The sequence below is a fragment of the Cnephaeus nilssonii genome (assembly GCF_951640355.1).
Source record: "Cnephaeus nilssonii genome assembly, chromosome: 13".
NCBI lineage: Eukaryota > Metazoa > Chordata > Mammalia > Chiroptera > Vespertilionidae > Cnephaeus > Cnephaeus nilssonii.
In genome coordinates this window covers 75,594,134-75,665,388 of record NC_137084.1, presented here as the reverse complement: position 1 = coordinate 75,665,388, position 71,255 = coordinate 75,594,134, and the positions used below count along the sequence as shown (strand labels likewise).

The following is a 71,255-nucleotide window of genomic DNA, read 5'->3' as shown; positions in this document are numbered from 1 at the left end:
AGAACAAGGTAACCCCCAGGAGTCTGTTTGTTTGGAGTGCTTCCCGTCATGATGGCCATCAACACCCCAGTGGAAATGTGGCTGTGAGCATGAGGAGCAAAGTTGCGAACATCTCTCCAACTAACAGGGGATGAATCTTTCCGAGGGAGCCACAGTTTGGAGCCCAGGGGTCCAGCCCACAAGTCCCCCCACACTCTCTGTCCAGGAGGAGAGACGATGGGTTCTTTGAGACAAGGCAAGGGTCTCTCGCGAGCAGCCAGCATGCACATGGGGCCCTGACTGGGAAGTCAGAGGCAGCACCGGTCCTCCATCATCTTCTACACCAGCGTTCTGAGTCTCCTGAGACACTTGTCTAAACTGCACATTCCTGGATCCCATCCCCACAAATACTGAGGCTGCAGATCTGGAGCAGCAGATTCCACTGTAGGTGGTCCCTAGGTGGTCCCTGGACTACATGAGAAGAATACGGGCAGCAGGCAGCTGGGGAGCATCTTGCCCAGCCCCGGCCAGCTAAGGGCTGGGAGACTCTCCTTCAGGAGGCTCCTCAGTCCCATAGGAACAGCAGGAAGTTCTGTAGACCCAGCTTAGTGTCTGAATGTCAGCAAGACACTTCCCCGGGCTCGGCACAGTTCACCGCACACGCTGAAACGCAGTTAGCATCCCAAATAAGTCCAGTCTCCGCAAGGCCGGGAGCAGCTGAGATGATGTAATGTCAGAAGGACAGATGTGAACTCCTGCACGCTCTTTAAAGATCCAAAGACCAGAGCACATGCTGATGGTGATGGGTCTTAGCAACAGAGCATATGTTTTTTTAGAAAGAAATAAAAAAAGAGGATGGGTTTTTAATTGGCTATAAACTCAGCATGAGAGATGATGCAGTGTAGACTTACAAAAATACTTGCGATACTGACATTGATCTTGGTTTTCTTTACTCAACATTCTTATTGAACTAGGTCAGACACTCTTCTAAGCACTGAAATATTTACTGTTAGTCCTTATAATAATTCTATGAGGTGGATATTACTAACCCGTTTCATAGATAAGGAAACTAAAGCACAGGGAACTGTCATAATTTGCCCAAAGTCACAGCCAGTGAGAAGCAGAGCCAGAATGTGAACCCAGTCAGGAAGCACTCACAGCAAGGAGCATGCGGGCCACCACTCCGCCTTGCCCTGGGCAGACCACGTGTGGTATTGTCACACCCAAGAGGAAGGCACATCCAGGGCAGAGCCACGGGCAGGCGAAGGAACTCAAGCCACGTCTGAGGAGGAGTGTGGGCCGCAGGTGTGCACGTTTCGCTTGGGGCAGAAACCCTGGGAGCAAAGCAGGAGGTAAGTGAGGCAGAATCCAGGAGACTTCAAGTGGCTGCCTTCACACATCACCAGGGTTATCTTTAGAGGAAAAAGTGGGCTTAATATGTAATACTCCTTAGGGCTCATGTAGACCAACAGTATGAGAAAACCGGCTTTATGCACATAGAAGGAACACCACTGTCTCACAGAAGCCCCAAGAGCAGATAGTCGAGTCTTTCAATGGAGCCACTCCTCAGGCACAGGTAAGGAGCCTGACGCATCAATGCACATTGATTCTGTTCAGGTTCTAGCTGCCTTTGCTAGCAATGGCTCTAACTCCCACGGAGGGTTGTAGCACTGAACATAGAGGAAGCACATTGCCACCTTGATCAGAGCCATCATTCAAGTTCACCTTCCAGGGCAGCAAGTATAACCTGGGATGCTGGGGAGAAGGGGCTCTAAGGACAGAGGTGAAATGTGACAAAGACAATCTCACCTGCCATTTTACTAGGACTTGCCCCACCCTGGAGATGATCCAAGCCCAACCACACTCCAAGAACAAAAGACTGTGCCATTTTTGTTTACTCACTTGTTCAGTATTCATTAAGGTCAAATACTAATTCAGTACCTACTGTGTGTCAGGGATTATGTTGGGTAATGAGATACAGTGACAAATGTAACAGATAATGTCCCTGGCCTGATGGCACTGGAAAGATCATGAACTCCATCGAGAAAGCTACATATCTTGCATTGGACTCTGGCATGTCCAAGCTCTGTGACCATGGACAAAGTACTTAACCTCTCTGAATATGTTTGTTTCATCTATAACATGAGAATTTCTACTTCACAGAATGGTTTGAAAGTTAAAAGAGGCTTAGTACATGGCATATGATAAATACACGTTGGTACTTACATTAGTCAGAGTTCTTAACAACTGAGGCTAATTCTGGCCTGAAATGTTTCTCTTGAGAAATCAGCTATCAGTCTTATTAGAGCTCCCTTGTAGGTAACTAATTGTCTTTCTCTTTATGCTTTTAAGATTCTCTCTTTGTCTTTAACCTTTGCCATTTTAATTATGATGTGTCTTGATGTGGGCCTCTTGGGTTCACTTTGTCTGGGACTCTCTGCACTTCCCGAACTTGTGTATTTTTTCCCTTCAGCATGTTAGGGAAATTTTTGCTCATTAATTCATCAAATAGGTTCTCATTTTCTTGTTCTTTCTCTTCTCCTTCTGCTACCCCTATGATGTGGATGTTGTTACACTTCATGTTGTTCCAATTGTCCCTTAAACTGTCCTGATTTTTTGTTGTGAATACTCACCTGTAGGCATATTTTTTCCATTGATTTATAGTGAGGGTGGAATGGAGGGGGAGAGAGACAGAGAGAAAGATTGATGTGAAAGATATCCATCAATTGGCTGTCTCCCACACGTGCCATGACTGGGCCAGGGATTGATGGAACCTGCAACCCAGATACTGACCAGGAATTTAACCTCTGACCTTTTGGTTGGCAGGCCGACACTCTAACCACTGAGCAAAACTGGCCAGGGCATTATTTTTTACAATTATTCTTTTGTCTTTTTGTTGCTCTGGTTGGGTGATTTTTTTTTTTTTTTACCCCATCGTTCAAATTGCTGATTCTGTCCTCTGCTTCATCCAACCTACTGTTAATTCCTTCCAGTGTATTCTTCATTTCAAATATTGTATTCTTTATTTCTGTCTGGTCCTTTTTATGGTTTTATGTCCTTTTTCATGCTGTTGAGCATTCTTATAACCATTACTTTAAATTCTATATCTAATCAATGGCTTGCCTCCATTTCATTTAGCTCTTTTTCTGGTGATTTCTTCTATTCTTTTATTTGGAGCCTATTTTTTTATCTCCCCATTTGGGCTGCCTCTTTCTGTTTGTTTGTATGAATTTTATAGATCTGCTATGACTCCAAGTCTTCATTAGGTAGTCTTATGTATAGGTGTCCTGTGGGGTCTAGGGGTGAACTCTCCTTGATCACCTGAGCTGGGTGCTCCAGAAATGTCTCTTGAGTAAGTTATGTGGGCCCTCCTGTTGTAATTGAGTTTTGATTGCTATTGGCCCATTCATGCATGGGATCAACCCTCTGGCTAGGTGACTATAGAGTGGGGGCTGCTCTGCAGGTGCTGACCATATGAAGTAGAATTCGTCTGAGTAGGGTTTGGTGCCCACTGAGATCTCCCTTTGTATATGCTAGTTGTGAAGCTTATCTGATGTCTGAAGCTGGCCACAGGTCAGTTTTGGAAGGATATTGGTGAGGGCCAATATAAGATGCTGCCTATGACTGGCCCTTGGCAACCTGCTTGTAGCTATAAGCAATCCATAGTTTGTGGCTGCCTCTGCTGGGCCTTGGTGTGTGCAGGAAGTTCTAAGTTGTGTACCAAGGCTGGATTTTACCAGCACCAGGCCCCTGGGCAGGTCAGCAAAAGTCCCAAGGCATCCCGAAATGCAACTTCACCAGCCTCCATCTGCTGGCTGCCTGTTAGGCTCAGTCACTCACAGAGCCTCTGGTTGTACTCCTCAGTGATGCTTAAATACCACAGGGTGAGATAAAGGGAGTACAGAAAGGAGGGGGATATTGCTTTCCCCCAGGCTCCTATTGCACAAAGGGGAGTGCTCAACCCAATAAAGATAGCATCTACAATATGGGAGAATGACTGAGCACAAGGATCTTGGTGGCTGTCCCTTCAGCTCTCCAGAGTCATAAATCCCAGGTTCATGTCACATGACTCTCGTCTATTCTGCCTTCCTTCCCCTGGAGCCCAGGGTGAGTAGCTGCAAATAAAATGTGCATTGGCCTTTTAAGATTGTGCCTACTTTCTAGTGGATTCCTGTCTCTCCCTTGTGGACTCCTGTCTCTCCCTTGTGGACAGAAAGCTCACTTTTCACAGCCATATGTTATGTGAGTGCCTCTTCCTGGCTCTGGTGCTCTGGTTTGGGGACCGGACCCTAGCCTGGGTTTTCAACCCCAGTTTTCTCAGGGGAAAACCCCTGCCACTGACATATCTCCAGAACTGCAGCCACCGCCTGGGGGTGTGGGGCCATACCTTTTTGCATCTCCACCCTTCCTACTAGTCTTGATATGGCTTCTTCTATCATTCTTGGTCATAAGAGTTCTCTTCAGCTTGTCTCCAGTTGGTTATTCAGTATGATTATTCTATAATTTAGTTGTAATTCAAGTTTTATCCTCATAGTAAGTGAGTGTAGCTACTCCACCACCATCTTGGATCTCTCCTCATCAAACTCTTAATCAGTTCATTTCTTTATTTGTAATATTGTAGACAATTGGTTTACTTTTTTTTCAATGTAATTACTTATTTAATGCTCAAATTGTTCTTTATCTAGCCATTCAAGCTGTACCTGTTTACATGACCCCATTGGTGTTTGTTTTTTCATATATTTTTATTGATTTCAGAAAGGAAGGGAGAGGGAGAGGGAGAGGAAAAACATCAATGATGAGAGATAATCATTGATCAGCTGCCTCCTGCATGCCCACTACTGGGGATCGAGTCCACAACCAAGGCATGTGCCCTGACCGAGAATCAAACTGTAACCTCCTAGTTCATAGGTTGATGCTCAGCCACTGAGCCAAGCCAGTTGGGAAACCCCATCGTTTTTTGAGTACTTCATCTCATTCTGGCCCAGATGTTCCAGGCTCATCTTGTACTTTCTTTACCTCAGCATCAGAAGCAACCATTTCTACAAGTAGCCCTAGTTCCAAGATCTGGAGGCAAGAGGTGCTACTGATCTCAGGCCTTCTCAGTGAACGCACACATGCATATACCACACAGATACCTTCCTCGCCCTTCTTAAGTGCCAACTTGTTATTTCAGGCCACCTCTCCACATGGACACCCTCCTCATCCTTCTTGGAATTTAATACTCTGGTGCCTCCTGAGACCATCCTTGGGTGTTTCATTTGTGCATCTATGTGGGTGGTGCTCTTGTGTGGTCTAAAGCTGGTCACTAGGTGTATTGGTTTTGGGACCTCTTGGGAGGAGCTCTGGTACAGGCCCAGGTCAGCTGCTGCCTGTGCCCAGCCCAGAGACACCTGATAGACGCTACAAGGTAATCTGCAGTTGGTAGCTCCCTGTGCTTGGCTTCGTGGTGCCTGGGAGAGGCTGTGCTATAAACTGAGGTTGGCTGCCACCAACCTAGTGACAAGGTTGAAGCTACTTTGCAAGAGGTATATGGCACTGAGTCCAGTCACTATTTGTTTGGGGTTTGTAAACCTTTCAGAGATTTAGAGAAGTCTGCAGGATGGGCCAAGGTAAGCCACTTGTGTGGAACAGCCGCTGAAAGAGGTTCAGGCCTGTGCTCAAGTTGTGTGGGTGTTTTGTATATAGTAAATGTCTAAAATCAGTAGACTTTAAGTAAAGGAGTGTATCCTCATCCAATCAGGTGAAAGGCCTTCAAGCAAAAACTGAGGTTTCCTGAAGAATAAATTCTTCCTCAAGACTGCAGTATGAACTTCTACCTGAATTCTAAGTCTGCTCATCTGCCCATCTGCCCTATGGATCATGGACTTGCAGACCACCACAACTGTGTGAGCCAATTCCTTAAAACAAAAACAAATCTTCCTACCCCCCGCCTCCTCTCTCTCTCTTCTCTCTCTCTCTCTCTCTCTCTCTCTCTCTCTCTCTCTCCCTTCTCTCTCTCAAATATAACACTAGAGGCCCAGTGCAGAAATTCATGCATGGATAGGGTCCCTAGCAGGCGGCTGGGGGAAGGGAGGCTCCCCCCCCCCCACCTGGCAGGGTCCCTGCCTGATAGGACCTAAACCAGCAGTTGGACATCCCTCTCATAATCTGGGACTGCTGGCTCCTAAACGCCCACCTGCCTGCCTGCCTGATTGCCCCTAACTGCTTCTGCCTGCCAGCCTGATCACCCCCTAACCGCTCCCCTGCCTGCCTGATTGATGCCTAACTGCTCCCCTGCCAGCCAGATCGCCCCAACTGCCCTCCTCTGCCAGCCCAATTGCCCCCAACTGCCCTCCCCTGCCAGCCTGATGGCCCCTAACTGTTCCCCCCTGCCGGCCTGGTCTCCCCACGCAGCCTACTGCTCAGTCATTTGGTCATCCCTCACTAAACCCCCTGCTGGCCTTGTCACCCCACGCAGCCTTCTGTTCAATCATTACTGTTACTGTGACAGCGTCCCGGACAATTTGCATATTCTTCTATTATTAGTATAGATTTTATCTACATCATCTATCTTATATGTTTGATGTCAATCTTCTATTGGTTCTATTTTTCTGGAGAATCTTGACACTGGAGGTAAATGGCAGAACTGGAATTTGAATATAGATCTGTCTGACTTTAAGTCTAGTGTACTTTACTTTTCACAATTAATGTTGGCTTAAGAGAAATAGTCATGCATGTGTATATAGATGCCTACATGTATCTATTGCTACAGGATGCTAGAAATATACTGATAACCTCACATTTTCATCTCCATCCCAAACTTTTTACCAAAGCCCACATGTAGATAGACAACTGTTTTCCTAGCATCATTGCATCATTGCAAAAAAACTGCAAAAGACAGAAAGGAAATACATCAAAATATTAATAGTGATGGTGTCAGGATAAAGAAATCATGGGTGATTTTTATTTTTCTCTATTTTCTAAATTCTTTTAATCTACTATTCTTTTAATCTACTATTAAACTATTCATACAACAAAGGCAAAGTCATTTGCAAGAAACACATATCCCCATTATTTTATAACAATTGAGATGACAATCAGGACAGTAAGCAATTCTGGAATCCTATATTTTTCTGAGGATCCTCTTGGCCCCCAAACTTTGGAGGGGAAAAAACCCTGCTGCACAAAGCTGATGCATCATTGTAACCTCTGCATGGTATAAATTACCCCTAGATGAAGGTGCCCCAAATAAATGATGAATAAATGTTAAATATTCACTAGAGCCTAAATCCTTGGCATCATTTAATTCACTATCGAAGAAGGAATAGCAGCAGCAGCAGCCTATCCAAGTCTGTAACAACAGTAGGTGCTCAACAGACATTAAATAAATGTCTGGCCCGGCTGGTATGGCTCAGTGGTTTGAACCAGGAGATCACCTATGAACCAGGAGATCAAGTTTTATTCCCAGTCAGGGCACAAGCTTGGGTTGCAGGCTTGAACCCCTGTAGTGGGCGTGCAGGAAGCAGCCAATCAATGACTCTCTCTCATCGTTGATGTTTCTATTTCTCTATCCCTCTCCCTTCCTCTCTGAAATCAACAAAAATATATTTTAAAAAGTAATAAAAATAAATGTCTGAACAGCAGACTGACTGCTCTGCCACCAAAGTTTTCCAAGTGTAGCTGGCTTGCCCACGTGGTGGCAGTATTACTCCACACCAGGTGGAGTTGGGAGGGCGCCGTTTCCACCTGGCACTCTATGCCCAGCTCCCCTTTCCTCTTCAGACAGAGAAGTCCTGTGATCCATACAAAGGCTCCAGAGGAGGACATGCTGGAGTCATCCTGTCTTTCTTAATGGAGTGGAGGACATGGCCTTCGGGGTCTAGGAAAGATGTTTGGACCAGACTGTGAAGCTGATGGAGGTTCTCTGTATGGAGGTTTATGCATCCACAAGGCCAAAGTAGGGCCAGAGGTCCCGAGATGGTCACTGATAGTAGGAGTTGAAAACAGGACTCTCAGGGGGTGTAATGAGATGGGAGAGTATGAGCTAAGGGGCCAACAGACCAGGTTTCGCGTCTTGGCTCAGCCTCAGGCAAGTGATATAACTTCCCTGGTTGCATTTCTTTTTTCTTTTTTTTTGTTTTGTTTTTTGTTTGTTTGTTTGTTTGTCTGTCTGTCTGTCTCAAATGGAAATAGGACCTTGTCGGGCTGTTGAGAGATTTCAGTTAGATAATGCTTATAAAGGATTGAGTGTGATACTTGGTATAGTTCGTGTTCTGTTTAATGATTATGGTGCTGCTAACTGTACATAGAGATGCCAAGGAAGCCTCTTACTCCCTCTGGACACACAGACTAAATCTGTAACTATTTCCTGAAATTATTTCTTCATCCACCATAAAGTGGGAACTGAAAGAGCAAGAGGCAAGGATTTTTGCTGCTTTTTTTAAAAAAATAAAAGGACATGTGATTAGGCAGTAAAAATCAAATGCAATTTCTGAATTCTCTTTTTTTTTAATTTCTTTATTAAGGTATTACGTATGTGTCCTTGTTCCCCCATTACCCCCCACCTCCCATTCATGCCCCCACCCCCCTGTTGTCTGTGTCCATTGATTAGGCTTATATGCATGCATATAAGTCCTTTGGTTGATCTCTCCTCCTTACCCCCACTGTCCCCTACCTTCCCTGAGGTTTAACATTCTGATTGATGTTTCTCTGTCCCTGGATATATTTTTGTTCATCAGTTTATGTTGTTCATTATATTCCACAAATGAGTGAGATCATGGAAGGGAAGAAACAGCACTGACTTCCTTCAGCTTCCTCCCTTTCTAAATCCTGAATCCAAAGTTATCCAATGAATTGCAGTCCCAGCATCCATGGTCGACCAGGCATCTATCTTCACAGTGCTCCTCACTCCAGATGGACCTTGTCTGCACCCTTTACTTCCTGCAAGCAAAGGTAGGGTCCCTTTACTCCTCGTGCAGTTGTCCTCAGAAAATACGTATGTGAGTTTTTTCTTCTTTATTTCTCTTAAGCTTATAAAGTATGATTGATGACAAAAGGCAAAGGGCTAGTATTATTTATACAAAAGGCAGGACAGAGTGAAAGAGAGGAGAGAAGGCTTATAATAATCTCCAACTCTCAGATTTACTACACTGTACAGTGGAAGGTGACCAAGTGTTCTACAATCTTTATTGAGGACATAATAAAAAAGTAGATCTTAAGTACCACACAGGGGATTTGGGTCGGTGGAAGAAGCAGTGATGAAAATATGATTCATAAAGTTTCTCTAAATGTCACACATTTTAAAAGTCTGTTTTCCTCTGTGTGTTTGAATTGACACTTAAAATGTAAATCACAATGATTACAATGTATGTACACCCCTGCACAAGTCCCTAGGTTTTGTCATTGTAGCACGTGAGGAACAATGGTCTGAATGGCCATGTTAGACATATTATGCCTGTGTAACAAACAGGTTCAAAATCGTTATGGATTATAACAAGAAAGGTCTATTGCTCACGCATGCTACATGTCCATCAAGGTAGACAGGCATCTCTGGTCCATGTCCCCTCACTTGGGGACTCAGACAGACATAGCCTCCACCATCTGGTGCTGGGACAAGTGGAAGGGCTAGCTTATATGGTAAGTCACACACTAGCTCTTAAAGACCCTTCCCACTTCACTTCTTCCCACACGGCATTGAACAAAGCAAGTCACCTGGGCACAGGGAAGGGAGGGCCTACCTTGTACCTGAAAGGAGGAACATTGGAATCTTTGCAGACAGCCAGTGACTACCTAGGACTTCTGACATTTTAAAGTGATCCACCTGTTAAGTATGTGATTTACCGTAAAACATATTTTATGACCGTAACAATGTTTGTCCTCCAGGATGCACCTCTCTGGGAAGCCTAAGGTAGAGAAACTATAAACATCCTATTCCTTTTCCATCTGGAATAACTTAGACTTGAGCCTTCCTCCAGACTGAACAAGAAATTAACTCACTTATTCAATGAATCTTTATTTAGCTCAAACTAAGCGCCAAATACTGGGAATACTAAAACAAAGTCCCTACTCCCAAGAGATTCAGAATCTAATGATCCTGTCAGATTTGTAGGGCTGGGCTGTGGCGGGAGGCCTGGGCTAGACAGAGATCCATGTCACCATCATCAAGATGGAAGTGACTCCTGAAGATGCCACAAGTGTCTGTGGCTGCTGAGTATTGCTGTTCCAGCTTGACCTACCTGCCTCCTCTTTTGCATCCTTCCTGCCCAGCCATCTCTCCCGTCTCTTGCCTGGGCTCTTGTCTTCACACTCTTCCTATAGGTTCCCTCCTTGATAGCCTGTGCCTTACCCATCTCTCTGGAGTCCAGGTACAGGAGTTTGGTGAAAACAGTGAGATGGGGAGTAAGTGATTTGGAATTAAGACTGGCGTGATTCAGTGGTTGAGCGTCGACCTATGAACCAGGAGGTCATGGTTCCATTCCAGATCAGGGCATATGCCCAGGTTGTGGGCTCGATCCCCAGTGTGAGGCGTGCAGGAGGCAGCTGACCAATGATTCTCTCTCATCATTGATGTTTCTATCTCTCTATTCCTTTCCCTTCCTCTCTGAAATCAATAAAAAAATATATTAAAAAGGGGGGAAAGAAAAAGACTGTTATCCCGAAAGTGACAAGACCCTGGGGTTGGAGACTATGCCTGTGTGTGCTGAAGGCCTCACAAGACGAAGAGGAAAATGGGGTGATAGTAATAGGAAAATGGGGTGATAGTAATAGTAATAACCACTAATAGTAATAATCCCTGTCTCCATCCATTCCCACGGGCTCAAGGTCACTGTAGAGTGCCCACATCTTTCTGAGAATTCCCCAGGCTTGGCTGGCAGTCACACCCCCGCTCTGCCAGATACCCCCACTCCCTGCTTCTTCTCAGGAGACATCGCAGTCCCTCAGGAGAGCCACTGTGGTGGTACTGCTGGGTCCCCAGGCCCCACCACCTCCGATCACAACCCACATGCTAAGGGACTCACTCCGCAGGAGCTGGACTTGGTCTGCTCCCAGGAGGAGAACGCCCTGGCCCCTTTGTGCTACTCTCCATGTGGGGTGCCCAAGCAGGACTGCACATGTACCAGTGCCTTGTGGAGATTTTAGTCAAACAGCCCCCTGAGCTCCATGGGACTCAAACATGTACCCTACAGGGCCTAGGCCACTTGCCAGAGTCAACAGACTATTCTCAGGATCAGTGCTGGACCTAGCTGGACTCTGCCCTCCTGGTAAGTCCTGTCCCCAGGGATTCCTCAGTCCCTACCAAACAGGTTCCTGCAAAGTGTTCACAAATTTGCCAAGAAGTCCCAAGTGTTTCTTAACATCCTTTTAAGCTCAAACTGAGACTTTCCCCCAAACTGCTTTCCTCCCTTTTAATCCAGCATATAATTCTGAACTTTTTTTAAATCCTCACCTCAGGATGTTTATTTGTGTGTGTGTGTGTGTGTGTGTGTGTGTGTGTGTGTGTGTGTGAGAGAGAGAGAGAGAGAGAGAGAGAGAGAGAGAGAGAGAAACATCCATGTGAGAAACATCGATCAGTTGCCTCCACGCCCCTGACTGCGATGGAACCCCCAACCTGGGTTTGCGCCCTAACCAGGTATCCAACCAACAACCTTTCAGTGCACCAGGTGATGCGCCAGGCAACTGAGCCACACCAGCCAGAGCAATACTGAACTTTTGTTTAAAAAAAAAAAATAGACTGGAATCTCTGTAATGGTGTGTGCATGTATTCAAAGTGTGAATGTGTTCTACATACGGAAGATCAGAGAAGTCCCATAACGCTCCGAAGGTCTCACACATACTAATAAGCAAAGCCGGATTCCCATCAAGCCTGTCTCTAACAGGTAAACCAGATTCCCCGTTCGGGCCCTGCCAGGGACAGTATTAGGCTGAAGGGAGAGGGACACGCAGCCTCGGTCGCTCCTCCCACCACTCACACACCCTACTTATAAGAAAAAGAGGCGAAACCTGGCGTCGACTTAGGGACCACAGCTGGTCACTCGGAGCTCTTTCATACCTCCCCCTTCCTGGGCCGCCCCCGGAGACCCTGGCCCCCAGCCGGGCTTTGAACTTAGCGGCTCACCGGCAACGAAAGCGCGAGGATAGCCAGTCTGAGCGTCCCCGGCCACGCCCACCCTTCGCCTCTCGTCCCCGGCCCCGCCCTCCCAGGCCCCTGGCCCCCGGCCACGCCCACTCTTCGCCTCTCGCCCCCGGCCCCGCCCTCCCAGGCCCCTGGCCCCCGGCCTCGCCCCGCCCCAGCCAGGTCAGTCGCCGACAGTCGCCCTCCGCGCACAGCAGCCATTTCTTGTCCAACCCTGAGCGCTTCAGGTCAGTGCAGCGGGGTGGCCCGGGTCTTCCCTGGGACCTGGTGCTGATCTGGCTGTCAGAGCCGAGCAGAGAACGCAGGTTTGGGCCCCAGCCGATGGGTGTGGGTCCGCTGCGGCCTGGGACCTCCAGGGCAGACGCCCGGACTCTTGGACGCTGCAGAGCGGTTGCCGGGCAACGGTGCCCCCGCCCCGCGCGTAGGGGCGTCTGGGGCCCGCGCGTCGCTGGGCTCCCTCCGGCTCAGTCCCCGCGGGCCGCGGCTCCTGCTGAGTGAGACTTGGGGCGCCAAACGCATCACCCAGCCCAGGCCTCGTGCCCAGTGGGTGCCTCGCCCAGCTGTGCGCGCCCCTAGACCCTGCCCTAGGAGCAGAGGGTCGGCGTCTGCCCTGGAAGCTCGGAGCCTTCCCTCCGTCCTCCTAACCTTGGGCAGTTAACGCACTTCACTGGGCCTCAGTTCCCTGGGGGTCTGAAATGTTAGAGCTGGGAAGAACCCTAGTTCTTTTATTTAAGCCGCACACCCCACTCCTGCTTAATAGGTAAGGGTGCCTCGCATTTGCAACTCATTAATGCTTTACATTAATCCCCAGGATTGCCCTCATGGTTCCTATTATCATTTGCATTGGATGAATGAGGACTGAGGCTCAGAGAGGTTGTGCATTTAGCTGAGGTCACACAGCTTGTCGTAGTAACTGGTGAACAAGCAAGTCGCAGCTTGTTTGTGGCAGATTTCAAATCCCCACTTACAGGTGCATTATACTACTGCTAAACCTAGTTGTCAATCAGAATCACCCGGAGAGTGTTTAATAGGAGACACTTCTGGGTACTGTCCCAGGTTTACTGACCAAGGAGCTCTGGCGCTAAGGCGGAGGAATCTGTGTATTTAACAAGTTTTTGGATGATTTTTATGGTCCGTGGATGAACCTTTGGGAAACACTGGGTACGCCATGCACCTTTTCACTCAGAAACAACTGTGTGGTAATAAATCTAACGTGCCCGGAGAAGAGAAGTCACTGGTGCGTGGCGCCATCAAATTCTAATCCCTTCTGCCAATCTGTAGTTCCTCTCCACTCCTCAGAAACAAGCCAGATTGTATTTCAAACAGTTTTGGACATTTTGATGCAGATTGTCCCACCTCTGGTTACACAGCCAGGTCCAAGCTTCTGGCTGAGCCAGTCTGTCATGATCACAGTTAAGCATTAGCACCTTCCTCCATCTCTGGAGGCCTGCCGACTGCCCTCCTCCTGGTCTCCTTGCCACCAGGTTCAGAATCACAGCGGTTGATACCGGCTTGGGAGGAACATTTTGCAGAGTCGTTTCTGCAGGGGAGGGCGGCCCGGAAGCTTTCTGGAGGTATCACCACAAATAGTGAGTGTCCCTTGGCCTTAAGAGCAGTCCAGTGGAATCGTCCCGCTGTTATCATTCATGACATTTATAAACAGATTTGTCTTAAAAATAATCGCTTGGCTCTTAGTCCTAGAAGGCTAATGAACCTGACAAATTCTGTTCAGTGTTTCATTATTATTAATTGCCATCATTGACTGCCTTCCTCAGGAACTCTGGTTCACAATGGCTGATGAACAAGAGAAAGACTTGGAGAAATTTCTGAAAAATGTGGATGAAATCAGTAAGTACCAGTGAAACATAAACAAATTAAATCCTACTTTAGAAAGATGGAGTGACTAAAAAGAAATGATTCCGTTTTTCCTGGGTTGCCTGACAGGTTTATGACTTAAGAAAAAATGTGATAGAAATTAAACAGAAAGGGTATTGAGAAAGAAGTAATATTAGAGCCTGGAGGATTTCCTGGCTGTTCATTGGTATCAGAGAAGCTGGTAACATTCTATGGGCATTCAGGCCGACAGCCATATTTTGCCTTTCCCATATTTTGTCTTTCCCATATTTTGTCCCCTTCATGTAGAATCAGGTCACAAGGAGCTTCTGTTTACCCATGCCAATGAGCCTAGCTGTTCCCTCGAGATCACTCAGGTGCCCCGATGATCAGCCTGGGACCCCTCTTGTCTTTAGAGTAGAATTATTTCTGTTTGTGAGCCGCAGAGGCAAAATCAATGCCTTTCCCTTACGATCGGTGAAATTACATGGATGGCTGATGGTTAGCGTATCCTGTCTTTCTCTAGGCAAGAGAACCCCCTGCCCCAGCTAAGGCAGGGGGATCTGATCCCACAGACCACATTCAGGAGATTCCAAAGCAGTCAGTTCCTATTCACACTTCAGGGAACTTGTCTGAGGATAGCAATAGGCAAACAAACAAACTTACAAATCCAGTAGGAATGTGTTGAAATAAGCCATAGAAGCTGCCGGAAGCAGGTGCCAAAGAATAAACTAGTTTTAAAAATAGTTTGGGTAACTTGATACATGATATATTCATAATGTATTCTTTGTGTTTACCATGGGCCCCTCCTCTGCCCACCCCTAAATGTTGTGCTGTGGACTTCTGGCCTTGGCCCACTGCTCATCTTTCTCTTCAAGTGATCTAGAAGCACCTGGTGTTAACTACCCCGTTTGCTGATGGCCCTCACATCTCAATTGCCACCCAGCTCTCGTTTCTGAGTCGACTGCCATATCCGCTATGTACCCCACAAACACTGCAAACTTACTGCTTCCAAAGTTGTTATATCTTCCCTCTGTCTTCCTCTGGAATAAAACCTGCGTCTCCTACCTTCACTTCCCATTCTGGTCTCAGTAGGCAGAAATTTACAAGTCACATGGTACTCCTCCCATTGCTCAGCCCTGAATCAGCCACCAAGTTTGGCTTCTTCAGCTCCCTCCCCCCCCCCCCAACCCGCCCTTTGTTCTGGTTCTCTTACTCAGACTGTTTCAACAACCTCTGATTGTTTTTCCTGCCTCCAGGCTTACACTCCCCACAGAGTAATGTATCTAAAATGCAAATCTGACCCAGACACTTCTCTGCTTGGATTCTCTCCACAGTCACAATACATTTCAAGTTCTCCTCAGGACTTAAAGGCCTCCCATGACCTCTTCTGACCTCTGGTCTCCCCTTTTCACTTGTGCAGCAACAAAATGCTTTCAGTTCTTTAAACATATCCAAAAGGTTCATACTCTGTGTGATGTCTTTGTCATTCCCGCTTCCTCCACATCTTTCTTTGCCTGGCTAACTTTCATTCATACTCAGAGTTCCTTCAGATACTGCCAATAGATCTCTCTGTGATGATGAAACTGTTGTATAACCTGCCCTGTCCACTATGGTAACCAGTAGCCACCTGCTTATGGATTCTATACATTCATTTCTTGGGTTCTTGCTATGTATTGAGTATTGCAAATAACAGGAGAGTACAGTAACAATAAACAAGAGTTAACTTTCCTTCATGGTACCGCCATCAGGTGGGGAAACAGACACTAAACAAGTAATTTCAAGTGTGATGTATGGTACAAAGAAAGACTTGCAAAGTGCAAGAGACTCTAACTCAGTTTAGAGAGGTGTAGTACCGTATTTTCCGGCGTATAAGACGACTGGGCGTATAGAAGATTTTCCTGGGTTAAAAAGTCGTCTTATATGCCAGAAAATACGGTAATCTGTTTGGGCTGCCATACAACATATATGTTTTTCCCAAGTTCTGGAAGCTAAGAAGCCCAAGATCAAGGTTCTCCTCAAATTACTCTCTACATCCAGTACAACTTATCTATTTTAAATACTAGTGGCCCGGTGCACAAATTCATGCACATTGAAAGGAATTTAATTAGAAGAAATATTTTAATATCGCTATTTGCCCTTTCTCTATAATAGAAGTGTCAGAGATGAAAGAAAATTAGTAAAATGTACATGAAAATAATATATAAATTGATTAATAAATAAACAATAACAACATGATATAAAAAGAATAAAAACATGATATAAAAAGAACATTGATAAAAATAATGACTGATAAATTGATTAAACTTATTCTAACACTGAGGCCAGTATCAGACAGGGACAAATCAATTCTTGGAATCAGAACAACCTCTCCTCCACAGATCCTGTTAATACTTCAGTTTCGATTATGTTAGTTCGCAATTTTTTTATAATAAATCTAGTACCATTACAAAGACCCCATTTACTATTAAGATATCTCAGTAGCATGATGATTGCACCTACTTTCAATTCTAATTTATGACATGGAATTCCCAAAGGAGTAATACTTTTAGGAAATTCAATGGGAAATTTTTCTTTTCCGGCATCACCCATTGAATCTAGTATTATTGTCGATTACACTGTCGTCTCTGAGTCTTAATGCAATATCCATTCCCCAGCCTTTTACACCATGTGGGAAAAGAATAGGATACATCATTGCATCTCATGTAGGAAACAGGATACTGATTTGTTTCATTTTAGTGGCATTATGATTATTGGGATCTGGTTTATAATGAATGAACAAGTACCTTTCAAAAGGAGGTCCTCTATCTTCGTTTCTGAATATGATGGCAACTTCGGTTACACAGGGATAATTATATCTACCCAGATCACTATTATGATCATATTTAATCACCATTGTTACTTCCTTGCAACAATGCCTTTCAGCTTCCTTTCAGCTTCAGAATGTCAATAAAAACAATCAAATTCATGATCGACAATGACAGATTGAAACACACAGGTGCAATTGGCGCTAGTGAGAGCTTTATATATATCTCGCATGCAGGAATCAAGTTAGCCTTTTATAGATATTGAATAAACTTGCTTAATTAGACCTGCTTTCTGATGTCGCTAAACTTTTTCCAGCCCAGTGAAGCACCCCAACTTCTCTTTCAGGTAATGTCAGCAACACAGCAGTAAATATCAACATGAAGCAGATTATTATTGTAGATCACTCAGGGAGAACAAAGGGTGAAATATTTAACTGCAGCAGTGTTTGACTATATTCTGTGCAGTGAGAAAACCTGAAGTCATTTTCAAGGTCCACCATTTCTTCTTTTCAGTTGGGTCAAGTTTCTAAGCTTTCTAAATCTCCGTTTTCTGGCTAATGAAAAGAAAATAGGATTCCATCGAGTCTCCTATCTACCTACTCCAGGACTTCTGTGAGGATCAAATGAAATGAGGCACAGGAAAATGCTTCACAGACATTTGGTTACAGTGTTGCCATCTGAGGCTAGTGGTTGCTAGGGAGAGGAAGCCAGGTGTTGCTACTTGAAATCATTACCCAGACAGTCGGACACTTAGCATATTAGCCTCTTATATAGATAGTATTTTTATTGATTTCAGAGAGGAAAGGAGAGAGAGATAGAAACATCAACGGTGAGAGAGAATCACTGATTGGCTGCCTTCTGCATTCGCTCCTCCCCACCCCCCCTTCCAGGATCAAGCCCACAACCCAGGCATGTGCCCTGACTGGAACTGAAACCTCCTGGTTCATAGGTAGAAGCCCAACCACTGAGCCACACCCACTGGGCTACATTCAGTACAATTTAGATCAAAATCCTAAAAGTGTTTTGTTTAGAATTTAACAAGCTGATTCCAGAGTTCACGTGGAAGATCAAAGAGCTAAGAATATTCAAGAAATAAATAAAAATATAATCAAGACAATGTTGCAGAAAAATTAGAAGGTGGGATAGCTCTTGTTACCAGATGGTCAAGATTTATTATAAAGCAATAGTAATTATGCATGGATGTTTGGTGCTGGAAAAGGTGAGTAATCCAGTAGAGTGGAATGAAGAGCAGATTCATATATGTAACAGGGGTGGCACAACACATCAGTGGGGAAGGTGACAACCTTTTAACAAATAGTGCTGGTGCCCTACACAAAGTCAACTCCAGATGGATTAAATACCTTAATGAGAAAAACAAAACTTAAAACTTTTAGAAGACAATGCAAGATAGTACATTTGTAACCTTAAAATACAAAAAATAATCTCTTCAATTCTCTTTTGAAAAACAGATGAAAACACAAAGCATACCCAAGGACAAAATGTCCACAAATACCTATAATCAGTTCAGAATATATAAAGAAATCATAATAAGAAAAAGACAAACAACCCAATAGAAAATTGGCCAAGAATTAGGCAGTGTTAGGGCTTGAGCCGGCGGCACAGCCTGTGAAAGAGATCACAACTAAAAGAACAGATACAGAGAGGAGGTTTATTTTGCTTTTTCTGAAGGGAAAGGGCCAGTGCATTGCTAATCAATACAGAGGCTGGTAATAAACAGGGGCCTGCTCTTTTAAAGGGTAATGGCTGCTGTTGCTAGGTGACAAGGAAGGGAGGGGGATTGGAGGCTGAGAGGGAGGCTGCTGTCCTAGGGAGGTGTCTTATCTGTTTTTTCCCCAAGCCTGTAAAACATGCTTAGAGCAAAAGTTATGAAGAGTTCAAAAGAGGCTTGTTTGAAGAGGAGGGGGGAAGAGGACTTTCTACTAATTATTCCTGAGTTGTAAAAACAGCAGAGAGGAGGGGTATGCAAGAATATAGCCTTGAGCCCTAGCTGGTTTGGCTCAGGGGATAGAGCCTAGGCTTGTGGACTGAAGGGTCCCAGGTTCGATTACAATCAAGGGCACATGCCTGCGTTGTAGGCTCTATCCCCAGTAGGGGATGTGCAGGAGGCAACCGAGCAATGATTCTCTCTCATCATTGATGTTTCTAGCTCTCTCTCCCTCTCACTTCTTCTCTAAAAATCAATAAAAATATATTTAAAAAAAAGAATGTAGCCTTGAGAGTAACTTCATCAGAGGGGCTGTTTGAACCACAGGAGCTAGCCGTCTCGGGGTTTAATTACCAGGTGCTTCTCATAAATTGTGGAAGGCCCCAGCAAAGAAAAAGAAGGCCTTTTTTTTTCTTTTCTATCCTAATAGGCAGTTCATAAAAAAGGAAATCCAAATGACTTACAAACTAATAAGAAGATTCCCAATCCCCATCATATGCAGGAAAATGCTAATGAAAATATTATAGAGATATTCTCATCCATGGGCATGGCACAATTTAAAAGTTTGATAACGGCAAGTGTGAGAAAGGAAGTAGAACCATGGGAACTTGTGTAGATTGCTTGTAGGAGTAACAATTGCTACAGCAATATCCTGAAAAACTAGAAGCCCAATGCACAAAGATTCGTGCTAGAATGGGCTTTCCTTTCCCTGGCTGCCGGCACCGCCTTTCCACTCTGGCCCAGCCCCTTTCCACTCTGGCCCCTCCTTCCCACGCTGCCTGAGGCCCTGAGAGGCTGGGGGTCGGGAAGAACATCCCACCCCTGTCACTCCGTGGCTGAGTATGCAAATTAACAGCCATCTTTGTTGGGTTAATTTGCATATCACTCCTGATTGGCTGGTGGCATAGCGGAGGTACAGTCAATTTACATGTTTGTCTATTATTAGGTAAGATATCTTGCATATGTGCACAAGGAAATATGTACACAGATGTTCAATTTAGCATTTCTGTAGTAAAAAATTAAAATTGCAAAACACCTGGATGTTTTTCAATAAGAGAATGGATTAACTATGGTTTATACAGTGATTTAAATGAATCAACTGGAACTATCTGTAGGTTGCAAAAGAATGCACATTTTATGAAACCATTTATTTAAGATGATTAAATACACATACATATGTAACAGTGAAAAATGTTGTCTCTGATTCTGTCTTATTTCTAGCCTGCATTGTTCCCATAGCCTTCAGGCAAAGAGCTCCTGTTATAGATATGCTAATCATTAGAGGAATTCTGCTTGAGCCTAGAGTTTTTGGAAGAACAGCCCCTTGCCATGAGGTACCTCTCCTGAAGAGGTGGGGAAATATGTACAAAATAATGTCTGTTTATCAAAGATTTGCAGGAACCTCAAGACTGGACTCAGATAATCAGGGGAACAGAGAGATTTAGAGATTTTGTGCTCTTCCTCAGATCCCTGTGGTGCCCAGATGTCTGGGATCAGGATCGTCAATCACCTCTTGCTCCTCCCATTCCCCCTCCCCACCCCTTGATTTAAAAGGAGCCTGAACTTTGGGCTTTGGGGAAGATGGATTTGAGGAACCTGTAAGGACCCCATATTCTCAATTAGGCATCTTCTCTGTCAATAAACCTTTCCTTACTCTAAACGTTGACATTTTGAATACTGGCCTTTTAAAGTGTCAGGCTGTGGGAACCACGCCAGAGTCCTGGATGGTCAAGGCTAATTAGAGTGTGGAGGCCTTGTTGATATTATGCAGGATGGCCAAGGCCATTCTGAACATGGGAATCTTAATCAGAAATGTCCAAGGACTATACAGCTGCAAGGCCATGGTGATCTCACATATGCTGTGCCCATCTATAGACAAACTAGTGGCCCGGTGCATGAAATTCATGCACATTAAAAGAGAATTAATTAGAGGAAATATTTTAATATTGCTATTTGCCCTTTCTCTATAATAGAAGTGTCAGAGATGAAAGAAAATTAGTAAAACCTATATGAAAATCTTCCTCCTGTCAGAGTCTGAGGCACACCATGGGAACCAGAGTCAAGTCCCCACCCACCCATGTGCACCTCGAAATTGCGAGAGACCCAGACCCGGCCGGTCCCATCCCCATAGGGCTAGATCCAGACCTGGACGGCCCCACCCCGCTGGGTGGGGGGCGTGGCCTGAGGACCCCATCAAGCCCTGCCAGGTGGGGTGTGCGGCCTGAGGTCCCCCGGCCTGGGCTGGGGCAGGGGGCATGCCTTGAGGTCCCCATCAAGCCCCACCAGATGGGGGGTGCAGCCTGAGGTCCCCTGTCAAGCCCCACATGGCAGAGGGCGTGGCCTTAGGTCCCCCAGCCTGGCGCCAGGGCAGGGGGCATGGCCTCAGGTCCCCCGGCCCGGCACCAGGTTGGGGGGCACAGTATGAGGTCCCCCATCAAGCCCCACCAGGCGGGGGGGCGCAGCCTCAGGTCCCCTGCCCTGGCCCAGCACCACACAGCCTCAGGTCACTGCTGATTGCTCATTAAGGCTCCTTACGGGGACTCAGTCTCTGCTGTGGGCACAGCCATCTTGTGTTACAGAATCCCTGCCGCCACTGTAGGCACAGCCATCTTGACTGTTACAGTGTGATAGTCAATTTGCATATTCCCTCTTTATTAGATAAGACTAGAGGCCCGGTGCACGAAATTCGTGCACGGAGGGGGGTTGTCCCTCAGCCCAGCCTGTACCCTCTCCAATCTGGGACCCCTCAAGGGATGTCCGACTGCCTTGAGGGCAGTCGGACATCCCTCTGACAATCCAGGACTGCTGGCTCCCAACTGCTTGCCTGCCTGCCTTCCTGATTGCCCCTAACCGCTTCTGCCTGCCAGCCTGATCACCCCCTAACCACTCTGCTGCCAGCCTGTTTGCCCCCAACTTCCTTCCTCTGCCGGCCTGGTTACCCCTAACTGCCCTCTCCTGCAGGGTTGATCACCTCCAACTGCCCTCCCTTGCAGGCCTGGTCCTTCTCAACTGCCCTCCCTGGCAGGCCGGGTGCCTCCCAACTGCCCTCTCCTGCTGGCCATCTTGTGGTTGCCATCTTGTGTCCACATGGGGGCAGGATCTTTGACCACATGGGGGCAGCTATATTGTGTGTTGCAGTGATGATCAATCTGCATAGTACTCTTTTATTAGATAGGATGACATTTCTTTCTTTTTTTTTTTTTATCCTCACCTGAGTATATGTTTCCATTGACTTTTAGAGAATGTGAAAGAGAAAGGGAAAGACAGAGAGAAACATCAAAGTGAGAGGAATACATAGATTGCTTGCCTCCTTCCTGAGCCCTGACCTGGGCCCCAGCCAGGGAGGAGCCTGCAACTTAGGTACATGCCCTTGATCAGAATCTAACCGATCAGAATCTAACCTGGACTCTGCGGTTGGCAAACCTAGACATTATCCACTGAGCCAAACCGTGTAGGGCAGGTTATGACATTTCTTAGCCCTCCAGCAGCGGACTTTCATTTTTTTCTCCAGGAGTGTGGTGGAAAAGCCCTAGATCACTTTTTTGGATTCTTATACCCAAGTTACTAAGAATATTACCAGTGGCATACAGGGAGCTTAGCCAATGAGTGGTCAGAAAAGGTATTTCCTCTGTAGTTCACACCTATCTCCTGTGATCTCCGGCTCCACCCCTGCCAAGGCCTAAAGCCTCCAGCCCTGGGCAGGGACCCCCAGCTGGCTCTGATCGCCCTGCTCTACCCCCAGCCAAGGCCGCAAGCCTCTGTTTGAGGCTCGGGCCCTGGGCAGGGACCCCCAGCTGGTTCCAATTGCCCACAGACACCCACAGCTGGCTCTATTGCCTGGCTCCACCCACGGCCAAGGCTGCAAGCCTCTAGGCTTGGGCTCTGGGCAGGGACCCCCAGCTGGCTCCGATCGCCCACAGGGGACCCCAGCTTGCTCTGATTGCCCGGCTCCGCCCCAGCGGCCAAGGCTGCAAGCCTCTGGCAGAGGCTTGGGCTCTGGGCAGGGACCCCCAGCTGGCTCGGATCACCTGCAAGGGACCCCAGCTGGCTCCGCTGGAGGGCTCCACCCCAAGCCAAGGCCTAAAGCCTCTGGCTGAGGCTTGGGCCCTGGGCAGGGACCCCCAGCTGGCTCCAATCACCTGCAGGGACCCCCAGCTGGCTCCGCTCGTGGGCTCCACCCCCAGCCTAGGCCTAAAGCCTCTGGCAGAGGCTTGGGCTCTGGGCAGGGACCCCCAGCTGGCTCCGATTGCCCTCAGGGGACCCCAGCTGGCTCTGATCGCCAGGCTCCCATCACCAGGCTCCGCCCCAATGGCCAAGGCTGTAAGCCTCTGGCCAAGGCTTGGGCTCTGGGCAGGACCCCCAGCTGGCTCTGATCTCCCCGCTCCGCCCCCATCCAATGCTGCAAGCCTCTGTTTGAGGCTCGGCCCCTGGGCAGGGACCCCCAGATGGCTCTATCCCCCGCTCCATCCAAGGCCAAGGCCTCAAGCTTCTGTTTGAGGCTTGGGCCCTGGTCAGGGACCCCCAGCTGGCTCCAATCACCACAGGGGACCCCAGCTGGTTCCAGTGGCCCAGCTCCACCCCCAGCCAATGCCGCAAGCCTCTGGCTGAGGCTCGGGCCTTGGACAGGGACCCCCAGCTGGCTCCGATCGCCTGCGGGGGACCCCAGCTGGCTCTGATCACCTGTGGGGGACCCCTGCTGGCTCTGATATTCCCCTCTGATCTTCGGCTCCAATATCCCAGTTCCAACAACTGCTCTCTGAGGCTGCAGCCATCTTGGTTAGGTGTATTTGCATATTCCCTTTCTGATTGGCCGGTGGGTGTGGCCGGTGGGCGTGGCTTGTGAGTGTAGCGGAGTGATGATTTGCATATTACTGTTTTATAGATAGGACTAGAGGCCCAGTGCATGATTGAATCATGCACGTGTAGGGTCCCCTACACGCTTTCGCTTTTCACGGTGGAGCTGGGTGCCTGTCCACTCATGCACCAGGCCTTTCAGAAGCCTCCGGCTCAGCGGAGGCTTCTGAAAGGCCTGGTGCCGGAGCAGACAGGCACCCAGGTCCCCCACTTTTGTTTTTTTTGTTTTTGTTTTTGTTTTTGCTGTGAAAGAGCTCATTTATTGGGGTGGTGGACTCAGTGGATCCAAAGTGGAGAGCTGGTGAAGGGATCGGTGGCTTCCAGTTTCAAGCGCTGGTTCTCAGTCCTGCGACACCTGTTTATGGATCGCTTCGGCGAGGCTGGGCCAGGTCAGGGCCGCACGCACTTTGGCATCCAGGCCAGGGATGCTCTCCAGGCCCCACAGGGTGGAGCGGCTGAAACTGGCGGAGGCACGAATAAAGCGGTCGAAGTCCCATTCCAGCGCCTCCGGGGGTTCCACCAGCTCCTGCTCCTCCTTGTCGGATCCCGCTGAAAAGTCCTGCTTCCTCACCGACTTCTCTTCCATCACCATCACGTATCCCAGCAGGCCAGGCGGCACCTCCACCTCCTCGCCTCTCAGACTGTGGCCCCGAAACGACACTTCGAGTCCATCGGGACCCTGAAGGATGGCCGGGGTGAAAAAGCGCCCCACAGGGGCGGCCGGTTAACCCGGACTTCACAGGGCAGGAGGTGCAGCGTGTGCGCAGAGTGACGGGGCGTAGGTGGATGCGGTGCTTCTCCATGTCTTCCTCGTTGCTGCTCTCCATCCTCTGCCGGGTTTCCGTGGCTCACTGACTGAGGCCAGAGCTCGCTCCCCCACTTTTGATGGTCCGCGGCCACTGAGGGGGTCTCCCCTGCTGTTGAGAGGCGCAGAGGGTGGGACCCCCTCAGCGGCCCGGATCTGGCAGTTGAGAGGCACAGGGGGCGGGAGTCCAGCCCCCTGTACCTCTCAACAGCAGGATAGCCCCGCTCAGTGGCAGCGGATCCGTGCCTCTCAATGGCCGGATAGGCCACCCTGAGTCCCGCCCCCCAGCCTCCGCCGCCCAATCGTGGGCATAGCGGAGTGATGGTAATTTACATGGTACGCTATTATTAGATAGGATGATTGATGTCATTGTTGGTAACTAGCCTTCTTTGTCTAAGGAGTATATGCGTGTTATTGACCAGCCAGTGAGCTAGAGAGAGGAGAGAGGCAGCAGGCACAGAGACTAAGAGCTTGTGGAGAGCTCAGAGATAGCTACCATGTGAAGCCAGTATAAGCAGGGGAAACAGGAGAAGCCACTGAACCAGAGAGGCTGAAGCGCTCAGGCAGAGAGCTCAGGTGCTGCTACGATGAAAGGTGATGAGTTTAGAGGCAGCGTGCGGCTGCTCAGATAATAACTATGGGTACAGAGACTGCTTTCACTGTGTGGGAAAGATATGTATTTACCAGCTGGTGTGCAGCTGCCTATAGGGGATTGCTGTGAAGGACTGTGTTGTCTGATGGCTACATGGCCACTGGCTTCTGCAACCAAGACTCATTCTTATACACCCACAACTTCTCATGACTTCTCTCCGTCTAAGACCTGACGTCCAAGAAGGTCCAGCCCTAGGCAGAGAGGTTTGGACCCAATGGTTGTACAAGGGGCAGGGTTTGAGAAGGAACCTGCCCTGGTACTTGGCGTAGTCGAGGAGAATTCAGAAGAATATATGGACTCAGAACAACTCAGAGCAGCAGTGCTGTGCGGTGCTCTTCTGTCTCTGACACAGGCACATGAACTAGTAGCACATACACTCTAATAGATCACGAAAATGGTCACAAGTTTCTTCCCATCTCTTGCATCTGGGTTGGCCATGTGACCTGCTTTGGCTAAAGGGATCTTTGTAAGCATGACACAAGCAGAAGCTTGAAAAGTAGGTGTGCAGTAGGGCTTGCCCTCATGACACTCTTAGAAACCCATGCCAGGAGATGAGAGACACTTTCCCTAGTTGCTCCCATTGTTCCACCCAGCAGCCAGCCGATATTCAGAAGAGAGACACTTGGATGACTGACAGCTGGCCATGAACATGGATGAGCCCAGTGGAAACCAGAAGAATTGGCCTGTTAAGCCTAGCCCAAATTGCTGACTTAGAGAATTGTGAACTAAATAAAGCTAAATAAATGGTAGTTTGTTTTAAGCACTACGTTTTTGGGAGGGAAAGGGATACTTAACTTACAGATGGTGTGGGAACAAAAAAATATGTCATTAATATTACTCTTTGTTTGAAATATTTAACAACTAAAAAAGGTAAAAAATTAACTTGAAAAGTCTTTGGGAAATGAAGAAATAAGGACAGGAAAATGCCTTAGGAGAGACTGAGAGTGTATTAAAAACCAATGGGAAGAAGCTGGTAGAATGGGAGAGGTTGAAAATATTGAGGAAAGGGCGTAATTAATTGGTGATGCAAGGTTCCTGGTGCAAAACAGGATGATGGTATGGTCAGCACAGGATGAGAGATTAGCTTCATTAGCAGGAGGGATACTCTTTCTGTGCAGTGGGAAGGAGGGCGGGTTAGATGTGGGCACTCTGTAGTGGGAAGGAGAACGGATGGTGGTCCAGTTGAGTTAGGACCACCTCCCCCAGGCATCCATCTGTCTTTCTCTGTCAGTTCTCAGCATCCCTGATAAAGGCTCAGAAAATTAAAGAATTGATGATTTCATTTAGAGTTGGAGTTTTGCCTGGCAGGTGGGGTGGTGGCCAAGCGATGGACCATGGAACCTAAGCTGGGTGGGCAGTAAAGTGAAGACAGATAAGGGTAGGATTAAGGGCTATTGTTTAGTAATGTTAGAGCTGCCTTTATTTACCTATTTGTCTCCCACACAACATTGTAAGCTCTTTAAAAATAAGGATCTTTTTTAATCACTAGTGTTATCTGTAGCATTCTGCATAATATCTAACTCATAATAAGCTCTCCATAAATTGTTGAATTAAATAAGTGCTTAAAATTCTGTTCCTTGAAGGCCATGATTAAATTCATCTGCACCTTTTCCCAGGCAAAACAAATCCTGTTCTTAGGGTTGTTTTTTAATTGGTTCTAATAGTTCTAATTTTTGTTTTCTATTTAGAACCTTCTTAAACAAATGGGTAGATGTTGGTTAAAGGGTATAAACTTACAGTTGTAAGATGAATCTATTCTGGAGACCTAATATACAGCATGATGACTATAGTTAACGATACTGTATTATATAGTTGAAAATTACTAAGAGAGTAGATCTCAAATGTTCTCAGCAACACACAAAAAGTAATTATATGAGGAGATGGATGTATTAACTAAGCTTATGGTAGAAATCATTTCACAATATGTATCAAATCATCATGTGTACACCAATTTTGTGCACCGGGCCTCTAGTTGACATATTGGTGCACGAGTAGGGTCCCTAGGCCTGGCCAGTGATCAGGGCTCATCAGGTTCCCTGCCTCCCTGCCTCCTGCCTCCTCCTTCCCTCGCCACCCGAATGCCGCCACTGCTGGTCTCCCGCCATGTTCCTCACCACCCCCTGGTGGTCAGCGCATGTCATAGCAAGCGATCGAATTCCTGTTCTCCTGGTGGAACTCCCAAGGGACACTTTGCATATTAGCCTTTTATATATATATAGATTAGAGGTCTGGTGCATGAATTTGTGCACGGGTGGGGTCCCTTGGCCTGGCCGGCGATCGGGGCTGATCAGGGCCAGCCGGCCAGGGGGAGGGACCACAGGAGGTTGGCTGGCTGCAGGAGGTTGGCTGTGGGAGTGCACTCACCACCAGGGGGCAGCTCCTGTGATGAGTGTCTGCCCCCTAGTGGTCAGTGCACGTCATAGCGAGCAGTCGACTGGTCATTCAGTCGACCAGTCATAACGGTTGCTTAGGCTTTATTTATATAGATTGTATCTCAATAAAGCTGGAAAAATAAGAGTTCTCCCTATGCCTGTTCCACACTGCTTTCTAGTGAACAGTCTTTCCTATTGAAGACCTCGTTTGAACGATTCACGTCTGACTTGTTCTCTAGCCAGTTTAATCCAGGAGATGAATTCTGATGACCCAATTGTGCAAGAGAAAGCAATCCTCAAGACAGAAAAGAGGCTACAGGTCACAGAGGAAGACCAAGACGAAGACGGATGCAGGACCACCTTGAACAAGACCACGATCAGCCCTCCACAAGCTCCTGGGAAGGTTGCCTTTTTCTATCGGGACTTATATATACCTTGGCACAGTGAAGGCTCTGTGCTGAGGCAGAGCTGGGAGTAGTTTAATCTCAGACTGTCTGCTGAGGCTGACAGTTTTGTGGGTTTTTTTGTTTGTTTGTTTGTTTTTTTCAGAAAATACTAGATGTATTTTCCAAAAGGAAGTATAAACTCTGATTTCTTTTCCTTGCTCCCTCTGGTCATCTTTAAACAGTCCTTTGGGTTTGTTAAAGGGAATGACCCTAGTCTCCACGTGTAATTGCATACTTATTAGTCAGCGTTGTTTCTGAAATTTGTTTCTTTGTTTTTATGATAACCTGTGGCCTGCAGAACGCAGATGAAATGAACGCAGGTAAGGGCGGCATCTCTCTTCCCAATGTGTATGACTTCTTTAGGATCAGTGTCTACTGACTGCAGCTTCCAGAACCTTAAATTATAGCCTCTGGGTTTACAAACAACCCATGAGCAAAAACCTACTTGTCACCCAGTTCTGTGGCTGGTGGTCAAAGGGAACAGCTTGGAGGCTTCTCTCTTTTCTCTGCCCAGTCTTTTGTGTGAACTGAATTCAGCTGTTCTGTATCTTCCAGTTTACACTAAGCTGCTCAAGGGATCAGATCATTTTTGTTGCTCAGCTCAGAAGCTCATTATGCTAAATAGAACAAAAAAGTCAGTCTTCAGGGGAAAACCTCTTTTTAAAGCCATAATTCAAATTTGAAGCATAGACATAGCCATCGTGTATAATAATACATGACACAGATTACCATGTCAAATTAAGATGATTTCATTTTAGTTATGTGTGTGTGCATTGTGTGTTCCTACATGTGTATGCATGAGAGTGTGTCTCTAACGCCTTAAAGTAGTTTTCTTCCAAATGTGAGATAAAGAACTGATTATACTATTGGATTTTTCTTTTTAATATTTGAAATTACTCTGCTGTCAGAGGCCTTCTTGGCATCTGTGGAGAAGGATGCAAAAGAACGAGCCAAGAGAAGAAAGGAAAACAGAGCCTTAGCAGATGGTAATTGTCAGCCTTCGCTTTTCCATAGCTGGGATGATTTGTGCTAGAACCAGTCTATCTGCTGATGTTTGAGGGCATCAAGACTCCCAGTGGGTGGGTTCAGATGGACCTCGGCAGAGGGACCTGACCAGGCAGAAACCATTGGTGGCCTGTCTCCTGACCCTGATGCAGCAAACAGGGAGCAGGAGATAGCTGTCGGTCAGCCTCCAGAGTCCAATCTATTTCCTAAGCATGTGGGCGGACTCAGCATGTCAGATTGAGCAGTGCTAACTGACACTGGGAACATAGGGAGGCATGGGAGTGAGGTACACTGGCTAGCCTGAGGCATAGGTGAAGAAGTAAAAAAGAAAAATGAAACTAGAAAACAAAGATATGAGAAGGGAGAGGAGAAATGAAAAAGACAAGTTGCATGTGTGTGGGGAGCACACGTGACAGAATGCTTTCAGCGTTGACTTTATACCACCCAGTGGCACGTGAGCTGCAGACTGAATGATAGCATATTCGCTAGAAAAGTCATGGTTTGACCCTTTTTATGATACCAGATGTGTAGACTTGGTCTTTGTGGCAAGCTTGGAATGGTTCTCAGCCCTGAGGCAGGAACATTTACTTTTTCTGAGAAGCTACTTAGAAGATTTGGGGTGAATGTGGAGAAAGAAATCCTTAAAGAAGCCAATCCTGAACTATCTGCAGAGACACAAGTGACAGGTCCCCGTTGGATGGATATAAGCTGTGCCCTTCAGAGTGCAGTCGGAAATCAGGGGAATAAAATCTGAAAGCATTCTGCAGTGTGTAGAGAGCTCACCTGTATGACTTGTTCTCTTAGCCCTCAAAGGAAAAGGGAATGAGGCATTTGTCAGAGGCGATTACCAGACGGCCATCCTCTGCTACAGTGAGGGTTTGGAGAAGCTGAAGGACATGAAGGTGCTGTACACCAACCGAGCCCAGGTCAGTGAGCCACGCGGGTCCATGGGGTTTTCTCAGCAACAGAGTCGAGAACCTTGTGAAATCTGAGAAAGATGAGCCTGGATGGTATCCATGACAACTGGCTCTGTTTGGGGTGTGGGAAAAGCTGACTTGTATGGAGCATTTGCCAATTTCCACCATGTAAATACTCTCACCATGGTCCAATTTCAAACTACCAACTTGAAATCATTGGAGGAGGGCTTGGGAAGAACCCTCTGTAATCAATTCTGTCCATATAAGTCAACTCGAGCGCATCGCTGGTGGTAACCAGGCACTTTCCATGTGTGTAAAGGAGAAAACTAGTGGCATGAAATGACCTGTGAGACCTTGGGATTCTGCCACCATGGGCTGTCCAGCCTCCGGTTTAACGGTAGTCTAAACTTCCAAGGGTTGCTCTCCTGTTAATTTCTTACCCATTGTATCCATCCCTCTTTGATTAAGATTCCAAGACTGGACAGATGATAGGTCTAGAGCAGTGGTTCCCAACCTTTTTTTGGTCATGCCCCACCTAAGCATTTCTAAAATTCTGATCCCCCGACCCATGACATATAATTCTTATTCAAAAATTGAACTCCTATTCACATGGAGGAAGCCTAAAAGGCTATTAACTTGGTCTAAACAAGCTTCCAAAGAACATGGCATCTATGAAAGAGAAAAGTAAAAGAACGAAAAGACAGTTGAAGTACTGAGGAAGAAATCACTAAGAAATTGTTTAAAAAATAATATGAAGTGACATGAAAAAATAGCAAATAAAGTTTCAAAACATAGTAGAGAACTGAAATGCATAAATGTCACAATATATATTTATATACTGTATATGAGGCCCCTAGAACCATAAGAAATGCAGAAAATTCACTGTTAATAACTCATTCTCTAATTGCCCCCCTTAAAAGTCAAATTGCCCCCCTGTGGGACATGTGCCCCACATTGGGAACCACTGGCCTAGAGCCAATTGTGAGTCTCTGAAATCCCTAATACCTCAGTTTTATATCATAGACTAGAGGCCCAGCACACAAAATTCTTGTGTGGGTACAGTCCCTAGGCCTGGCCTGTGAACAGGGCCATCTTCCCCAGCTGCCTGCAGCTGGACCCACCCCCCGCCCCACCGCCACCCACCCCGCCCGGTTCCCCATTCGCCATTGGGTGATCTGTGCCTGATGGCTGGGGGAAGGGACTGAGAGGTCAGCTGTTCCCGCCTGCTTGCCGGCCCTGCCCCCACGGCGGGTCGCCTACTGTGTGGGGGGCGATTGGCACGGCACCGCCCGCATCCCCCACCACCTAACCCTAGTTCCCCATTCACCATCAGGCGATCAGAGCCTGCCAGCCAGGGAAAGGGACCGAGAGGTGGTCAGTGCACCTCATAGTGACTGATCCAGCCGTCGTTCTGGTTGTTCCACTATTAGGGTCAATTTGCATATTACTCTTCTATTATATAGGATAGAGGCCTAGTACACAGGTGGGGGCCAGCTGGCTTACCCTGATGGGGGCCCCAGTGAGGTAGAGGGGTCCCGCCCCCGGGCAAGGGGCCATGGGCTGTTTGCAGGCCGGTCACGCCCCCCGATCGGGGTGGGGGTCCCTGCTGGGGGGTGGGGCCAGCCAGTGCTAGAGGCTGGTAGTTCTGGTCTCTGGTCGTTGTGGTCATTCCACTGTTTCAGTTGCTGGGCTTTTATTATAAAGGACTAGAGGCCCGGTGCATGACATTCATGCATGGGGGTGGGGTCCCCTCAGCCAAGCCTGTACCCTCTCCAATCCAGGACCCCTTGGGGGATGTCCAACTGCCAGTTTAGGCCCAATCCCAGGAATCGGGCCTAAACCAGCACTAGGACATCCCTCTCACAATCCGGGACTGCTGGCTCCTAACTGCTCACCTGCCTGCCTGCCTGATCACCCCTAACTGCCCCCCCTGCCAGCCTGACCACCCCTAACCGCCTCTGCCTGCCAGCCTGATTGCCCCTCACTGCCCCCCTGACACCCCCAACATCCCCCCCTGCCAACCTGGTCGCCTCCAACTGCCCTCTTCCTGCCGACCTGGTCGCCCCTAACTGCCCCCCCTGCCAGCCTGGTTGTCCCAACTACCCCCCCCTACTGGCCTGGTCACCCTCAACTGCCTGCCTGCCGGCCTGGTCATCCCCAACTGCCCCCCTCTGCTGGCCTGGTTGCCCCCAACTGCAACCCCCTGCCGGCCTGGTCGCCCCACGCAGCCTGCTGTTCAGTCGTTTGGTCGTCCCTCACTAACCCCCCTGCTGGCCTGGTCACCCCACACAGCCTGCTGTTCAGTCGTTTGGTCGTCCCTCACTAACCCCCCTGCCGGCCTGGTCTCCCCATGCAGCCTGCTGTTCGGTCATTACTCTGACAGTGTCCTGGACAATTTGCATATTCCTCTCTTAGTATAGATGGGCTCCGTTTCCTGGAATTCCATGTAAAAACTGTCACCCAGATGTTTATTATCTACTAGTTAAAAAAGGGACAAGGTGGATAGTTCTCAGTTGAAACAAAATGTTACCTGTGACCTTATCTTGAAAAGCACCTGAGTCTGTGTGTGGTAGAACTCTGTTGCTCAGGCCTGGAAAACTGGCAGCTTCCTGGGTGTGACTATCTAATGGTCAGTGTCTGTCAGCAGGATCCATGTGAAATGAGCTGAGGCTGTGTCATTACAAGAGGAAGAGCCCGCATCAGCTCCAGTTTTTGTAACTCGAGATTAAGGATGCCTGGCTGTGTGTGCTGAGGAAGAGTGGTGCAAACAGGACCGCTGTGGTTCTTAAAATGTGGAAAAGCAAAAGGGATCAGGGAAGTTATAGGGTGTTGAATCCATGCTTGGAAGCCAAAGGTTTGGGAAGTAACAGTGATTTAATGATAAATAAATCCAAACTCATTAGCTCAGCAGTTTGTACTCACGTTGAGATGACATTTACCTAGTCCCACTAGTGGAAAAATTGTTATAAAGAAATGATTGGTGAATAAAATATCCAAGGATTGACTTAGCATTTAGTGTACATTATATCACCCTAACAAGATCATACATTTTTTAGGGCAAAAACTGCCATACATTTTTCTCCCAATGCTTTATTTATAACAGATGTTCAATAAATTCTTTGCAGATACATAACACTGGAGGCATAATAAGTCAATTTAAGGGAATTAAGTTTCTGTTGCCACTTCAAAAGAAACATTTAAATGCAAACAATTAATATAATAATTGTAGTTCCTTTTTATTTATCCCTAAATTGGTCTCTGAAACATTTACCTACTAATGCTTATTCAGTCTTGTTACTCTGAAGTTATTTGAAAGCAATAAAATTGAATTGCTTTGAAACTGTTATGTTACTCAGATTTATATGTAATTCAGATGGTCTATACCCTGATTCATCTAAATTAGTTATATTTTTACTGTACTCAGATTTAAATAGCACTTTGATTAGTTCTGGAGAATCACATAAGAATGACTATAGATGAAAATAAGTAAATGCATCAAAAGCTTTGGTGAAACAGTTCCTCCCAGCTTCCCAAAGAGAAAGCTTACTTGGAGACAAATAAATGCAAATGTGCTGCCTGGTGTTGGGAATCATTTGAGTCATTGATTGTTTTTAAGATGCCTCCCTGTTCGCATGTAATATTAGAAAACATGTCATAAGGACCCTGTCAGTTTCCGCTTGGTAGAGAGAAACTGACCTTTCATTGCTTTGTTTTCCTCCTGGAGCTAATGTTATGATCAATGGATTGCTGGTGTCATTTAGATAAATCATTTGGAAAAAGTAGTTCTTAAAATGTGGAAAAGCAAAAGGGAATGGGGAAGTTATAGGGTATTGAGAAAGAACAAAAGAAAAGAAAAAGTAAAAGGAAAGGCTGTAGAGAAATTGTTGAAACCCATGCAGACCTTTCCAAGTCTGTATGTTTCCTGAATAGCAGTGTCATGACATCATGGCTACAGTTGTCTAGAAGAATGTTATTTTCCAACTCACATCCTCTGCCTTTCAAATGCAACCCAAACCCTGAGGAGAGGATGGAACAGAAAGCTCAGGGTCAGAGTCCTCCAATTTCAGTTAGTACACAATTCAAGTTAATGAAAGCCCCTGTAGCAGCTTCCTGCAGGAATTCCTTAGCTGGCTGCTGCCGGCTCCCTCCTCACGTTGGTTGAATGCTGGCCTTCCCCATGAGTTATGACCCCGACCATCAGCTTTAGGTATCTCATCAGCTTTATTGTAAGAATGTCACGGTGCCCTGGTGCAAACCTCCACGGAGTGTGGACTCTACTAGTGATGACCTATGGGACTCTGCAAAGCCACTCATCCCCCTGGTGCCTGGCTTTCCTGTCTTATAATGGGGTGATCCCTGCTTTTTAGGGAACTGTGCAGAAGAAGAGTGCTTAGTGACCAAGTGCATCTTGATGAGAATTCACAGACCACCTGTTGTGTCCAGTAATTAGGACAGAGGGCCCGTAGCCACTGTGCTGGCTGTTAAACATCCTTTCATTTGTTTACATGCCACTAGCTCTTTGAAACTATGGGTGAACTAAATCGGTTTAGTTTGAATGGATCACAGAATTCTGAGTCCATTCTTGATTTTCCAGATTTCCCCTAATTCTAGAGGATCCCAAGAGCACTAGGGTTCATGGTGATGCTCTAACTCTTAAACATCTTCCCTTTTCCTGTATTTCTTCTTGTTATGCTCATGAGGAAAGACAAACTTTATCTTTTTCTGGTAACAGTCTTATTGAAATACTAGAGGTCCGATGCACAAAATTAGTGCAAGAGTAGGCCTTCCTTCCCCTGGCTGCTGGCACTGTCTTCCCTCTGGCACCCAGGACCCGGGCTTCTCTCCGCTGCCAGCAGGCACCCGGGACCCGGGCTTCCCTCACAGCCCCAGCTTTGTCCAGAAGGTCATCCAGAAGGACGTCCAGTCTAATTAGCATATTTTGCTTTTATTATTATAGACTAGAGGCCCGGTGCATGTTTGGTGGGGTCCCTCAGCGTGGCCTGCAGGGATCAGGCCAAAACCAGCTCTCTGACATCCCCAAGGGGTCCCAGATCGTGAGAGGGTACAGGCCAGGCCAAGGGACCCCACCGGTATACAATCAGGGCCAAGGAGGGATCGCGGGAGGGCTCCAGGGCGTATGTGGCCCATCTCACCCAGTCCTGATCGGCCGGACCCCAGCAGCAAGCTAACCTACCAGTCGGAGCATCTACCCTGTGGTGGTCAGTGTGTGTCATAGCGACTGGTCAAACGGTCCAACTGTCAGACACTTAGCATATTAGGCTTTTATATCTATATAAATAAAAGGCTAATATGCAAAGTGTCCCCTCGGGAGTTCAACCAGGAGAACGGGAGCTCGATTGCTTGCTATGATGTGTGCTGACCACCAGGGGGTGGTGCAGAACATGGCAGGTGACCAGCGGTGGCAGCAGGGTGCTGAGGGAGTGAGGGAAGGAGGAGGCGGGAAGTCGGGGGGAACTGCGTGGTGGAGGTGCATGGGTGGCAAGGGAAGGAGGAGGCGGGGAGGCAGGGAACCTGATCGGCCTTGATAGCCAGCTAGGCCTAGGGATCCTACCCGTGCACAAATTTTGTGCACTGGGCCTCTAGTATATAGATAAGTGGCATACAGTTCACTTTAAAGTGTACATTTCAGTGGTTTTTAGTATATTCAGGGTTGTGCAACCATCACCACAGTCAATTTTAGAACATTTTCATTATCCCAAAAAGAAACCCTTTAAGCAGCTCACCCCCACTCTCATTTCTTTTCTCCTCCACCCCCAGTCCTAAGCAACCACTAGGCTATAGTAAGTCCAGTTTCTGCAGCTTTGAGCAAAATGACGGGTAAGAAAACCAGTTTTACCTGAGGCTAGTTGATATACATGAGTTAACTTCCTACTGGCATCTCAGCAACATAATAACAAAATGATGTTGAACAAAACTATGTTATTCAAGGACTTGCTATAACTTTTATCTTCTATACATCTGATAACTCTGGGCATTTCATATAAGTGAAATCATATAATATTTTACCTATTGTGTCTGGCTTCTTTTATTTAACATACTAATGGCCCAGTGCACAAAATTCGTGCACATTAAAAAGTAATTAGACAAAATATTTTAATATTGCTATTTTCCTTTTCTCTATAATAGAAGTGTCAGAGATGAAAGAAAATTAGTAAAAAGTATATGAAAATCTTCTTCCTGTCAGAGTCTGGGGTGCACCGCAGGACCCAGAGTCAAGTCTCCACCCACCTGTGTGCACCTCAAAATTGCACAAGACCCAGACCCAGCCGGCCCCACCCTCATCAAACCCCACCAGGCAGGGGGGGCATGCAGCCTCAGGTCCCCTGGCCTGGCACTGGGCAGGGGGCGCAGCCTCAGGTCCCCCCTCAAGCCCTGTCGAGTGCAGAGTGCAGCCTCAGGTTCCCTGCCCCGGCCTGGCACCATGCAGCCTCAGATTCCTACTGATCGCTCATTATAGCTTGTTACGGGAACCCCGCCTCCGCTGTGGGTACAGCCATCTTGTGACGGCGTTACGATGTGAGGGTCAATTTGCATATTACCTCTTTATTATATAGGATTGATTTCAAGATTCATCCATGTTGTAATATGGATCAGTACTTGATTCCTTTTCATTGATGAACTAGAGGCCCGGTGCACAAAATTTGTGCGCAGGTACGATCCCTAGGCCTGGCCTGCGATCAGGGCCATTTTCCCCAGATGCCCGCAGCTGGCCCTGTCCCCTGCCACCACCCATCCCCAGTTCCCCATTCGCCATCGGGTGATCAGTGTCTGATGGCTGGGGGAAGGGACCGAGAGGTTGCTGTTCCTGCCCACTCGCTGGCCCCGCCCCTGCCGCAGGTGGCCATCAGGCGATTGGAGCCTGCTGGCCAGGGAAAGGGACCAAGAGGTGGTCAGTGCACCTCATAGTGACTGGTCTAGTGGTCATTCTAGTCGTTCTGCCGTTAGGGTCAATTTGCATATTACCCTTTTATTATATAGTATAATTATATAGGATAGAGGCCTAGTGCACAGGTGGGGACCAGCTGGCCTGCCCTGAAGGGGGCAGGGCCAGTCAGGGCGAGGGGCCATGGGGTTTGCAGGCCAGCCCCGACCCTGATCAAGGTGGGGGTCCCCACTGAGGGTGGGGCTGGCCTGGGCGAGGGGCCGCGGGCGGTTTGCAGGTCTGTCACGCCCCTGGCTTTGTCAGAAAGGATGTTCAGAAGACATCCAGTCCATCCAGTTTCATTAGCATATTACCCTTTTATTAGTATAGACTAGAGGCCCAGTGCACAGATTCATGCACCGGTGGTGTCCCTTGGGGTGGCCTGCGGGGATCAGACCAAAACCGGCAATCCAACGCCACCTGCTGCTCCTGCCTGCCGCTCCCGCTCATCCCGGCTCTGCTGCACCTGCTGTGGCTTGCACCCAGTCAGTCCCGATAGGGAGAGGCTCGCACCACCACAGTGGCGCTCGCCAGCCGTGAGCCCTGCGTCTGGCACCCGTCGGTCAGCTGAGCGGCACTCCCACTGTGGGAGCACATTGACCACCAGGGGACAGCTCCTGCATTGAGCGTCTGCCCCTGGTGGTCAGTGCGCATCACAGCGACTGGTCTACCGGTTGTTTGGTTGCTTAGGCTTTTATATACTATATAGATAATATACCATCGTATGGCTATACCACATTTTATTTATCCACCAGTTGATCGGCATTTGAATTGTTTCTACCTTTTAACTATTATGAATAATGCTGCTGTGAACATTTGTGTACAAGTTTTTCCATGAACTTTTGTTTGCAGTCCTCCTGGGATCATACGGTAACTGTATGTTTTATCTTTTGAGGAACTGCTAGACCGGCTTCCAAAGTGGTTGTACCATCTTACATTCCTACCAGCTGTGTATGAGGGCTCTGATTTTTTTACACTTTCACCAACACTTGTCATTGTCTTTGTTATTACCTTTATCATTTCACAAAGCTGTCCTCTCCTGGTTTGCTCATCGCTCCTCTTCCTGTCCCTGCAGCTCTAGCAATGGTAATTAATGGCTGTCCACAGTTGCTAGCCTGGGTTCTGTAACATTCCTATTGGTTTCCCTAAGTCCTGCCCTCACCTTGTACATAGTCCCCTTATTAAACTCCCCTCATTATCATGTTAGCATGATGATAGCCATCTGTTATGTGCTGGGACCCTGAGTGATGTGGGGAGGGACCAGTTACTTCTCATCACCATTGGACTGCCCTTTCTGTGTTAGTGAAAGACCGCTTGCTACGGAGTTGTATGTGAAGAGCAGCTATCTGTCATTACAGGCTTATATAAAACTTGGGGACTACCAGAAGGCACTAGTGGACTGTGACTGGGCCCTGAAGGTAAGAAAGTGTTTCCTTTTCCACAGGATGGAGTGGGGTTGGCTTGGGCCAGAGGCTTCAGTCCTGAAATGAGTAGAGGGGACCTGCCAATGTGTGCTGGTGGGCAAGGGTAGAGGTACTGCCGTCAGAGCCCCAGTTTCCTCGCCTAGAAAACAGCTAGAATAGCGTTGTCTTGAGGGTTGGGACAATGTACATAAAATACCTACTCTCAGTAAGTGCTCCAGAGAGGCTGCTGTTCATACTGGTTTTCCAGGGTTCAGTGCAGCGGGCATCCTCAGCTGTTGTGTCAGCAGACACGTTGTTTCCCGTGACAGCGGTCATGCCTCCTCCTCTCTGTCCAGCCAGTGGGAGCTTGCTTCCGCAGCGCCATTCTTCCCCATCGGTCTGTGCTTTTCCCTCCAGCCCTAAGCATTTGGAAATGTATGCCAGCATCCTCTCTTTGTAGCGGATTAATCAGAAGAAAGAATTCCCGTTGTTCAGCCTGGATGCTAGTCAGGCCTCAGGCAGATAGTAGCATAATACTGTGCTTGGCATTTCCTCCAAAATCTGCCAGAATAGACAATGAAAGGTGGGGACTGTTAGGGAGAATATTGGAAAGGCTTTTAAAAGATAAATGTCATGAGCACCTCTTAGAGACATTATTTCAGATACTAAATAGTTAAATAGCCCTTAATCCATATTCCCCTAAATTGCTCTTTCACGGGGGCTTTAAACAACCAAGACCAGTGCTTCTCATACTTCCTCGCCAACGTGCTGCCAACGGAATGAGCAGAGCCCCTGGAGGGTCTAGAGGCAGAGAGCATTAAATTTCTTTTTGGAGATGTTTTTTATCTTAAAAATCCGTGTGAATTTTGCATTGCACTCCATACAATTTATCTGTATGTCTTAATGTATTCATATTATCCTATCTAATAATAGAGTAGTATGCAAATTAACCGTACCTCCGCGACAAAAATGGCGGCCCCCATAGCCACAAGATGGCGGCGATCAGTACTCTCAGCCCCGCCGGAGTCCCCCAGTCCCAGGGAGGGCTGCCGCTGAGAGCCGGGCAGCCGGGGTGTCCAGCTGGGAGGCATCTGTTTCCCACGCCGCCATCGCCTCCCAGAGGCAGCATGGGGTGTCTGGCTGGGAGGCGCCCGAGACCCCACACCGCCAACCCCTCCCAGACGCAGCCCGGGGTGTCTAGATGGGAGGCAGCCGCGCCCCCACACCGCCAACCCCTCCCAGAGGCAGCCCCGGGGTGTCTGGCTGGGAGGCGCCCGTGACCCCACACCGCCAACCCCTCCCAGAGGCAGCCCGGGGTGTCTGGATGGGAGGCAGCCGCGCCCCCACACCGCCAACCCCTCCCAGAGGCAGCCCGGGGTGTCTGGCTGGGAGGCGACCGCGACCCCACACCGCCAACCCCTCCCAGAGGCAGCCCGGGGTGTCTGACTGGGAGGCGTCCGCGACCCCACGCCGTCATCCCCTCCCAGAGGCAGCCCGGGGTGTCTGGCTGGGAGGCGTCCGCGACCCCACACCACCAACCCCTCCCAGAGGCAGCCCGGGGTGTCTGGATGGGAGGCAGCCGCGCCCCCACACCGCCAACCCCTCCCAGAGGCAGCTCGGGGTGTCTGGCTGGGAGGCGACCGTGACCCCACACCGCCATCCCCTCCCAGACGCAGCCCGGGGTGTCTGGCTGGGTGGCGCCCGTGACCCCACGCTGCCAACCCCTCCCAGAGGCAGCCCCGGGGTGTCTGGCTGGGAGGCGCCCATGACCCCACGCCGCCAACCCCTCCCAGAGGCAGCCCGGGGTGTCTGGCTGGGAGGTATCTGCGCCCCCACACTGCCATCCCCTCCCAGAGGCAGCCCGGGGTGTCTGGCTCGGAGGCATTCGCGCCCCCACGCCGCCAACCCCTCCCAGAGGCAGCCCCAAGTGTCCAGCTGGGAGGCGTCCATGACCCCACGCCTTCATCCCCTCCCAGAGTCAGCCTGGGGTGTCTGGCTGGGAGGCGTCCACGACCCCACGCAGTCAATCCCTTCCAGAGGCAGCCCAGGGTGTCTGTATGGGAGGCGCCCGCCACCCCACGCTGTCATCCCCTCCCAGAGGCAGCCCGGGGTGTCTGGATAGGAGGCGCCCAGGACCCCACACTGCCATCCCCTCCCAGAGGCAGCCCGGGGTGTCTGGATGGAAGGCGCCCACGACCCCACATTGCCATCCCCTCCCAGAGGCAGCCCGGGGTGTCTGGATGGAAGGCGCCCACGACCCCACACTGCCATCCCCTCCCAGAGGCAGCCCTAGGTGTCTGGCTGGGAGGCACCGGCGCCCCCAGGGAGCGAGTCAAGTACTGATGATTCTACCAAAGGAAAAGTTTAGAGAAAGAGAGGATAGAAAAGGAATAGAAGGAGAAAAGTAAGAAAGGACAAAGGATGAAACATCAAGAAAAAGAAAGAGAAGAAAAAAAGGAAGAAACAACCACAGGATATCACCTTTCCAAGTCTCATGAAATTCCTGTTTAAGGAGTTTATTTTATGACTCTTTTAGTTTGGGTTTACATTTTTACTGTTTTGTCAAGACCACAGCAGGTACACTGTCCAATATGTTTTTTTTAAATAAATTTTATTGATTTTTTACAGAGAGGAAGGGAAAAGGATAGAGGCTAGAAACATCTATGAGAGAGAAACATCGATCAGCTGCCTCCTGCAGTATGTTCCCCCAACCAAGGTACATGCCCTTGACCGGAATCGAACCCAGGACCCTGAGTCTGCAGGCCGACACTCCATCCACTGAGCCAAACCAGTTAGAGTTGTCCAATATGTTAAAGAAAAAACCCTATCTAATAAAGAGAGAATATGCAGGGGAGGGCATTTGGGGGTGACCGGGCTGTCAGGAGAGAACAGTTGGAGATGATCTGGCTGGCAGGGGAGCAGTTAGGCGTCGATCAGGCTGGCAGGGCAGTGGTTAGGGCAGTGATGGCGAACCTATGACACGCATGTCAGCACTGACACGCGTAGCCATTTCTGATGACACGCGGCAGCATGCCGAGGATGAAACATTTGCTGCTCCCGAGGATGAAACATTTGCTGCTCCCGAGGATGAAACATTTGCGACTAGAGTCTTGGAGTTAGTTTTTTCCTCAAAGTGACACACTACCCGAGTTATGCTCAGTTTTTTGGCGAAGTTTGACACACTAAGCTCAAAAGGTTGCCCATCACTGGGTTAGGGGGTGATCAGGCTGGCAGGCAAAAGTGGTTAGGGGCAATCAGGCAGGCAGGCGAGCAGTTGGGAGCCAGCAGTCCCAGATTGTGAAAGGGATGTCTGACTGCCTCTTTAGGCCCGATCCCTGTAGGGCCTAAAGAGGCAGTCAGACATCCCCCGAGGGGTCCCAGATTGGAGATTGTGCAGGTTGGGCTGAGGGACACCCTCCCCCAGTGCACGAATTTCGTGCACCAGGCCTCTAGTTTTAAATAACAAAATCAAGCACAATTGAAGTGCCAGGAGAACGTACCAGACTTATCTTGGGACTTGATTCCCCGAACAGCACTCTGACCGCAGCTGAATGGGCACGTGGCCCAAGCAGGAGCACACTGTGCCGCACGTGCTGGCCACATGCCGTGCTTCCTGTTGCGAGGTAGGCCAGGAGCGGGAGTGGAGTGCAAGTTCACCTTTGCTACGGTTTATGAAACTTCAGGGATCCTCCCAAGCCACCGTCTGTGTGCTTGACTTCTTCCTCCCCTAGAGCATGTGGTAGCGACTCGGCCATCATCACAGTCATGTTACAGGAACTGTGGGGCCCCATAGCTCCAGCACAGGCCACCAGCCTGCTTTGTCACTCCACTGGGTCATGATTCTTTTCCTACCATCATCTGTAAGAGAAGAGAGATGTCCTAACAATTAGAGCAAAACCAACCCAGCATTTGCTGCTTGCTGGCCTTGACATTTGAGCCTCACGTCATTCTATTCTATTGTGTTCAGTACCCCTGTTATCCTTATTTTTCTGGCGTGGAAACCGGGCCTCTGAGATTAGTGAAGTAACCTGCACAGGACCACACAGCGGATGTCGGTCTAACAGTACGCTGTGCTCTGAACCATCTACCAAAATGCCTCTTCACAGGAACCTTGAACCCACAGCCCCTGGCCAGGGGTCTCACTCCCTTCTGTGGAAGAAACGGCATCACCTCTTGGGGCTCCCAGGAATATCTTTTCTGATCTGAAAAGAACCAAAGCGGTAGTCACACCGTCTCGGACTCAGGATAACACACTGGTCTGATCCCAAATGTTGATCTAAGCACAATGTAATTAAGAGTGAAACCCAGGCCAGAGCCGGCCCAGCAGAGCTGACATTAGAAGACACTGACACTCAGCAGCCAACCTTGTTAAAGGCCCAGCAAGGCTCCCAGTTGAAGAGTTGGGGTAAACATTTGGAGGGATGGAGGAAAATGTAGAGGGGTTCTGAAACCTAGCAGTGGTTAGTGCTACATCAAAGCCATGAACTAAAAAGCTTCACTCTCTTTAAAAGCACTGCATCAATAGTGAAGGCCAGTGCGCTCCACTTTTAATAGTATTAGTACATGCGTGCCGGTTGAGTGTTTCTGACAGCTCTGAATTGGTAGAGACAGGCCCAGGATGATATTTCAAGACTGATGTTCCTTGTCAGGAAGATCAGGTAGCAAAGCCGGTTTTAGTTGGGGTCAGACTGTTGCTCTCTCAGCAGAACACTTCCTGCACAATAAAGCTCGTCTTCCTCACAGTAAACATGTCTTCCTACAATAAAACTCGTCTTCCTCCAAGGCAGGATTCCCTGCAAGGGGATATGAGCTCACCCGAGATCGAAGCAGAAGAAGGAGAAAATCCACTAGCAGCCCTTCGCTCAGTGACTGAGGAAGGTGTCCCAGCGACACCCCTTCCCGGTGACCCACAGTGGGCATGGGCCCGGCGCTGGTCCTCCGGTTGTGATGGTTCTGTGGACATGTGGCTCTCCTGAGCCGGGTGCTGCAGCTTGGCCATGCCTTTTCCGCTTCCTCAACCCCATCTTCTCAGTCCTCCAGGGTTCAGTCCTCAAAGCTCCTGTTTCCGCTCACGGTTCAACTCTCATCTCTGCAGGTGGCTCTCAGACCTACTTCCCCAGTGTGCGCCCCCCGGCTCCAGGGCTGCGTGTCTATGCCTCCTGCCAATTTCCATCTGCTGGGCAGCATCTGAAACAAACCCTTCATCTTCCCTTCAGCCTGCTAATGGCACACAATGTCTTCCAGGCTTAGGCATCCCAAAACTTTTGACATGACATCCTCCTTCCCTTACCACTTATGGTTAGCTGATGCCGCTCAAGTCTTCCTTTGACGGAGCTCTGGTGTCTGCACTTGTCCTTTCACTCCCACAGTCACTAGGACATCAGATGTTAGCCCTCCTACGTGCTTGTTCTGGTCTCCTCCCTTATCTCCCTGCCTTTCCCTCTGGTCAGTTCCGCCTCCAGACCAACTCTCCAACCACAGCCACGGATCAGTCATCCTGCTCGAGCCCAGCATTTAAGGCCTCCCATGTGGAGACACTGTCTTGCTGACTCCCAGCCTGGTCTCCCCTCTGTCAGCACCTGCTCCAGGTCCACTGTAGCTCCCTGTACTCTCTGACCTCGACCTTGCTCAGTCCATTCCCTTCATCCTCTCTTTACCTCTCTGTACATTCAGGATCCAGCTCGGGTCCATCCTCCCCTGCTGCCCTTTGTTAGACTGTTTCTTCAGAGTGCATCATCTTCTGCTGAGCTGCTAGAGCACTTTTCTGAAGGAGATTTGGCATAATTTTTGAGCCTTTGGTGCCTGGAATCAAATGGCCAGATTTTAAATCCCAGCTCTTCCACTTGGCATCTATGTGACCTTTAACCCTTAGTTTCCTCGTTTGTAAAATGAGGATAATAACTATATGTCATAGAGCTGGTTTAAAGTTTGTATAAAATAATTTATATGAACCATATGGAAGGGACTGTATGCAAATGCACTATTAGTACTATTACTGCCATTCATTCACTCAGCAACAAGTCAGAAAACGATATTCATGAAAATTCATGCCTCTATAAAGGGCTCTCCAATAACAATTATTGTTACCTCTTCTAATGTTATTTCATTTTTCTTTACATTTCTCTCTTGTCCTGAAATGGGTTGCTATTGTAACTACAGCAGCAGCCTCAGATACCATCTCATGGGCACCATACTAGTGTTTGACAAGCATTTCCCCCTCACAACAACAGAGAGAGAGTGAGAGATGGGGAGAGAGAGAGAGAGAGAGAGAGAGAGAGAGAGAGAGAGAGAGAGAGAGAGACTGTCTATAATTATCTTCATTTTCCACATGAGGACAATGAGCATCAGGAAAGTCAGGGGGCCTAGTCAACATCCCACTTCTGGTGAGAGCCAACCTAGGGGTTCACCCCAGACGTTTTAGACCCTGAGCCTCACTCTTTTTTTTTGTTTTAATTTCTTTTTGTTTGTGTGTTTTCTTGAGAGCCTCACTCTTAACCTCTTTAAATCTGACCCAGCCCAATACCTTGTACATAAAGGGGATTCAATTACTTAATTGGATGTTTTAAATTGCAGCTTATGTCTTTGTGCCAGTCATTCCCTTTGGAATAATAATTAGGAGCAGGCAGGAGCAGGGCCCTTGTGCAAATAGTTGAGTCTCAGCCTCAGGTGTCAGTCCTGCCTTTTGAAGGGGGCATCCCTCCTGACCTTCAGTGATAAAAGGATAAGGTCCCAGTGTATGTACTGTGGTTAATATCAGGGAAGGAACTTCCCAGGCCTAGATAAAATGATAACCTCTGCTGCTTACCCAGAATAAAGTGTCCTCTCATTTAACAAACCGGTGGTTCTCAGGCCTGGCTGCATTTATGTCACCTGGAAAGTTTAAAAAAATATTGATGCCTGAGCCCACCCAAAGTACAGTGTAATTGATGTGGGGTTCAGCCTGGCCGGTAGCAGTTTTATAAGTGTCCCAGGCAGTTCCTATGTCCGGCCAAGCCCAGGAGCTCTTCCAAATAAGGTTTCTGGTTTCTTTCCTGACTGAGTGTCATTAAATGGAAATGCAAACTGACGGGCATCATTAATCAGTTTGCTAGAGAACTTTCTCATGTTTCCTGGCTCCTTGCAGGCATCAGTTAGCTTGGTCCCAGATGGGAAAGGGTTAGTTGTCCACTCTGGGATCTGTCCTGAGAACAGAGCCTGGCCTCTACGGTTAGCTGGGCAGTCAGGGGGTGCTGGTGACCCCAACCTTCTGAGGCGTCTGACTAGTCATTCTCTTTCATGCAGTGTGATGAAAAATGCACAAAAGCTTATTTCCACATGGGCAAAGCCCACCTGGCTCTGAAGAACTACAGTGTGGTAAGTTCCTAAAGGAATGTAAGTGGCAGGTTTGATCACAGCGATGCTTCTGATCGTCTAGAGGAGAACCTTGCTCCTCCAAGTTGATTAAATATTAACCCACCTCTTAGTATTTTCCAGGGTAAATCTTAAGCTCTGAGAGTAGGGAAGGATGTTAAGGGTCCTCTAGGGCAGCCCCTGCTGTAGGCCCCTCTGCAATATCTCACAGGTGTTCAGCCCTGGAGGAAGCATCTATGGAGAGAAAGACAAAGGGAAAAGATGAAAACAAAAGGCACTTGTAACCTTATCACCCCAAAGTAATCATGCTGGTATATCTTCACAATTCGCTAGTTTTTAGTAGATTCACAAGAGTTGTGAAACCATCACTACAATTGGGTTCCCTCCTCTCTGGTTTTGTGGTGCATCACCCGAGAACCGTCGCTGCCAAGTCACTGCAGCTCGCAGCTCCTGCATTGAGTGTCTGCCCCCTGGTGGTCAGTGTGCATCATAGTGACCGGTCAGATGGTCAGACACTTAGCATATTAGCCTTTTATATAGATAGATTATATAGATAGATTACATTATTAAAGAAAATTATCTTTTAATAAATATTTTCTTTGTTGTATCTTAATTATTACAATACAGTCTTAGTGTAATACTAGAGGCCCAGTGCACAAAATTTGTGCACGGGGGGAGGGGGTCCCTCAGCCCAGCCTGCACCCTCTCACAATCCAGGACCACTCGGGGGATGTCCTGATCCCACAGGGATCCCTGTGGGAGCGGGCCTAAACTGGCAGTCAGACATCTCTCTCGCAATCCGGGACCACTGGCTCCTAACCGCTCACCTGCCTGCCTGCCTGATCGCCTCTACCACTCACCTGCCTGCCTGATCTCCCTTAACTGCCTCTGCCTGCCTACCTGATCGCCCCTAACCACCCACCTGCCTGCCTGATAGCCCCCAACCACCTCTGCTTGCCTGATCGCCACTAACCACTCTGCCTGCCTGCTTCATTGACCTTAACTGTTCACCTCCCTACCTGATCACCCCTAACCACTCACCTGCCTGCCTGATCGCCCCTAACTGCTCTCCTGCCTGCCTGATCACCCCTAACTGCCTCTGTCTTGGCCCCCACCACAGCAGCTTTGTCCGGAAGGATGTCTGGAATGACACCCGGAAGGTCGTTTGACTGTCCAGTCTAATTAGCATATTATGCTTTTATTATTATAGAAGGTTAATAATAGAGAAAAAAAAGAAAATGTTAATTTCCCCTTCTCTACCGAATTTTATTCACTCATTTATTCATTTAATTATTTCACTCAGCAAATATGTATTGCATGCTTTCTATGTTCTAGGTACTGTCCTAGGCAACAAGAATACAGCAATGAAGAAAACAAAAATCTTTGACTTAATTAGCTTATATTTTTTTAAGTAGGGGTGGCCAGGAGACAGAAACCAAATAAGTAGATGTGTGGTATGTTGGGTAGTGATAGAGTTATTGAAAAAACTTAACCAGGAAGCAGCAAAGGTGTAGAGTGGTCAGGAAAGACCTTTCTAAAGGAAAGGAGGTAGTGAAGTAAAGAAGAAGTGGGTATATAAGGGGGGAGTGGGCCAGGTGAAGAGATAGCCAGAATGGAGCAAGCAAGGAGGAGAGTGATAAGAGATGAGGTCAGGCAGGTGATGGGGTAGGTGGGGGCCTGGTCCCCTAGGGCCTTGCAGGCTTTGGGAGGATCTTGGGTTTTACTTTGAGTGAGCTGAGAACCATTAGAAGGTTTTCAGTAAAGGAGTGAAATGATCTGATTCATGTTTTAATGGCTCACTCTGCTCTATTTGAGCTATTAAGTTGAGACTATATTTTGGCATGGTAATAAAGAACAGAACCAGTAATAAAGCTTGTGCAACAAATTATCCAAGTGAGGTGATGATGGCTTGTACCGGCTTGGTGCGGATGGAGGTGATGAGAAGTGATGGGATTCTGGACGTATCGACAGGGAAGCCAGCAGGAATTGCTGACAGATTAGATCTAGGGTTAGAAAGAAGTTGGGTACAGGATCACTGTCCTAGTCCTTTGGGGCTGCTATACCATAGACCAGGTAGCTTAAACCACGGACACTTATTTCTCACAGTCTGGAGTCTAGGAAGTCCAAGATCAAGAGACCGCAGATTTGGTGTCTGTTTCTAGTTCATAGGCAGCCAGAGAGTGAGCGAGCTCTCTGGGGTCTCTTTAGTAAGGACACTAACCTCGTTCTTGAGAGCCCCATCTTCATGACCTAACCACCTCCCACAGGCCCCACCTCCTAAGACATCCCCTTGAGGGTTTAGGTTTGAACATATGAATTTTTAGAGACACAAAACATTTAGCCCATAGCAGTTACCGTGTTTGATGTGTATCCTCTATCCTGCGACACTGTTCTTTACTAACGTGATTTTTCTTCAGTTTATTTCTTAATCCTAATCTTCTAAACAAGCCTTGAGTCTTCAAGAAAGCTCAGAACTGTTTTGTTTTGTTTTTCCTGTGCTTTTTCTCTTGGTACCCTCTGGACAGTTCTTGATATTCCTGAGGACAGTACTGCCCTAAACCCAGCATCATGCCTCATGAACTAGAATCTTCCTTTTGCCAGAAACTTTCTGTCCAACACTTTCCTCAGTGAGGGCCCCTCACTCAAGCTTTCAAGCTGACTGCATATGCCCCGGCTCTTTGCAGCCCTGTTCCTTTAAGCAGGCATCTCTCGTTCCCTGTTCCCAATCTCTGTCTACAATGTCTCCAACTTTGTTTATTTCCTGACTCCCTTGGGCATATCTGACAGGCAGCCTCCTATTCTCGCTCAGTGCAAATATCATATCTAAATTTCGTATTTACCCAGCCAGACATGATCCACAAGGACTTAGGAATGGAAATTTTCCACCACAGGCCATATGACACCACTACTTTTTAAAAATAAATTTTGAAATAATACCCATTGCTTCGTAGACCCAGAGAAGCCTTAAAACATGTCAGATGCATGTTGTGCTCACATGCCTGCCTCTTGTGCTGGGAGCAGGAGGGACCAGAGGAAATAATGAAGCCAAGTCCTGTGATACCCAGTGTCTTTCTTATCATCACCTTTACCCGCTACCCACTTGTCAAGGTCTTGTGTGTGTGTTTTTTTCCAGTCTAGAGAGTGTTTTCAGAAGATCTTAGAAATAAACCCCCAGCTGCAGACACAGGCGAAAGGTGAGAATGTTCCTGCTGATGGCCTGACCTCTGCTCTGGCCCTCGGCTGCCTTCGTGCCTTCTCTATGCGGCTGCAAAGCCCTGCCCTGCCTGCATCCCATCCTCTGTGTTAACAGGCTGCCTGCGCCTCTCTCCTCTGTTCTCCAACTCAGATCTTTGCCTTCCTCCTTTGTACACATCCCCCTTTAGAGCCTTCTAGATAGGAAATTCTCTTTTGCATCCCCAAGATGTTTAAGGTTCTGGGTGCAGACTGTACACTATTCCTAAAATTCTCCTTGCTGAAGATGAGTTTGTTATTTTAATGCATGTGCCTCTCAGCGCCCCATCCTCACAGAGGTCACTCCTGTGTGGTAGCATCGATGCCGGGTTATTTTGTTTTCCTTCTTGTTTTGCTAGATTACCTGGATCAAGTGGATCTTCGGGAGAAGGCAGACCTCCAGGAGAAGGAAGCCCAGCAACTGCTGGACTCGGGAAAGAGCGCAGCCGTGACGACCAGGCATCTCCTGGGGACTCTCTCCAAGCCTGACCAGAGCCCCTTGTTCTACGCGGGGGGCATTGAGATCCTGACGGAGATGATGGAGGACTGTAAGCCAGAGAAGTGTGGCCTCGTGAATGTTGTCGTGTAAAGGGGCAGAGTTTAGAGGTCAGAGACTCCCTTCCTTCCACAAATACTTATCGAAGACCTACAGTAACGTAGGTGGTAAAGGGGGTGCACAAGAAATATTCCCCCACCCCAGCTCCATCCTCTCCTCAGGGCATGCATACACTCAACATATAGTACAACACAAAACACACACAGCATGCCTTTATTTCGTGTACACTTACTGACACTACACACACACAGCATGTACACACAACACATCACACCATGTACTTACATACACATAACATATACTGCATATATTCACCCCTCACACATGCTCCACACTTCCTACACACATCCACACACCCTTTGCATACCCCACACAATACCCCATATACACCCTAACCACCCTGTCTGACCCCACACACCTCCCCCCAACCATAGAGAAATGGGTAACTGGTAAGGTTCACCCCAGTTACACTTAATGGTTGCTTAGGAGCTGTAAACAGTTTCAAAGCCACCATCAGCTCCCTGCTGATGAGCACCACACTGTTCTCTTTCTCCAGTCCCTGTACGCAGCCCTCCCGGTCCCTGTACACAGTGGTCCCGGTCCCTGTACACAGCCCTCCTGGTCCCTGTACGCAGCCGTCCCGGTCACTGTACACAGCCCTCCCGGTCCCTGTACGCAGCCCTCCCGGTCCCTGTACGCAGCCGTCCCGGTCACTGTACACAGCCGTCCCAGTCCCTGTACGCAGCCCTCCCGGCCCCTGTACGCAGCGGTCCTGGTCCCTGTACGCAGCCCTCCCGGTCCCTGTACGCAGCCCTCCCGGTCCCTGTACACAGTGGTCCCGGTCCCTGTACGCAGCCCTCCCGGTCCCTGTACACAGTGGTCCCGGTCACTGTACACAGCCCTCCCGGTCCCTGTACGCAGCCCTCCCGGTCCCTGTACGCAGCCGTCCCGGTCACTGTACACAGCCGTCCCAGTCCCTGTACGCAGCCCTCCCGGCCCCTGTACGCAGCGGTCCTGGTCCCTGTACGCAGCTGTCCCGGTCCCTGTACGCAGCCCTCCCGGTCCCTGTACGCAGCCCTCCCGGTCCCTGTACGCAGTGGTCCTGGTCCCTGTACGCAGCCGTCCCAGTCACTGTATGCAGTGGTCCCAAAGCTCTTCTCAGCAGGCATGGTAACAGCAGGACAGCAGGTGGTTCAGGAATCTGACGTGGGCTTCTCTGACATTGTTTTAGGCACAGAGCGAACTTTATTCAGAACACACAATGGATTCAGTATCATCAGTGGGAATGAAGTCATAAGAAGGTAGGAATGTTTGTAAAGACAGCCAGTGTCAACGCAAGGAAAGACCAGCGTTTCTCATGAAAGCGGACACTGATGACACAGGCAGAGACCTCACTGGATGAGCCCGGCGCAGTCACTGTGGGTGGCCCCCGGCTAGTGCTGAGGTGCTGTGTGCGCCCTGGGGCCAGAGCCACGGGTAGTTTCAGTTATGCCGCAGTGACTGCAGAGAAGGCCCCCAAACTTCCAGGGTTCCTCCAAGCACTTCCGAGTCAGAGAAATGCCCGCGCTGCTGGTTTCCCAGCTGCAAGACTGCTATTCGGTCCCTTCGGGAATTTTGCTGATCATGTCAGGAAATGAGATCAGCTGTGTCTGGCTGCTCCCATTTATAATTTCATCTGAAGAAAGATCCATATGATAGGAGGTTGTTTGCTGAATTTATTTTTATTTTACTTTGTTTTTCAGTTATTCTAGTGTAATCCCTGAGGCTTAGGATGCTACTGTGGGGTGGAGTCGCCAGCACATATTTGCCTGCATGAGGAGGCCCATGTACCCTAAGTCAGCGGTCGCCAAACTTTTGGACCTCACGGACCAACCTTTTGGACCTCCGGTTGGCGACCGCTGCCCTAAGTGGTGTGCTGGCCACCGTGCATAAGTCATATGTGACCTTGGCCCTTGGCTCCTGGCCTAGCACCCTCGCTGCCTCCCCTCCCTGCCCCCAGCGTGCAGCCTGGCCTCCTCAGCCTGCATCCTTGTCTGGAGCTCTCAGCCCAGTGCCTCTCGGTCCTTTGGTCTGGGTGACCTGCAGCTCTGGATTATAGAATCACTTCTCAACCCCATTTTGTAGGCCTGTTGGTGAAATGAAACCAGCTGAAAGGAAGATGAAGACTGAGTTCCAGTTTTGACATTGTTCTCCCTTGTCCATTCCAGGAGCTTTTCCACGGCGGGAAAAGATGCAGCGAAAGAGACCCTGTGTGTGTCTGTCCTCAGGCTCTGGCAAGCCGTGTGCAGGGGGAACGGTAAGCCCCGCCCATCACACCTCATCACCCTTAACACCCATTAACGCAGGAGCTGCGTGGGCAGGCAAGTTCGTTCCCCCAGAGGCCAGGCCCTGGAGATTCGATGTCTGGACCTTCCCTCAGAAAAAAGCACATGGATCAGAATCAAGGCCTGCACCCAGTTATGTGCCCGGCACCCTTGCAGTGCTTCCCCATGGCTGAGGCCACTGTCAGTGTGATGAGTGGTCTCATCACCCGGGCATTCATTCGCCCTGCTCTCTGCAGACTCATGCCCTCTGCCCACGTGTTGGCACTGGAGTGGCCGAACTTGTTCTTTCCTGTCTGCCTAAAAATACTGGGGTTTTTGCTGACCCCGGGACCCAGTTCAGCATCACGACCTTTACAGTCTGCCAGGGCTGACCAGCAACCCCTGAATGACGGATGAACCGATTACTCAGACTGTGCAAGAGAGGGCTAAGGGGCCCCCGGCTTTAGTAGCCAGAGCAGCCTCCATTGCCTGCCTCGTTAGGCCTTTATTGGAATTTTTATCTTTAGATGCAATCAGCAGGGTGAGTAACCTTGGGAGGACACATGTGTTTACATTGTCCTCTAGGCAAGGACATCCAGGTTTTAAGCATAAGGATTCCAGTAAGCACCCGGGGGTCTGCACATGCACAGACTTGTTTGGAAAGGCCAAGGAATAAATGCCGCCTTCGACACTCCCCTGTCTCCCCTAAGTCGGAATTCTGATAACCAGGGCAGGCAGCCTTCCACATGCTCCCCTTTTCTCAGAATGTCCTCCTTACAACTTTCCAACCAAGTCTCTGTGCTCCCCAATGGTCATCTGCCACATCTGGTGACACTGATCAGTGTGCAATAGCAGGACAGTAATGTGTGAGGAGCTCCCTGGCCTTCCTGACTCAGCTTTTTACATAGCAGCATCTTCTGGGGTTTAATAAGTCTTTATAGAATCTGATCACTTTTGTGACCTCAATGTAAATAAAAAATTGAACCATGTCCATTATTTCTTAAAAGATTGTATTTTTATAGGAAAAGATCTGACCTTGGACATAGGTAAACTCTGAAACTTAGAATAACGGTAGCTGTGTCCCCTTTCCACAGGCTCCTGTGAGGAGCCAGCAAAAGAGCGTGTGCATGTAGTTTGTAAACTGGGAAGTGCTGAATATGAGATCATGTAATTTTTTCTTGATTTATTAGAGTGGAGGAATCATAGATTCTAGAAAACTAGAGAATCAGGGGCCTCTTTCCCGAAGGACATTATACTCAAACTCATGTCATGATTGAGGCGCCCTGCTGCTCACTAGGGTGGGGTCCCCTGCTGCTCTCTAGGGTGGGGTCCCCTGCTGCTCACTAGGGTGGGGTCCCCTGCTGCTCTCTAGGGTGGGGTCCCCTGCTGCTCTCTAGGGTGGGGTCCCCTGGTGCTCTCTAGGTTGGGGCGCCCTGCTGCTCTCTAGGTTGGGGCGCCCTGCTCCTCTCTAGGTTGGGGTGCCCTGCTGCTCTCTAGGGTGGGGTCCCCTGCTCCTCTCTAGGTTGGGGCGCCCTGCTGCTCTCTAGGTTGGGGCGCCCTGCTGCTCTCTAGGTTGGGGTCCCCTGCTGCTCTCTAGGTTGGGGTCCCCTGCTGCTCTCTAGGTTGGGGTGCCCTGCTGCTCTCTAGGGTGGGGTGCCCTGCTCCTCTCTAGGTTGGGGTGCCCTGCTGCTCTCTAGGGTGGGGTGCCCTGCTCCTCTCTAGGTTGGGGTGCCCTGCTGCTCTCTAGGGTGGGGTGCCCTGCTCCTCTCTAGGTTGGGGTGCCCTGCTCCTCTCTAGGTTGGGGTGCCCTGCTGCTCTCTAGGGTGAGGTCCCCTGCTGCTCTCTAGGTTGGGGCGCCCTGCTCCTCTCTAGGTTGGGGTGCCCTGCTGCTCTCTAGGGTGAGGTCCCCTGCTGCTCTCTAGGTTGGGGTGCCCTGCTGCTCTCTAGGGTGGGGTGCCCTGCTCCTCTCTAGGTTGGGGTGCCCTGCTGCTCTCTAGGGTGGGGTGCCCTGCTGCTCTCTAGGGTGGGGTGCCCTGCTGCTCTCTAGGGTGGGGTGCCCTTCTGCTCTCTAGGGTGGGGTCCCCTGCTGCTCTCTAGGTTGGGGTCCCCTGCTGCTCTCTAGGTTGGGGTCCCCTGCTGCTCTCTAGGTTGGGGTCCCCTGCTCCTCTCTAGCTTGGGGTCCCCTGCTGCTCACTAGGTTGGGGTGCCCTTCTGCTCTCTAGGTTGGGGTCCCCTGCTGCTCTCTAGGTTGGGGTGCCCTGCTGCTCTCTAGGTTGGGGCGCCCTGCTGCTCTCTAGGTTGGGGTCCCCTGCTGCTCTCTAGGGTGGGGTCCCCTGCTGCTCTCTAGGGTGGGGTGCCCTGCTGCTCTCTAGGGTGAGGTCCCCTGCTGCTCTCTAGGTTGGGGCGCCCTGCTGCTCTCTAGGTTGGGGTGCCCTGCTGCTCTCTAGGTTGGGGTCCCCTGCTGCTCTCTAGGGTGGGGTCCCCTGCTGCTCTCTAGGTTGGGGTGCCCTGTTGCTCTCTAGGTTGGGGTGCCCTGCTGCTCTCTAGGTTGGGGTGCCCTGCTGCTCTCTAGGTTGGGGCGCCCTGCTGCTCTCTAGGTTGGGGCGCCCTGCTGCTCTCTAGGTTGGGGCGCCCTGCTGCTCACTAGGTTGAGGTCCCCTGCTGCTCTCTAGGTTGGGGTGCCCTGCTGCTCTCTAGGTTGGGGCGCCCTGCTGCTCACTAGGTTGGGGTGCCCTGCTGCTCTCTAAGGTGGGGTCCCCTGCTGCTCTCTAGGGTGAGGTCCCCTGCTGCTCTCTAGGGTGAGGTCCCCTGCTGCTCTCTAGGGTGGGGTCCCCTGCTGCTCTCTAGGGTGAGGTCCCCTGCTGCTCTCTAGGGTGAGGTCCCCTGCTGCTCACTAGGTTGGGGTGCCCTGCTGCTCTCTAGGGTGGGGTCCCCTGCTGCTCTCTAGGGTGAGGTCCCCTGCTGCTCTCTAGGGTGAGGTCCCCTGCTGCTCTCTAGGGTGGGGTCCCCTGCTGCTCTCTAGGGTGGGGTCCCCTGCTGCTCTCTAGGGTGAGGTCCCCTGCTGCTCACTAGGTGACCCACCAGCCCATGGTAGAGGTTTTGCAAAGCCCACTCAGAGAGAGGTGAGGCAGGGCTGGGTGACGTTGGGGGACCCTCTGACCTATGCAATCCAATGTCCTCAGCCAGCATCCTTCTCTGCTTCTGAGAACCTTGGTGTCACATTTTCTTTAACATCTGAAATATAGCGTCAGACACAGCCTTGTGATGTAAGTGCTCTATCACAGATCAATGACATCTCGGTGTATCCAACTCATTAAATGCCAAGCAGGTTTTTAGAGGGATAAGGGACTGCTTACAGGCCAGGACATGGGCCTGTGTGTGCATGTTGCCGAGTGGGAGGGAGGAGCCAGGTGTGGGGTGGGTCACGCTGGGAGCAGGATTCATGCAGGGGTGCAGAGCACGCCTTTCGGTGCGGGCTTACCGGAGGAGTACATGAGATGGGGTCTTTCTTTTTCAGCTCCTCTCCTTCTGTTGTTCTCAGTGAGCTCCTTTTCCAGTATAAGGAAAAATACACGAGCTGGACAAACTGGTCTGTTTCAGCGCTTAGCCTCATCCTCCACCTGCAGCCCTGGTGCCCTCAAATTCACACGCCTGGTTAGACCCAGCGAGAGGGGAAGCCCCAGGGCCACTGCCTGGATTGGCTTCTCGTGCGGGGAGGGGGCACGCTGTACTCATGAGCGTTCTCATAGGACAGCCTAGTTTTCCCGCAAGGACTCTGGCCATTATATGAAGAAGGTCTAAAGACATTCCACAGTTCAGCTGCTTTCTTCCCCTATCCTTACATTTCCAGATGACATACCAAGTAGCCTTTGACAAGAATGATACTAATGTATGTGTGCCAGTCCCCGCTGTAAGCGCCATCACGTAGTAACTCACTTAACCCTCTGTTAGGTCTGCCGCCTCCCTCAGTTCGCTGATGAGGAAGCAGTGTCTCAGGAGTTACTAGATCGGCTGAGGCCGTTCACCTGGTCATTGAGACCAGCAGTCTGCTTCCACTTCACTATCCCACCTCTCAGACGAGTGGAGAAGAATTGGAGGTGGGGACAGAACCGTAATCGCTGTCCGCGGTGCACAAGGCGAATGCTCCTGTGTTTTGCAGAGGAAAACGAGCGCCAGCTCGTGATGCACCCTGGCTCAGCCAGGCTGCTGCCCTCCCTCTTGGCCTCCGGGGTCCTGCCCGTCCGGCAGCAGAGCCTGGCCCTGCTGCTGCAGCTCGCCCAGACGAAGAACGGCCGGAGCCTGGTCATCAGCCACCTGGACCTGACCCGGTAAGGAAGATCCCCAGCGTCTCAGAGCATCACCTGCTCAGTGAAGGCAGCCCGCCTCCCTCTCACATCTCTGACAGGAGAGGTGCCATCAGACTTTTCCTCAATCTGCAGTCATTTCCTTAATCCATTCATCACATGTTCTCTTTGGTTCTGGTCTCTGCATAAATGTAGCTATAGTAATCGTAAGCTTTTCTCCCCTAAGCTATCTTTGAATTGCTTGGGTTTCGATTTGAATTTTTCCAGTGTCTTGGAGAGTGGCATTTATGATCATCCCGGGAGTCTGTCTGCTCTCTTTAAATAGCCAAGAAGCCTTAGCTTATTACCGCAATGCCTGCTGCTCTCATTAACGCCCACCCCGACTAGACCAGACAGAGAGGAAAGTGCTCTCTGCAGTGAAACGGGATGGTTTGCAGCAGGCCAGGGCTGCATGCAGGCCCCGTGGCCTCGCAGAGAGGGCTCACGGCACATTCCTCCCACAGCGCTTTTCCCTAGGGATACGGTGCATTGAAGGAGCAAGTGGTCAGTGACAGGAACTAGGAGGGCCAGTGCCACTTTGTGGAAAGAGCTAGGTTTTAGGCGCCAGCAGTCATGAGCCCAAACCCTTGCTTGCCTCTGTCTACTTATGTGACCCAGGAAAGTTACTTAGTCTTGATGAGCCTGGTGTCTCCCCTGCTTCACAGACTTATGGCGAAGCCTAAGCGTGGTGATGTGTGGATGCCAGCTAAACATTTTCTGTTGCATTTGACAGAACACGTGACCAAGAGAAGCTGGTCTTCTTTGCTCACGTAACAGCGGAGGCCAGAGGTGGCATTGGCTGGTGGAGTGGCTTCAAGATGTCAGAGTCCAGGTCTCTGTCCTTCTCTTGACCCTTCCCTCAAGGTCACACAGGCTGCTGCCACTCCACGCATCACCTCCCCCTTTAGGACAGCTTAGCACCAGCCGGTCTGTCCCTTTTATCAAGAGAACCAACTGCTTCTGTTTCTCTTCGGTCACGTGCCACCTGTGATTGGAAAATGGTTCCGGCTTCCACAGTAGAGGCAGGCAGGGTAGAAGGCGATGGCAGGGTTTCCGTGGGGTTCGCCAGCAAACAGCGTCAACCACAGGGAGGAAAGCAGCCAGTTTCATGCCTGACACGTGATGCGGACTCAACAATAACTTGATACTCATTTGCTCTCTCAAAGGCCCATGCTCAGGTCCTAAACGGATGCGAAAGTGCATTTACTGTGCATTCGATCATTTTCTGATGTGTGGTGCATCTCCAGGGACAGCTGCCAGCAAAGCAGAAAGGGCCAAGAGTAAAGGAGATGAGGAGGGGTGGGAGGGGCAGCTGCTCTCTTCCGTCCAGTGAGGATGTGCACTCTCACCCTGCGAGAAGCCTCATTGTTCATGGCTCCTGGGGCTAAAAGCAAGATGATCTTAGGCTGCCGGCTCAGCTCCTCCTCTGTGCTGCTCAGGTTCATCAGCATTCCTCTTCAAGAGCGAAGAGAACAGATTTCAATTGGTGAAGGAAGAATAGGAACTAACTGTAAAATAAGTGATTTGTGACAGAGGAACACTGAATTCACTCCCGGGGACATGGGGGAGTTGCAGAAATTGAAGTTACCTGGGGTGTTGTCAACTATCCAGCCCAGTCCCCCCCACCCCGACCCAGCACCGGTGTCCCCTTGGGGGCATCCTGGCACATGCATGGTGTGCATGCTGCCCTCCAGGGAAGGTTCCAGCGTTTTGTCAGTTTGATTGGGATGGGCACTATCACAGCTAACGGACTAGGGTCTTTCCCGAGCTAACGAAAGGATGTGGCTCTCACCTCCCACAGGATGTTCTGTTGATGAAAAATTACCTCCTTTCACTGAACACAAACTGCCTGCCCCATTCTGGCCTGGGACAATGCTGCTCCCGATACTGAAGCCTCGGTCAGTCTATCGAAGCCAACAGAACACGTCATTTCTCCCACTTTCTAGGGCATGAAGGAGCCTGGTCTTTTCCAAGTTAAGCATCCTGGTTTCCCTCTGGACTTGACTTCCCGACCCTGCCCACACAAGCCGCTGAGTAAACGCAGTAGCACAGATGTGGGTGCTGGAGCTCACCTTCCTCTCAGACCCCACCCGATGGGCTCCTTTCTGCACTTTCTTCCCGTCACTGCCCATTTGGTCCTATCGATGTTACCTTCCTGGCCTCCTCCTACCGCTTGGTTTTTTCCTTCTTGGTTTCCTTTTGAGCCCACTTTATGCTGTCACCTTCCAAGTCAAGGACCCCAGGACCCTACCCTTGGCCCTCCTCTCACCCACGCCCTTAATTATCACCCATACATCGCTCTCTCTTAAAAGTGCTGGAAGAAAACCCCCTCTGCCCCTGGGCGTCTCCATCTCAGCACCAGGGGTATCACAGACTTAATCATTCAGAAGTGGTTTTGCAAACCAGACCCTCGGCCTGCGTTTTCTCTCTTCAGAGGTGGCATTTCCATCCCCCCAGCTGCCTAGGCCAGCATCCCGAGGGCTCCCTGGATGGCTCCCCACATCTGTAAGATGGTGGTGTATTGTCAGTCCTACCTCCTCAGCATCTCCTGCTTTCATTTCCTCTGGCTCCCTCCCAGCATCCCTCTCCAGCCACTCCTCCTCGGTCACTGCGAACACCTCTCTTCTCTACTGTACATCTTGTTCGGCCTCTGCCTTGGTTCAGTCTTAACTTTAGTCTTGATAATCCATTTTCCCCCAATGGACTCCCTGCCTCTTATACTACCTGCCCCAATCCAGCCTCCACCATGATACCAAAGGGATTTGTCTAACGTGCACATCTGTCCTGTTAGTTTCCCACTGAAAATGCCAGCCTATAAGACTAGTTCTCCAGCTGCTGAGAAGTATGGTGCCCTGGAATCACCTGGGGACTTGGTTTAAATGCAGCCTCCTTCCACTGGACTGAGGTGGGCTCAAGAATCTGCCTCCCCCCACACACCACTACCAAGAAAGTCCTCTACTCACCACACTGGGGACACCTAGTCCTGCAGGGCAGAGTGCAGGCTTTCCAGCAGGCCACAGAAGGCCGCCGTGACAGGCTGGCCCCGTCCAGGTCTCTGGCCTCGCCTTTCCTGTCCTCTCCCCACACCCTCAGCACGCGCTGTGAGGAACTTCTGGCAGTCCCCAGGTGTGCCCTGCTCTCCGTTGCCTCATCATCTCTGTGAATGCTGTGTGCTGTGCCGGGAATGCTCTGCTCCCCGTGTGCCTGGCACTGGCTTGCAAGCTCCTTGGACAGTGCCCAGCAGGTGCTGACTGAATGAACAAAGGGACAAAAAGCCAGCACTACACTTTCAAGTGATAGCTGACATATCAGCTGCTCCTTGCAGCCTTCTTCATCGCCATCCTCCCACACCTCCCACCAGGTGGACTCCGTGCCCACTTTACATGAGTTTGTTTCTCTCATATCACCCAGGTGCTTAGTACTGCCCTCCCCGTACTGAGCACAGCACTGAGCGCACTGTGGGTGCTTAGTATGGGCCTGCTGGTTGCACAAGTGGCTCCTATTTTGTCCTGGGCTGGTCAGTCTGTTAGGGCAGCCTGAGGTTGCAATAGCTTTTTTTGGCAACTCCACTGGACTATTTGCTCATAGTGGGTTTGCAGTTACCTAGTAACCCTTAAATCTTGTTCATATGAGCCAGTTATAAACCAGGTCTACCAATTCTGTTACTTATGCAGAATTTCCAGCTCTAAGTGGAGGAGTTTGACTTTAACTGTATTAAATTTTGTCTGATATATTCAGCAGCCTGTCAAAATCTTGTGAAGTCTTTATTCCATCCCCCACCTTATTAGGGGGCCCTCCTACTTTAGTCATTAGCAGATTAGTGAGCATGCCATTTAGATGTCATTTATGTGATTGAACTTGGCCGAGCCAGAGTCACATGGCAGAAGCCCCAGCAATCCCTTCCTGTCATCGTCTGATAATCAGTGAACTTGGGTTAAAACTGTTCAACCCTGGGACTGCACATGGGGAGGAAGAGCCACTCTGCAGGAGAGTCTGTGTCACTGGGTGGGCCAGAGCTGGGCTTCCTAGGGGGCGTGGCAGGACACTCCAGCTACCTCCCCTGCATGCTGGCTCCTTCCTGGCCTCCTTGCAAGGTGTCCTTGTTGGAAATGCTGTCAGTTGGAGGACAGCCCACTCTGAGGTTGTACTGGTTTTTTTGCAGATTGTTGGAAGCCCTGGTGTCATTTCTGGACTTCTCAGATGAGAGGGCCACCTCAGCCATGGGACTGCTCACAGACTTGGCGCTGGAAGAAAGGTAACATTGATTGACAGAAGTTGACATCTCTCCTTCAACTGTTGCTGACTCTCTGATGGTTTAGAAAGTGCAGCATACAGTGAGGCTGGCCAGTGGGCATTGCAAGGCTCACTGAGTCAGAGGGCTGATGCCTTCCCAGGCCGTGGTCAGCACGCCTGTTCCAGCCCCTCGGGGCAGGGGACCCAGTCCTCAGCGGGGTTGGAAGCAGTAACGTACTTAAAACACAATAGACAAGCTTACTGTGTGTTGGAGAAGCTTCTTCCCCTTAATCAGCACCCAATGGGAACTGCCTAGCAAATGTGAACTGAATAGATGTGAGCGAGAGAGAGAGTGCACAGTAAAATGGAGCCTCCTCTTGGGTTGCCAGTGGCATTATGGGTAACCATTCCCACCCACCCCACCCCACCCCCGCCGCCTTTTTTTTTTTTTTTTTTGCTTAGCTACTGGGGAATTCAGTAAGGGTCTTACATTTTTCATAATTCTTAAGTGTTGTTTTCTTTTTCAGTGTCTCTTGTTTGTTTAATTTCCTCACCACCTTTAGAACATCATGCTTAGAAATGACCACGAGAGAGTGCTTCTTTGCTCCTGGACAGGCTCTTAGCACAGGCTGGGGACTCAGTAGCTGCTCTGGCCTGTGGAGATGTGTGTATAGCATGTGGATACATGTGTAGCATGTAGGGATGTGTGTAGTATGTGGATATGTATATAACATGTGGAGACATGTAGCACATGGAAATGTGTTTGTAATATGGAGATATGCGCAGCATGTGGAGATGTGTGTAGCATATGGGGATGTGTAGCATGTGGAGGTGTGTAACATGTGAAGACATGTGTATCATGTGAAGATATGTGTAGAGGTTTGTAGCACGTAGAGGTATGTAGCATGTGGAGACATGTGTGTCGTGTGCAGAGGCGCATGTAGCATGTGGAAACATGTATGTAGCATGTAGAAGCAGTGCACACCATGTGGAGCCATGTGTAGCATGTGGAGGCGTATGTAGCATGTGGAGACATGTGTAGCACGTGGAGACATGTGTAGCATGTGGAGACACATGTGTAGCTGGGATTCCTTGTGGCTGTGCCGAGGAACCATGCTTGCACTGCACTTCCTGTTTGCACAGCACGCAGCGCAGACTCGGAGCGAGGGGAGGGCAGGATGGTGGGAGGTCGGTTTGGCAAAGCCTAGGGATTCCAGAAATTTCTGCATAAGTGCTGCCATCTGAGACCTGATGTTTAACATCAAAGGCAATTCTTCAGACTTAGAGAAATGAAAGCCGCATCATATACCTGGGGTATTCTCTTCTGTTTCCGAATGAGTCATCCAGGCACATGGCAAACACAGGGGCCCAGAGTTTGTGTCTATTCACCCCCTCACCTGAGACTCTGCATTTCTCTTATAGCTTGTACAATGTGGAGCTAAATCACGGCTAGTGTTCTCCCTACAGATTCCAAGTCTGGTTCCGGGCCAACCTCTCAGGTGTTCTCCCGGCTCTCAGAGGCGTGCTGGTGAGCAAGTCTTCATTTCATCATCTCTGACTCTCAGGGGCGTGAGCCGTTTAAACACAGTCACACTCCAGAGCGCCTGTTGACTCTCAGGTTCAGGAATCGTTTATTCACAGCTGGAATTTACACAGTTCTTATTAAAACAGCCCTAGCTGGGCCAGGTGGAGAGGGCACATGCAGGCTCATCGCGGGGGAGGAAGAGCTGGACTGATGAACCTGAGCCCTCTCTCCACCTTCACCTCTGCGTCTTGGGTGAAGGTGGAGAGAGGGCTCAGGTTCATCAGTCCCCTGTGATCCTAAGTCTGGTCATGAGGACTGTGTGCAACCCTGAATGAAAGTTGTCCTGGTCAGAGGGCGAGTGTGGAGATCTGAGCTGAGGAGCAAGGTGGTGGAGGAGTTCGAGGAGAGCATGCTGGGACTAGACCTGTCCCTGGGGAGCCACGTCTCAGGGGACTTGAGCATGTCTACAGCCCAGTCTCTTAGACGTGGAAGTGGAAGCTCTGCTGTCCAGGCTGGTTGCAGGCCACGTGCTTTGGGGTTAACCCATGTGCCTCCACCCTGTTGCCAGTATGACCCCATTGGTGCTGGTGTGATGCTGCACTCTGGTTCCCGGCATTTTGGTGCATGAGGGGTGCCCCTGGGGATGATGCTGGCATCATCTGCCTGCTCTCTGCACATTTGCTTTCTCTTGATTCTCTTGTAGAAGAGAGACCCCAAGGAAGTCAACACCTCAGCTCTCAGCCAGTGTGTTGCCATCATGGGAAACCTCAGTGCTGACGCTGCCACCGGAAGACAGATGTCTGCCTCTGAGGAATTTGGGGATGCTTGCTTGGGCCTCATGGTATTTTAGCTTTTCTCCTTAAAGCTGGTCTTCTATCTGCTTTGGGGGTGTTGGCTTCTTCTTCATTATCTAGATTTTCTAAAAATTCTGTTTGAGAGTGCTGGAGCCAGTAGCTTCTTCCTTCTGTGACCACAGATTTTATGGGCGGCTGACCTCAGCGAGCCTCCACATCATGTCTCATTCACCCTGGAGAGGCTTGTAGGGTTTGCTGGCGGAGTTGGCTTGGCCACCCATTTGAGCAGCTCAGTCTTCAGTGTAAACACAGGACCAGGTTGAACCAGGGTCACATGGCAGAGGCACAAGAGACTCCTTGGGAGTGTCCCATACTAACACTAACTCATAGACTGGTCTCTAATCTTCCAACATCACGTAGGTTCATGACATTGGCAATGTAGGGAGTTTAAGTAATGCTGAGACAATTGCCAAGGGGAAGATGACTTTAAAAGCTACAAGGCAGCCCTGGATGGTGTGGCTCAGTTGGTTGGAGCATAGTGCCATACACCAAAAGGTGGCAGGTTTGATCCCCAGTTGGGGTGTATACAGGAGGCATCAGATTGATGTGTCTCTCTCCCTCTCCTTCTCCTCCTTCCTCTCCCTTTCCCTTCCTCTCTAAAATCAACTAAATATAGAAATATATATATATATATATATATATATATATATATATATATATATAAAGCCTAAGCAACTGTCATGACCGGTTGACCGAATGACCAGTCAACTGGTCGCTATGATGTGCACTGACCACCAGGGGGCAGATGTTCAACACAGGAGCTGCCCCCTGGTGGTCAGTGTGCTCCCACAACCAACCTCCCACAGCCGGCCACCCTCCTGCAGTCCCTTCCACTGCAGCCAGCCAGCCCTGATCAGCCCTGATCGCTGGCTAGGCCGAGGGACCCCACCCATGCACAAATTCATGCACCAGGCCTCTAGTATATACATATACATATACATATACATATACATATACATATACATGGGTATATACACACGTGTGTGTGTGTGTGTGTGTGTGTGTGTGTGTGTGTTTAAAGCTGCATGACAGAAAAGTTATAGGTTACCTTGTTTTGTTTCCAAAGGCCAGGTGTGAGGAGGAAGTAGACTTGTCCAGAGACGTCATATATGCCCTCCTGGGACTCATGATGAACTTGTGTCTTCAGTCCCCCTTTGTCTCTGAGGTGCAGTATTCTTTTCTCCCTACCTCAAACCCTGGGACAACCTAAACACATTCTGTTGCATAGAACCATTCTCATGTTCGCCAAGAGCTAGAAGCCCCTAGAGCCAGCACAGGCAGTGGGAGTGGGAAATGCTGAGGGACACTCTCTCTGCTTCATGGAGGGATGGATGAGTCACTCGGTCAGGTGCTCATTCAGAAAACAGAGTGTGCAGGATGCACATGCTGCTAGGTCCTGCATTTACAGTCAGATAAATGTGGTTCCTGCCCTCAGGGTTTGTGCCCTGTAGTGAGGGAATGTGGCGGTGAACAGGAGGGTGGTCAGCTCCCATCAGGGCTTGGAGGGAGCTCTATCGAAGACTCTGATGACCAGAGCATTCACAGCCCCTTCTCCGTCCCCATGGCTGCAGGTCTGGGCCGCGGAGGTGAGCAGGAGGTGCATGTCGCTACTGAACAGCCAGGATGGAGGAGTCCTGACAGTAAGATTGGGAGAGCCAGAACAGCATCCTTTGTTCTCCTTCGTGTTGTTTTCATGTCGGTGCATCTTACCCTTTCAAAGGCATCACACCGTTGAGATTCTGCCAGCTCTGAGGGATGAGGAGGGCACACTCCTCAGAATGGTGCCCATAATCACACAATCCTCAGACTTGCCTTCAGCTTCATGGGGTTTAGTGACCACTGCCCAGCACCCATCTGTGGAGCCCCCTAGAGTCCATGAGCCCTTTGGTGTCTGCTCTGGAACTTATCTGATTTGTCCTATTTCAAGATATCCTTGTGCAAATGGAATGGGCCATGCAATTTTGTGTAGAATCTCTTTTCCATGATCAACAAAACCAAACCCATGTTTTCAATCCAGTGATCCCAGAGGCGGTTTAAGCATAGTGGCCTTAGCCGCCTTGGAGGTATATGCTGGAATGGCTTTTAAACTCCGTTTCCATTTGAATAAGAAAACCGAGAAGGCGGGTGGTGAGCGCAGTGTGTCAGGGGATACTGATGTGGTTCAAGAGGTATTTGCCAGCATCCCAGGATGTGTTATAAATGCACATTAGGAATTATCCCAACTTTCCTATTAGGGCCCCAAAGCCTAGAAAAGTCCCTGGGGTCACATTCAGGGCATCCTGGAAAGCCAGCCCTTAAAAGGTCATGGACTGGGGGCCGGTTCCAGGGTGGGGGTGAAGGTTCTGAGTAGACCCAGAGCATCCTGTTTGGAGCTAGCATGCCCACACTGTCCTGAGGTCAGTCCCGGCATTGTGGGGGAGGGTTTCTAACCTGGGCTCCAGGAACAACGCCTGGTAGGTCTGCAGTTCCTCGGCACCCCTGCAATTGTGTAGACAATTCTGCGTGTATGCGCATTTTCATGGGTGGGGGGCAGCACAACTTCCATCAGATCCTCAGAAAGCATCCACGACCCCAAAGTGGTGAACACCATTGTTCTTGAGTAGTTGAGGCTTTTCTGGATGGTCTAAATCAGGGGTGGGGAACCTTTTCTCTGCCGAGGGCCATTTGGATATCTATAACATCATTCTTGGGCCATACAAAATTATCAACTTAAAAATCGGCCTTCTATCTTTGGTCAGACATTTAATTAACTCACCCCTAATGCCTTGGCAGGACCAGACAACATGATTCTGTGGGCCTTCCACAGCCCGCGGGCCGTATATTCCCCACCTCTAGTCTAAACCTAAAGCGAGGCCAGCACTAGCTTTATGCTAACCATTCAGGACTCTCTTGGCCAGACTGTCCCAGGGCTCTGCATGTGCCACAGTTGGGTGCTGGCGGCGTGTTGAGTGAGGCAGCAGCTCCAGCAGGAGAATCGGTCCTTCCTTTGGGTGCTCTCTACTGTCTTGAGCCTGGAAAGAGATCTGTGCTGTCAGCTGTGGAGACATTCCAGCCCCCGGGGGAAGCCGACAGGGAAGCAAGACTGATGACGTGCTAACACATAGTCTATGCCTTCTCCCTCTAAGACCTCTTAAAACGACACTGCAGGCATTGGGGGGAAGTAGAAACCCACATCAACAAAGTGAACAGGCAAGAGGACACCAGTAGGTCAGGAGAGGGCAGAGCTGGAGAAACCTCGGTGTAGAGCACAGACTGAGGGGCACACCGCTGGGAAGGGACCCTGGAGAAGATGGCAACTTCAAAATGCCAGGTGCATCAGGGCTGCAGTGAGAGCCTAGGGGACTGCACTTGGCAGCCCCCGTCTGTCCCCCGGGCACAGAATCCGAGCACGTTTCTTCAGAGGCACTGGGAGACCGGAGAAGACGTGTGTGCTGTCTAGTATCTGGGGGTGCCACATGCCACCTGCTCACCAGCTTCCCATAAACACAGCAGACCCAAACATAGTGTATTATCTTTTTCGTAAGTGTGATCGGCAGCTACGGGTCCCCAGACATTTCAGGAAGGCCATACACATAAATAGAAAAACCACAACAAACAGAAAAATTGACCAGAAAAACAAACAAACAAACAGAGATGGTGTAGGACAGTGGTCGGCAAACTCATTAGTCAACAGAGCGGCAAAACTGTGGCTTGCGAGCCACATGTGGCTCGTGAGCCGCAGTTTGCCAACCACTCGTGTAGGAAATAGGAAAAAAGTAGTAGCTATTATTTGTATCCTCAGAAAAATTCAAAGTAATATTATAGTCAAATTGTAGTAATAGCTTGCTATTTTAAAGAATTAGAACTGGAAGTCTCCCAGAAAATAGAACAAAAAGACAGATTCAGAACAGATAACGGAAAAGCTAAAAGACCCAGAGGGTCAGTCCAGGAAGGCTGCCCTGGCCCTGGTACCAGCACCGCGGAGTGGCCAGGGCTGACGGAAGGTGAACTGGTGGCCTGTATGGAGCAGAAATGAGCTGAGCCATGATGCGCCAGGGCCAATGTTCGCAGCCCTTTGAATGTACTACCTGGCAGCTGTATTAAAAACAACAGTGCTTGCTACTTGGCCATTACATATTTTTTAAATCAATTTGCAATTTTAAAATCAAGGTGCAAATTTTGCTTCCAATATCAATGGTTGTTTTACCTCCCCCTTGTTTACTTGTGAAGGTCTTCAGCATATCTGAAAAGAACTTTGTTACCCTTCACTTTCTGCTTCCCCCAGAGAGCTGCTGGCGTCCTCAGCCGCACCCTCCCTTCCTCCCTGAAAATCGTCGAGGAGGCCCTAAGAGCAGGAGTGGTGAAGAAAATGATTAAGTTCCTGAAGGTAAAATACCGTCATTGCTTACAACCTCTGGAATTTCCAGGAGCATCTTATTTTATTGGGGGAACAGAAGTGAGGTGCCGCTATTTCACCCCTGCTAGATTTTAAACTTGAATGGAGTTCTCTTCTGCATGTCCACCCAGACTGTGCTCTGAACATCAACAAAAGATTGGTGAATAAATAAGTGAGTTGTTCCCCAGCTGGGTGGCTCAGTTAGAGCATCATCCAGATATGCTAAGGGTGTGGGTTCCATCTCTGTTCCGGCCACACACAAGAATCAACCAATGAATGCAGAAATGGGGGGGGGGGGGCGACAAATTCTCTCTCTCCCCCTCCCTCCTCGTGTTCCTCTAAATAAGTAAGTAAATAAATTAAATAAGTAAACTGTCCATTAGATATACATAGAAACTGTGTGTCCAAGCCTGTCTTAGACATGCCTGGCCTCTGTCCTGGAAAACGATGGTCTGAGTAACTCACCCCAAGGTTTCTCAGCCTCTTATTCTGCTCACATTTTCCCACTCACGACGCTTTATCCAGTTGTCGGGAGGACATTGGATGTAACTCCACTATGAGATGCGTGGGGTGCAGTTACAGAAGGATGTAAAAAAGGATGTTCAAATCTCCCTTGTGATATGAGTGCAGTGAATCTAATCACATAGGTACAATAGGTAACCAGACTCACCGGGATGGTGAGGGGCTTACGCAGCTGCCATCTCTGGATCCCACCCATGGTAGGTATGCCCAGGAGGATCACCCACCTATGTTAGTGTGGTGACCCCATGGGAGACTTATTCATAAAACTCCGGGCTTACAGGGCCAGAAAGCATGCTTGCTTAGGGGGAGGAGGGTGCTGCGCTGGGTCAGGGACAGTATTGAGAGGGCAGGACAGGGTAGTCTGAGTTTTGGCTGCCACTTGCATGATGACTGTCATTCACTCTAGACAACTCTTGCAAACCTGCCAGAGGCTGCCGGTTGCATGCACACACGTGGTATTATGCATGCATATACGCACCGTGTGTTAGGTTATGATTTGACAGTTGTCACCTCGTAAAATGATGTAGGTCCCTGAGGTTCTCTGTGCAGGCCTGGCAGCCTTGGAAAGTCAGCCCTCGTTCTCAAATCCTGCAGTGAACGGTCCTTCCCTCCCTTTTTGGTAGATCTGTCCGTCGACAGTGTCATTCTCTTCCCAGCACTCTCACAAAGCCTTGCCAGGCGATTCCTCAGGTGTACGTGCCAGGCCTACACTCCCTGGTGTGGGCTGTGCTGGAGGGGTGAGTGCCACTCCCTCCGCAGGGCCACGCTCCTCAGGAAGTGTGCCCGTTCTCAGCGGGCCTCTCTCTTAGACGTTAGGACGCCACGAGCAAGTCACAGCTGCTCACTGTGGTTTCTGCCAAGAACAGTCGCAGGATTGATGGTATTTTTCTAATTTCATTCGCAATCTAGGCGGGAGGCCAGACTGCCTCGCGTTATGCCATGAAGACCCTGGCCATCTGCACTAACAGTTTCCACGAAGCACGAGAGGAAGTGATAAGACTGGACAAGAGTAAGTGATGCTTTCAGTAAGCGGAGCCCACACCCAGAGGTTAGTCCTCCTTGAAGCTGCAAAGGGAACCGCAGGTGAGCAGAGAGGAGGGTCTTAGTGGAAAGCGCTACCTCCCCGGCCTCCAGCTGTGTTTACACTGTCAGATGTCATCTCACCTCCAGCTCGGAGAGCGTTTAATTAGCCTTGGGCTGCACACAGGTAGCGGGCCCAGGCTTCGGATTCAGGCAACGGGGCTGAAGCGGGGAGCTGCCACCTCCTGCCAAGTTAAATCGAAGTGGTTTCTAAAGCATTCTGCTTAGACCGACCTACCTAACATGGGTTCTCCTCTTTCACCAGGGCAGAGGGTTCACCTTTTAGTGAGCAAGGAAAGTAACCGGAGTCCGAGCCTGGCATTGCTCTAGTAACTGAGGTCGGCTGCAGTCATTGGTAGCAGGGTTCCCAGGCCAGGCAGCCTGCTGATGTTCTCCTTGCCCCGCCCCTGGAATGTGCCAGGAGGGGACTGCCTGGGGCCCCTCCCTGCAGGCAGGAACCTTTCTTCTGGGCCCTAGTGCTTGCCCTGCAGCCAGGATGCAGGCCGGTGGCCTGCCACTAGGGCTGTCAGGTGGAGAGTAGAGGTGAAGGCTGGGGACTTTAGAGAAGACAGCCCTGCGTGCCTGCCTCGCAGCATTCACCCACACCCATCAGTGTTGCGCCAGACGCTGCCCAGGGCCTCTGAGGTACGTCAGAGACCCAGCAAGGAGCCGGTGGCACACAATACGTTTTTGCTAAATGCGGGAGTGGCATGCCCTTTCTCAGAGCTTCTGGGCACCTCGGTGTCCACTGGCACCTCCTCTCGCCTTTCATCCCTCTGCCAGCCTGCTGATGTTCTCCTTGCCCCTGCTTGGCATTTGGAGGGACCGATGCGTGTTCTCCTCCCTGCAGAGTTCAGTGTTCTGATGACGCTGCTCGGCTCGGAGGATGAGATTCTGGTGGGCAACGCCGCCCTCTGCCTGGGGAACTGCATGGAGGTGCCGCAGGTGGCGTCCTCCCTGCTGAAGACGGACATCGTGCAAGTCCTGTTAAAGCTCGCAGCCCGCGATGTGCGGGAGAGGGCTGTGCCGCTGAACGCAGGGATCGCTCTGGGGAAGCTGTGCACTGCCGAGCCCAGGTGTGCAGGAGCGGGAGGCGTGCGGGGAGGGGGGGGGAGGGGCTCTGCCCCGGGAGCCCTGGCTGACAGGGTTGGGCCCTAGTAGCTGCCTCTTGGAGGAAGCCTTCCCTGAGGGAACTGGGGGCCCCTCAGGCTCCACCCAGAGAGGGAAGACTTTTATCTGACAGGGATTTGCTTCCTGCCATTGTCCTCTCTGCATTCCACTCCCTCACTCTCCATCCTCCTCTGCTATTTCTACTCCTCCTTCCTCTCCCTTTCACCATCTCTCCTCTCTCCCTCCTCTCCCCTCTACTTTTCCAAAAAAGTTAGACCTCCCACCTCATTCTTGTTTGCCCAGTGCCCATAGAGTTCTCCTGCTAGAGCAAACCAAAAGGAGACGTGACAAGCCAGGGCAAGACAGCTTTGCTCTAACCACATCCACTGCTCCTGTTTAGCTCACACTGGTTCTGCTCTGATGCGTTTAAACACCTAGTCATTCACGCTCCCAGCAGGTGCAACCATGGGTGCATTCCAGAGCCCCGGCATAGAGGGGGTGCCTTCCTTGGCAGGGAGGGTGTCTGGCCTGCCTGGCTCCATCCTTGGCAGCCTCCCACCTCTGACTCCTCCTCTGTGGAATGAGAGGGTTGTCCTGTATGGCATCTAAGGTCCTTTCAAGTCCTGTCTGGTTGTTCAAACGGGAGGAATGGGTAAAGTCTTTGTTCCACAGAAAGCACGGCATGTTAGCTAGCGTGAGCCCAAAGTTCCCGAGAGCAAGGTGCCGTCGGATCAGCCTGTCACACCTGCCACTCAGCGGGAGTGTTGGCAGTGTCTGCGGGCCTCCCTGAGGGCTCCAGGGCCCCAGCCTCCGCCCCTGGCCACCTTCCCGCCAGGGCTAGTGAGGGGGCAGCCTGGGCTCAGCAGTCCGCACGCAGGTCCTGGAGCTTGTGTTCTGATTGCGACAGGTTTGCTGCTCAGCTGAGAGAGCTTCATGGGCTAGAAATTCTCAACTCTACCGTGAAGCACATCCAGGATTCTTGAGGCACGTGGTGTCTGTGCAAACGCAGGACTGCACGTTCTGGGTTGCTCCTGGTTAATAAAATCCTAAAGTAGCCATTCCAGAACCAAATGCTGGCTTTCCGAGTCCGTGCCTGTTGGTTTTCATTGGTAGCAGGAGAGTGGGCGTGAGGCCAGCTGCCGCGGCAGGAACTGCCTGCCTGCCCAGGGGCCCCTTCTGTGGAGGCTGGGCTCTAGCAAGCGAAACGCCAGGCATCTTGTAAGTGATGGTTCTAGATAGGAGCCCTGTTCTGCCAGCCTCCCCCTCCCCCTCGGTCTGCATTCCGCTGGCAGCATGCTAGGAACACCAGGTCTGCTCTCCGGCTGTGGGACACCAGCCAGCTGCAGGCACCACATGGCGGCAGCTTCCCGCGGCCTGGCCTGGCCCACATGCTCTTGAACTCTGGGGCCAGGGGTGGGAAGAGGAGTTCTCCACAACCAGGGGGACGTTCCTGGAAGTGCCACCTGGTGCCCTCCAGTCCGACTAGTGCCACTGTGCTCACCCCATCCTGTGTGTCACTAGCTCTCACAGATGCAGACATTCATTTCCCTAATCCACCTGCACTCTCACCCCTGCCCAGAAGCCCCTGCTCCCCTGCCTCTGCCCTAGGTCCACTCTCAAACGGCTGGGGCCACCTCTGCACCCCAAGCCCCTAAGTGAAAAGTCCAGTAAGTGACACGACTCTTCCACTTCTCAGTACA

The 71,255-nt window shown here is 49.8% G+C and overlaps 1 protein-coding gene across 1 annotated transcript; it reads left to right on the top strand.

Moving 5' to 3' along the window:
- Positions 1-13,868: 13,868 nt before the first annotated feature.
- On the top strand, positions 13,869-70,538 carry TTC12 (tetratricopeptide repeat domain 12; the record flags this gene model as incomplete). Its single annotated transcript, XM_079788480.1, has 21 exons — positions 13,869-13,939; positions 27,599-27,762; positions 28,104-28,125; positions 28,714-28,791; positions 29,615-29,736; positions 38,029-38,088; positions 45,355-45,426; positions 48,557-48,617; positions 49,014-49,202; positions 50,442-50,511; positions 51,418-51,506; positions 55,673-55,841; positions 60,019-60,111; positions 61,557-61,617; positions 62,318-62,455; positions 63,535-63,633; positions 64,040-64,108; positions 66,733-66,834; positions 68,275-68,374; positions 69,296-69,521; positions 70,463-70,538. Exons 1-21 carry the CDS (start codon positions 13,882-13,884, stop codon positions 70,536-70,538), a joined length of 2,118 nt encoding a protein of 705 aa, XP_079644606.1. The 5' UTR covers positions 13,869-13,881.
- Positions 70,539-71,255: the final 717 nt, after the last annotated feature.